Source organism: Stigmatopora argus, chromosome 9 (genome assembly GCF_051989625.1).
Source record: "Stigmatopora argus isolate UIUO_Sarg chromosome 9, RoL_Sarg_1.0, whole genome shotgun sequence".
Classification (NCBI taxonomy): Eukaryota; Metazoa; Chordata; class Actinopteri; order Syngnathiformes; family Syngnathidae; genus Stigmatopora; species Stigmatopora argus.
The window spans coordinates 5,564,412-5,621,068 of record NC_135395.1 but is presented as its reverse complement, the minus strand read 5'-3'; the positions used below and the strand labels follow the sequence as shown (position 1 = coordinate 5,621,068).

The window sequence follows — 56,657 nt, the reverse complement described above, 5'->3', positions numbered from 1 at the left end:
CATTTTTTTAAATAAGTAGTAAGGCTATAAACAGTCATGGGAACATGGACATTTTTCCTCCACATCATTCCATGAAATTATTCCAACACAAGGGTTGTGTAGGGTGCTACTACGGGAACCAGGCGGAGGACACCCTGAATTCGTTGGCCAGACAATCACAGAAGTACCTTATTTTCTCGCTTATTAGCCGCCTCCGCGTATAAGCCGCACCCTTAAAATTGCCCTAAAATCATTGAATTTCACAATTTCTCTCATATAAGCCACCCCCTGATTCACAATTTTCACCTCCATATTCATGGTTTTAATAGGGAGTACAAATGTGTTACTTTGAAGGGAAAATCTTAAGAAAAATCATCGCATGTGGTATTTCTGATATACTGTATGACAAAAGATCGTCCTCGAGAGCCCCTATCCAGTCTGTTTTCCATATCTCACTCCTCTACAACACCTGAATCAAATGATCAAGTCATCAGCGAGCTGTGTAGAAGCTTCATATCGATCCCGATTATTTGAGTCAGGTGTGTTGGTGGAGGGAGACATGGAAAACAGACTGGATAGGGGCTCTCGAGGACCGGACTTGGCCACCCCTGGTCTACTGGATTGCACAATTCTAAAGGGTTTTGCCTGCACATAGACAAATTCAAAAAGGAAGTTACGTGAGGAGTACAACCAGGAAGTGTGTCCGTTGCGCTCTATTTTAATATAAATATTGTTTATAATAACTTTTAATTGTAGTCAATGCACAAGGTTGACTTTGGCAGGTTTTCACTAAATGACGTGGCTGGCCTGGATTGGTCCCCCGGACCACCAGGTAGACACCTCTGCAATAGATGATCCATTTTCAACTAAACAATCATAAACCTGAGGCTTGACTTTTTGGAGCGGCGATGTATTTTTCTGGAACTTTCCGTCCAAGCGTGAAGTTTATGTGTTATCAATGTCTTATCTCAGGTACTCAGAGCACGTGAGGCCTCCACCCAAACTCAGCTGAATTATTAACTTGAAATCTGCTAGAATTCACGTGGTTAAAAAATATACCCCTCTAAATGGATTGGACATCCGCAGATATCAATGGCGGCCAATAATTTATTTGACATTTGACAGAAATATAAAATTCTGAATGTCAGTAACCCGGCCTCAAGGTCATGTTTGCAAAATAATGTTTAACGTGAGGGATGAGGTGCCGCAAATCCCGCCTCCCAACACGTGAGAGCGTTTTAAAAGAAAATTGAGCAAAATCAATGAGCACATGAAAAAATGCCAATTAAGCTGAACAAGAACGAAATAAATAAGAAATTTATATGAACTGTGAATTTTACATGCTCGCCATTCGTAATCAACAATTATATATTTTAATGCAACTGTGTAGGTCACATTTTAGAATAAGAACTGAGCAATAAAAATTAATGATAATAATACGCATGAATTAAATAGTGGAGCGAGTGGTTAGAGCAGGGGTAGGGAACCTATGGCTCGGGAGCCACATGTGGCTCTTTTGATAGCTGCATATGGCTCTCCGCTAAACTGTGAGGTCAAATATGGGAACTGCTGTTGAGGGCTCAGTCCTGAATGCATCAATAGGAGCGTTACATGATCATTGTGGCGCCGACACTACCTCCAGTGCGGCTTTAAAAAAAATCACATTAGATTCTTCTGAATGCATACTCCCATTGATTATCATTTATTAGCAATAGCACGACAATGTTGTCAAAAGATCTCCGAGAACGTTTGTACTTTAAAAGTGGTGACATTGCTACAAATAGCACACATTTTAGTGTGTTTTTACTTTTAAATTTTGAGTGTATCTCTCAAAGAATAATATTTGAAAATATGAATTGTTTATGGCTCTTTCCGTCAAAAAGGTTTCCGACCCCTGGGTTAGAGGTTAGGTTTGCATGTTCTCCCTGCGTGGGTTTCCTCCGGGTACTCCAGTTTCCTCCCACATTCCAAAGACATACATTGTAGGCTGATTGGACACTCTAAATTGCTCCTAGGTTTGGGTGTGAGTGTGGATGGTTGTCCGTCTCCTTGTGCCCTGCCTCTGGCCCAGAGACAGCTGGGATTGGCTCCAGCACCCCCCGTGACCCTAATGAGGATAATGCAGTTCATAAAATGAGATGAGATGAATAAATAGAAGTTTTCCAAAAAGGCTAGCTCAGTCAAAAAGGGAACGTTTTGAAAAATGATGGCTACATTTAAATGATTGGATTGGATTGGATTGGATAACTTTATTCATCCCGTATTCGGGAAATTTTGTTGTCACAGTAGCAAGAGGGTGAGGATGCAGGAATAGGAAAGGCATTTTAGACATAAATAGATAGGTAAAAGTAAGTTAATAAATAAATGATGAAAAAAGAATTACAAAAATAAAGATAAATATAGAAATAAAATATTAATAAATGAATGAATAAAATGAAAGATACATATTAAAAAGAAATGTGGACAGGAAAATGTTGCCGGAGTTCAAATTGTGGATCGGAACTTTGGTCCCATCGTCATATGGTAAAACACAACTTTTTGATTATTGAATATTTTGGCTCATCAATAAACATGTGAGCTGGAAAATATTTGGACTACTTTGGTTAGGACTTATTTATTTCTATTCACTCAAAGAAAAGTTATTTTGTGGTATTCTCTTTGAAAATATTCCATAACAGACAAAACACAAACATGTGGCACAAATTGTCAAACATTTGGTCCCATCGTCATATGGTAAAACAGGACTTTTTGATTATTGAATATTTTGGCTCATCAATAAACATGTGAGCAGGAAAACACTTTGATTACTTTGGTTAGGACTTATTTATTTCTACTCACTCAAAGAAAAGTTATTTTGAAAATATTCCAAAACAGACAAAACACAAACACGTGGCACAAATTGCCAAACATTTGCTTTGTCTTCGACTTTGCCTTGCTTGTGTAATGCTTTTTCTTTTTTTTCAGCGAAAGCATTCAACGAGGTCAGACTGAAAAAAACAAGAGCTAAAAAAGATAGGAAATGATTGACATTTGCTAAAGAAAAATGATGTTGCTTGTTCGTGCAAAGGGTCAAAGGTCATGTCCCTTCAATGTTGTTTTTTTCTTCAACAATGAATAAGACTTTTTTTTCCAAACCTAAAGTAAAATCTGAACTTTATTCAGACTTTTCTCTATATCCTTTTTTCTTTTGGGAGTTTTGGTGGACACTTTGTTCTCATTTTTGGTGGTTTGGAAATGTCTATTGGAAGATTTTATTCTTCCAAACATTTTATTTTTTTCAATTTTATTGTTTATTGTTTCTATTTAAATAGGCTTTCCATTTTTTTCTTTTGGATTGTGTATTGTCTGATTCCTGATTCCTATTTTTCATTTTGAAGGGTCAGAACCAAGAATTGGCTGTTTTTTGTTTATTGCTCTTCGGCAGATTGTGTTTCAGGTCCTCCCATTCATTCATTCATTTTCTGAACCGCTTAATCCTCACTAGGGTTGCGGGGGGTGCTGGAGCCTATCCCAGCTGACTTTGGGCCAGAGGCTGAATCGGTGGCCAGCCGCTTACAAGGCACGAGGAGACGGACAACCATTTACTCTCACAATTTTGAGTGCCCAATCATCCTACCATACATGTTTTTGGAATGTGGGAGGAAACCGGAGTACCCGGAGGAAACCCACGCAGAAAATGCAAACTCCACACAGGTGGACTGACCTGGATTTGAACCCAGAACCCCAGAGCTGTGAGGCCGACGCGCTAACCACTCACCGGGTTTCTCCCATTTTTTTCAAAATCTTATTAAAGTGTGTATTTTTTTATTTCTTAAAAAAAGAACCTGTGGAAACTGCTAACTGACTCTGCGCCAATGAATGTCATAACCATTGTAAATAAATCAATAATTTTGATGCAAAACAAAAAAAGGTAAAACGTGTGCTCAAGTGGACTTTTTGCTTTATTTGTGCTAGTTTGACGTCCTCATGGCTCATTTGCATTTGACGCGTCGATTGGCTGTCTGGCTGGCCAAGCTCGTCCCCGATTGGCTGGAGAAGAGCCTGATCTCGCGCTCTGATTGGCCACCGGTCCTGCCCGGCGTGGCGACGCGCTCCCTAATGAAAACATGAGTTCGGGTCGGTGACAACTCACAACACAAACGCACACGTGAACGCTAACGAAGACGCGCACCTATCTGTGCGGTTGTGGATGGAACAGTAATTTTATTTTATTACTTTTTTTCTTTAAAAAAAAGAAGGTCTAAATGGCTTCCAAAGGCTTCCGGATAGATGACTTCCTCGCCGGATGGGTCGGAGGTCAGTGCAAAAAATTACTTGTGTTCGTGGTTTTGAGCCACGAGACGCAAAAGCTTTGAAATATCAGAAACATTTGACGAAAACTTCTGTTTTAACTCACAGGTCATTGAGGGCGATATACGTTCAATCCAAAGCAGGGCCAATTCTTTCTAGCCTAAATGGATTGGACGTCTATCGCCGTCAATGCCAGTCAATGAGTGTGTGGGTGGCTGGAGGCACCTGTGTGTATTTGTGTAATGTTTGTGTATTCTTTTGCCTGTGCATTCGGGTTGTGTAAAGTGTGTCTTTTTGTGAAATGTTAGTGTTTGTTGCGTCTGTCATTTGTCTTGGTTTTAGTAGTGTGTGATTTTGTATCAATTGGGACATTTGTGAATGTATATTTGTGCTAAAGTTGGTGTGTGTGGCATTTAGGTGTGTGCTTGTGTATATTTGTTTGTTTTCTCTGTGGCATTTTTGTGTCTATTTATGTAAAGTGTGTGCATGTGTGATTTTGTATCAATAGGGCAATGTGTGTGCGTTGTTTGTGTTTATAGTATTCATATTGTTTGTATCAGCCCTGTGTTATTTGTGTGTATAATTTGTAGAATAAGTGTCTGCATGAAAAAAGTACAGTATTTTCACGCATTTAAGTCACCCCCGCGTACAAGCCGCATCCTTAAAATTGCCCTAAAATCATTGAGATTTACAATTTCTCACATATAAGCCGCCCCCTGATTCACAGTTTTCACCTCCATATTCATGGTTTTAATAGGGAGTAGAAATATGTTACTTTGAAGGCAAAATCTTAAGAGATATCATCGCATGTGATATTTCTGAGATACTGTATTTATCAAAAGCACATTAGTATTTCATCCAGTAATGGTTGTTTTCTTACTGCAAAACTGAAAATAACCAATATAGTAAATGTTAATTTGCCGACATCCACTGGTGAAAACGAGTATAGCAACGTCGTAAGTCTTGTGCGCATATAAGCCGTACCCCTGATTCAGTCATCTTTTTTTTACAGATACGGCTTATATTCAAGAAAATACGGTAGAATACAATAGTCTTTGTTGTTATATTGCCATGAAATACAATGGAATTGGAAATACTTGTTTATATTTATATATATATATATATATATATATATATATATATATATATATATATATATATATATATATATATATATATATATATATATATAAAAATCATCAGATTTCTTAGTGGAGCTAGATTGGACGCCTATTGCTGTCAATCTGACGTTGATGTGTTTGGCAGGGGCTTCCAGCGTGGTGGTGGGACATCCTCTGGACACTGTTAAGGTAAAAACCAAATGGCCAAGAAGTGAAAGAATGTTTGTAAATGTTTCTGCCGTATATTGATCGTGCGGTGTTGGATTGGATGCAGACGCGGCTCCAAGCAGGAAATGGCTACCAGAGCACCATGCACTGCATCGTCACTACCTACAGGAAGGAGACGGTACGTATGCCAGAACATCACCACAAATCTGTCAAAATTGTATTTGTTATGAGCCAAATTGTAGATAGGGTGGCACCAAGGAATCATTTGTTGGGTTAAAAATGGTCCAAAGCAGTGGTGTCTACTTTGTAGATCATTTGTACTGTACATACAGAATCAATTGCTTTTATTTTTTCAACACGGGTACTGTAAAACTAGAATTTTGTGAGTTCTGCGAGTTAGCACCTTCACTATTACATTTTGCTCAATTTCTTATCCGCATGCATATTTGTTCTTTCACCGCCCCCTCCAGTCAAAACTGTGCCATTATTGGCAGCCAATGAGTTAAACTTAAAATGCCCAGAAACCAACAGGAAGTAATCTGGAAATGGCCAAAAATCAGCAGAATGTGACCAACACAGAAAGCATCCATGATGAATATATTCCTTGTAGGTCATTTATACCGCCCATTCAGAATTGCAGTGATACCTTGACATACGAGTGTCCCAACATACGAGAAATTTGAGATACGAGTAAAATTCCAAGCAAATATTTGCCTTGAGTTACAAGTAAAATTTGAGATACGAGCATATGAGACAGCCAGGTGGCTGAGACACGAGAGGCTGCTTATGATAACAGCGCACTGTCTTTCTCGCCACATCGCCGTTGTGGAAAGATATCTATGAGCACTGGGCAGTGCGTTGCATTTTTTTTGAGGTTTTTAAAGTTGGTCAGTGCAGAATTAAGGGGAAAACAATGGGTCCAAAGCAAGCAGGTGCATTGAAGGGTAGTACAAAGAAAACACGTACGATGACAATCGATGTTGAGCACGAAATAATCCAAAAACATGAGAGTGGTGTACGCGTGATGGAACTGGCTCGCCAATACAAGAGGAGCGCCCAGACAAGTTGGCAAGTGGTCGTGCGATATCCTATTGTGAGGACATTTGTGTGCGTCATTTTGAAGGGGAGACAAAAGCAAACAACCCTAGATAAGTTCTTAAAAACTCTGGCATAAAGTGAAGGTGGAAGTGAGTCAAAAAGAGCCAAGCCTAAAGAAGAAAAGTAAAAAAAAAAGAATTAAGTTTAGTGTAAGGTAAGGTTGAAACTTATTCTTAAGTGTGTGTATTGGATTGTAGTTCATTTAAGTTAAATTTATGTTACAAGTGCGTTCTCGCTCTTTCGCTCTCTCTCTCTCTCTCTCTCTCTCTCTCTCTCTCTCTCTCTCTCGCTCGCTCTCTTTCTTTTCTCTCTCTCCCCTCCGCACACTCCGCGTTGTACTAAATAATGTCTCATTTTGGTATTAGGCTCATAACCATTAGATAAGTATTTGTTACTCTGTTAGTAGATGGTCACTTAGAACCAATAAAAATGTTTTTTCCATTCTAATATTCTGTTTTTTTTGTGTTTTTTCAGAGGGTGGGATGAATTAATTTGTATTTAATTCATTTATATGGGAAACGTTGTTTTGAGATACGAGTAAATCGACATACGCGCTCGTTCCCAGAATGCATTAAGCTTGTATCTCAAGGTAGTACTTACTGTACATGCTTTTATTTTGACCTTCACGCTATTTCGCAAAGGGATTGAGTCTATCACAGTCAAGATCGCCTTAGAGTGACGAATCCTATGAGAAGGGATGAGCTTACAGGTTTTTGCATTTGGTTTCCTCAGGCAGCGGGCTTCTTCAAAGGCATGTCCTTCCCCGTGGCCACCATCGCGGCATACAACTCTCTGGTCTTCGGCTTCTTCAGTAACGTGCAGCGCTCCATCTGCAAGCGGCGCTACGGCGACGAGCGCCACCCGGCCGGATTGGCCGACGTGGCCGGCGCCAGCATGTTGACGGGCCTGGTGTCGGTGAGCGTGGGTGCCCCCGTCGACCTGGTTAAGATTCGACTGCAGATGCAGACGGCCGGAAGGGCAGGTAAGCACAAAAGCGCCTTTTTACATGCAGAGTAGGATGGTTGAACACTCTAAATTGCCCCTGGGGATTAGTATGAGCGTGAATTGTTGTCCGTCTCCTCGTGCCCTGCGATTGGCTGGCTATTGATTCAGGGTGTCTCGCGCCTGGGGCCTGTACTTGGCTGGGATAGGCTCCAGGACCCCCCTTGTGAGGATAAGCCATTCAAAAAAATAACTGAATGGATCCCAACCCCCAAAATAAAAACCCTTGGCAAATTTTATAAAAATAAAAGGAAATATGTCAAACACAAAAAAAAAAAAAAACATGAATACATTGAAAATTTTCCAACTATCAATTTCCAGTCCATAAAAAATATAACCAATGAACTCAATTATTACTATTTGTCTCTGTGGTAACCAAAGAGTTAAAATGAGTTAAAATATCTTGTCTATTGTTTTCTTCGCGTGGAAAACAATAGAAAGTAATTAGTGAACAAATAATAAAATCTATATTTGCTACAATCTTGTCGAGTTGGCAGTGCGTTCAGAAAGTTGATGCTTTCGGAATGCATGCCGATGCACTGCGGAGGATTAAGTTTTGCAGACGTGGTTCGCTGAGCACTCTCAACGTGACAGACAAGCTCGTCTGTTACGCTATGACAGCAAGATTATCTTTCAATTTCAGAATTACTGGACATGCTGCTAATGAGTCAACATGTTTTAGGGCGGCGGTCGGGTCAAAAGTTCTGGCTTTGTGGAAGTGGGAAAACACTTGTTAGAATGTGTTCATTTTCATCTTTTTATCTGCTTGAGAGTACAGCGGTCTGCCCATAGTTTATTTGCCTGCAGCAAATGATGAAAATATCATTGGTTACGGCCTGTGCAAGAAGCTTAAATTCAGCCTACATTCAGTTGCACTTCACAGTTTTAACACTAGACTTAAACAGTACCTCCTCATTAGCTCTGAATTCAAAACCTGTCATGTTGAAATCAATGTGGGGAAACTGTGCAATTTCAGTACTTTGTTTTAAAATAAATAACATCTAAATTTGATGAACGGAGCTATATTGGCAGGGATTTTTTTTTTCTTTCACTTTTATTTTATCTGTAGCTGGACTGTTCTGACGTTTTTTCAGTCATGTAAATATAATTTTTGGGCAAAATCCTAACTGTTGCTTGTAGCCCTTAACATTAAATCCGCTTCAACGGGGAAGGTTGGCATATAGTGATCATATGTCACTGCCATTGATGTCTATTGCTCTCAATGGCAGTCAATGAGTTAACACTTGTGAATGTAAAATGAGGATTTCAAGGTGGCCCTTGCATCCTTTGAATTTTCTCAGAGAAAAAAGAAAAAGTCTGGACACCCCTGCTTAAAACCTTTTAGTGCTGCGAAGATTATTTGAATAAATTGAGTAATTCGATGAGAAAAAATTCTGATTTAATTTATTTTTTTTCATCTGAGTGATAGTGTTATGGTTTGTTTTGAAAGTGTTGTATTTAGTTGGCAATAGTGAATATTAATAAGCATGCAAAGCAAAACATTGACGCTTTATCTTTTTTTATTTTTTGCGGTGTGCAGAAAGTTTCCAGTTGGCGGGCAGCGTGTCAACTCACGGCGTGACAGCGGCACCGGCGGGCGCACGCTCGCTGCACGTGGCCAACGCCGTCAGAGACCTCAACGTGTACCGTGGCCCCGTCCACTGCATCGGCAGTATCGTACGGCACGAGGGCCTCCAGGGTCTGTACCGAGGGGGCGGGGCCATGCTGCTCCGGGACGTCCCCGGCTACGCCCTCTACTTTGTGCCTTACGTCATCTTCTGCGACCTACTCAAAAGTGATGGTGCCGCCTCACCACACGCCTGCGCCATTTGGTTGGCCGGTGGACTTGCAGGTGAGAAGCGTATTTAAGTGAGTTCTTAAAAACTACAACAAATGAATGTAAAAGAATATTAGACCACATTTTGCATGTAAAATCCTCCTGAAAAGTGATAGAAAACACCTAATAATTCAATTTGAATTTAACTAGTCTTCCTTTCTCCGCTGCCTTGGCCCTGCTCACAAAAAAAAACTCCAAACAAAAGATAATATCACACCCAGTGTGGGCTATAGATTTGTGCTAATCTGCTAGCCATTGGCGCGCTATGGTTGCCGTGTGACTAGGCCAGCCTAGAAAATGACAAATTATATTTAAGTCTGGTTGTGATGTCACACCTAAGTTACTTATGGATCATATGCGTTTATCCTACCTTCAAAATATTCCCAAAATGATGCACACAAATATCCTCACAATAGGATAACGCACGACCACTTACCAACAAGAAGTAGTATATACTCCTCTCATATTAGCGATCGCTCCGCCATTCGCACTGAATAACGGAAAAAAAACACTGAAAAAATGCAACGCTCCGCCCAGTGCTCGTAGAGACATTACACGAGGGAGTTGCGATCAGAACGACAATGCCCATGATGTTCTTATGAGCAGCCTCTCGCGTCCGCTGTATGCTCGTATATCAAAATTTGTCTCGTATCTCAAGATAAATATTTGCCCAAAATTTTACTCGTATCTCAAATTCCTCGTATGTCGGGGCCCTCGTATGTCGAGGTACTACTGTACTATGTGTATATATTAGGTCTGGTAAAAAAAATAGTTTTCCAAAGTTATCCTTACTTTTGACAACCTAACCAAGCGTGCGTTCAGGGTTAAAGTGCCAATGTGTCTGAGAGCAACTGCTGTTGTTACTTTTAGTAGACAAAAGAAAGCCTCAAATGGCCTCTGGTTGCAGGCCAGGCAACGCTCGGAAAAAGACATGTGAGCTGGGAAAACGTGCCGTTGCCGACGGAAAAAAATGTTCAAAAGCAACCAAAGTCAGTCAATGTTCCAATGCGTGCAAAAGTCCAAAATGATTAGACAAGCAAAGTCCAATCATGTGAGCGGTCGCCTCCATAACCACGTGCGCTTCAACAAACGACGATCAAAACAAAAAAAAGGCTACTTGTACAGCAATTTCAACATTGGGGCTTGTTTAAATATACGGATCACTTTTTGTTGATTTTGGGCCATTTCTAGGTTACTTGCTGTCTGGAATAGTTCAAGGATTTTTGGGGGGTCAAAAATAATGAGCACCAACAGACAAACATTGAAATGACATTAAGAAGTAAAAAACATTGTTTTTATTCATGTCGTATTGAACAAGGTATTGAGTATTTCTCTGGAGTATTGATATTCAGTTGCAAGTTTTTTTTTATCTCATGATAAGAATAAGTCTGAAATGGTGAGTGACTGAATTGGTGAGTTACTGAATCTTATTTGTCAGGTTCCATTTCTTGGGTCACGGCCACGCCCGCCGACGTGGTGAAGAGTCGTCTGCAGGCTGATGCCCACTTGCACAAGAAGTACAATGGCATCCTTCACTGCATTCTGCACAGCTACAAGACCGAAGGCATACAGGTGAGGACAGCAGGACGGACGTCCAATCCATTTTGGATTGGGTGGGCAGCCGGTGAATGATGGCTTGTTTAGTAAAAGGTTTTTTTTCTAGGGACAAAAAAAGGCTTTTTTGTTAAATCAAAGGGCGGCCCGGCGGCTGAGTGCTTAGCACGTCAGCCTCACAGTGCGGGCACTGGGTTCAAATCTAGGTCGGTCCACCTGTGTGGAGTTTGCATGTTCTCCCTGGGCCTGCGTGGGTTTTCATCGGGGATTCCGGTTTCCCCCCACAATCCAAAGATATGCATAATAGGCTGATTGGACACTAAATTGCTACATTTGCATAACCAAGCTTCAAAGCAGCGTTAAACAAAATGAAATAAATGATAGATGAATAAATAAACAGGTCTAGGTATATATGTATATGTATGTATATATGTACACTATATTTGCATACATGTGTGTGTGAACCTAATTACACGGCTGTTGCGTATTTGTGGTCATGTTATTGAGGTTTTGGTTCTTTGTGTGTGCACAGGTGTTTTTTCGCGGCGCGACGGTGAACGCCATCCGGGGCTTCCCCATGAGCGCCACCATGTTCTTGGCCTACGAGCTCTCCTTGCAATTCTTCCGGCACTTTTAGCCAACCCTGCGTTACCGTGGCAACGCCTATAATTCAATTTCTAAATGTACAAAGAGTTGCACCTTTTTTTTTATCTACGCTTTTTTTTTTGTCTTGTTACAAACTCCAAGGATGAGTATCATTTGGACTTTTTTGCATTGTTTCTTCAAAACAATGTGGTAAATGTAAATAGTTTGTTTTTCTTATATTAAGGAATGCTTGTATTTATATTCATGTATTGTTACTACTATGTGTACAATTGCGTTCTGCAAGAAATTGTTTTGTCTCCTCACGCTGTGCCATTCCAGTGTATCGTTGTACAGAAATAAAAATTAGTCTTTTACAAAATTGTCTTTTTTTTCAATTTTTATGTGTACATCCGCTATGGTGGATTTTGTTTGAGCTGAAATCAGTTGAGAAAGTTGTACGCTTGTTAACGCTTGTTAATGTGCAATGCACGCTAATGGCCACTAGATAGAGCGATCGAGCAATTTACATAGCCCGCAAAATTTAAAAAAATACCCAATATTTATTGTTGAATTGCAAAATACTACTATAATTAAAAAGGCATCAAGTTTAATGAAAAAAATATATATTCAATAAATTTTATCAAAAGATTTTTGGCAAACAAACAACTGCAATACTAGTATTGATTTTTATAAACTCTTTTTTTAAAATTCTATTTAATAATTTATTTTAAACAAATTGTTTTTATACACTTCTCCTAGCAAATATTGAATATTTGTCAGTTGTTGGACACTTTATGTTTTTCAATCTAAAATCAATCCAGTTTGCTTGTGTTTAATCTGAATTTACAACAATCATGTACACAATATGAACAGTGTTGTCAAATAAAACAAATAAACACTTTTATAATAATGTTTTTTTTGTCTGTATTTCCTTTTTTACTTTGTGTGACGTTCAAAATGAGCAAAAAGACCTCACAATTTCGTTTTCAAAGCAGAGTTTCACTCAGACATGACATGCAAACCATAAATTGGAAATTGTATTTACCGAATACAAACATGAAGATTGAATGCTCATGAATGAATGTTAATTTGGTCCTCCAGGTCAAGACACTTTGGACATCTAACGCTGTCAATTTCACACAGCGAGTTAACAAAATGCCCCAAAATTAGAAATGACTGAAAATCTACAAGAAGTGACCCACGGAAGACTAAAGTATTCTCAATATTTATCCAGAAATTGCATTTTCTAGTTTTACAGTAAATTGATTTAAAACAGTTCAAATTTTGAGTTAATTCACTTTCAAAAGGAATCTTTGGGTAATAACAAGACTTTTTACCCACAAAATTAAATTCAAGTGTCATATAAGTTTATTTTGTACTCTGACCAAGTTCTCAAGTTCCAAATTTACTGTATTTTCCGGACTATAAGCAGCGCCCTTAGTGTTTAGTTTGCCTGGTCTATGATATGATATGATTTATTGCAAATACTCTAATGTCAAACTCGTTTTTTGTCACGGGCCACGTCGTAGCTTCGAGTCTCAGGGCCATTATGTCGGCCAATTAGGCTGCCTAAATTAATTGATTAATGAATTGACAGATTTTTCGATCGTGCTGATCAATAGATCATTTTTGGACATTCTAATTATTACAAATTTTGTGCAATTATTGATTTAAAAGGGTGAAACATATGAATTATTCCCTATACATCTATAATCTTTATTTGAAAACTGAAATTGGGCACTCATCATTAATTTTCTTGGGCCGCACAAAATGAGGTGGCGGGTCAGATTTGGCCCACGGGCTGCCACTTTGACATCTGTGCTCTAATGTACAATGTTATTCTGTAACGTTTTCTTCAGATTGAATTATCTGTTTTTCTTCCTTATTGTACACATTTGGGCTGGTGCTCCTTATAGTCCAAAGAATATGCCACTTTAAAGAAAAAAAAGCAACCTTATTTTGAACCTTATTTTTCAGTGCGCATCGCCGGTCCTTGGAACCGGCTTCCGCAGGGTGTGGTCGAGAAGCCGACGGTCGCCCAGTTCAAGCGGGCTCTGGATGACTTTTTGGCCGTGAACCAGTGACTACACCGCATTTTGTGCACATTTTTTGTATCTTGTTACATGGCCCTTAGCCTGGTGCTTTTTCTTGCCAAATAAATTGAATTTAATTGAATTGAACGTGTTTTATTCATTTGATTTTAAATGTCTGACATGAAGTTAAACGCTGGTACGCTGGAAGCACGGCGGCAGACAAAAAGGCCATGCAGAAAGTGATTAACACTGCCCAGAGGATTGTCGGCTGCTCTCTGCCCTCACTTGAAGACATTGCCAGCCCTCGTTACCTCAGCAGAGCCAAGAACATCATAGGGGACCCTTACCACCCTGGTCACAATCTGTTCCAGCTGCTGCCCTCTGGCAGACGCTATAGGTCCCACAAAGCACGGACAAATAGGCTTAAGGACAGTTTTTTCCCCACATCCATCAGAAATCTAAACTCGCGCTAACATAACACACATTCCCCTCTGCGGTATATGAACAGATGTTTGGTTGGTGATCTGCCTCCTACTAGCTGACTGAGGAAAGGTAAGTGGAAGACAGTGAGAGGTAAGCGAGAGGTAAGCGACCTGTATCCTCAACAGCGGAATGACAAATTACAAGTCCGTAACTTACACTTATTAGGTCTTTTGCCGATTAAACGTAGTTTATGGAGAAGCACCATCAATTTCGTCACACGCAGTTTCTGCGTGTGATGACAAGTAGGCTTTTGTGTTGTGATAATGACGACAGGGCCTATGTCCGATTATTATTATTATTATTATTATTATTATTATTATTATTAAGTTAAGTTAGCAAGCTCATTCCGATTCCGATCGGAACTTGCTCGTATCTTAAATCTTGACTCAACACAAAACAAAATGACAAACCCAACAACGACTCTTGACTGGAAAATCACTCAAGTTGGGGCTCTCGTAGGTTAAATTAGCTGGAATGTTGTTTTCATGTCCTGACGACAGATAATGCGTGACGTGTATCGAAACATCACATGACAATAAACACGAGCTCGGGCTGTCGACTCGGTGTAGAACACCCGACATGTGCGGTCGATTGTTCGCCGGTCTTTTGGTCGCCGTCTTTTGGTCGCCGTCTTTTGGTCGCCGGTCTTTTGGTTGCCCCGACCGCGACAACGGGCGACCAAAAGACCGACGACCAAAAGACCGATGACCAAAAGACCGACGACCAAAAGACCCGCGACCAAAAGACCGACGACCAAAAGCCCAGCGACCAAAAGACCGACGACCAAAAGACCGGCGACCAAAAGACCGACGACCAAAAGACCGGCGACAAAACAAGGTAAAACAACACGGTCTACGCATCAATAAAAGCCAACAATGGCCATGAGCAGTTTCACTGAGCCCACGTGTGAGTGTATAAGAGTTTGTATGTACATGCGTTGTCCCTTTAAGAAGCTACGTCAGTCAGGCAGGGTCTTAACAAGTTCTCCGACAAAAAACAATAAAAGTCCATGAAATTTGGAGCTTTTCTTTAGCCTAATAATTACTAGGGCATTAAGTATGACTAAATAGTAATTCACAGTTTGTATTTAGGGAATTTGAGCAACGATTTAAATGGTAATTATCACTTACCTTCTGGGCAACCAAAAGACCGGCGACGAAAAGACCGGCGACGAAAAGACCGGCGACCAAAAGATCGGCGACCAAAAGACCGGCGACCAATCGACCGTGTACCCTATTACCCGAGTAGCCCTTTAGACAGAAAAGCAAAAACTGCAAGAGTAATAAAAGTGTCGCTTGAGCCTTCAAATGAATTTTTTTCACGCTCACACAGGACGTTTAATGTGAAATAATCATGAAGTACCATATTCTCTCACATATAAGCCGTATTTGTAACTAAAAAACAAAAAAAGATGACTGAATCAAGGCGTACGGCTTATATGCGCACGAAACTTTTCACCAGTAGATCTCGGCAAATTAACAATTATTATTTGTTGGTTATTTTCTGTTTTGCAGTAAGAAAACAACCATGACTGGATGAATTAATTCATTATGATATTGACCCTAATAATGTGCTTTTGATTCATACAGTAGCTCAGAAATATCACGTGTGATATTTTCTTAACATTTTTCCTTCAAAGTAACACATTTAGATGAGATTTTTAGATTTAGATTATAACTTTATTTCATCCCGTATTCCGGAAATTTCCTTGGTTGCAGTAGCAAGACAGACAAGACACACAAGACATTGTAGATCTAGGTAAATATTAAAACTATTAAAAAACTATTAAAACCATGAATATGGAGGTGAAAATTGTGAATAAAGGGGCGGCTTATACGCGAGAAATTGCGAAATTCAACAATTTTAAGGCAATTTTAAGGGTGCGGCTTATGCGCGGGGCGCTTCATATGTGAATAAATACGGTAAATCTCAACTAACAGATGTATTAATTTAAAAAACGTGTTGACGCCTTGAGCTAAAAGATGGAGTGAAATAAGCTACAAGTTAGCTTGTAGCATTAACACCCGTGAATTAATGTTTTAATGACTTGAATACATTGGCAAACATTTATGGTCACTACGAGCTAGGCAACGTATTCCTAGCTGCACCATGACAGTAAATGAAAAACGGAAATTGTTGTCAAAATCACTCTAAACAAATAATTTGGTCTTGATTCGGCATGCGTCAATTGGAGGAATGTGTAAAGTTTTAAGACACATAGACAACAACACACAAACTTTTTTTCCTCCTCCTATAGACACGCAAAACACACCAAACCAAAACATTCAAGAAATTATTGCAAAAATGTAAAAGTCTATGGCTTTGTGGTCTAGTCCAGAATTGTTTTCATCTTCTGTTTAAGTCAACAACTATGTTCTGGTTCGGCCATGTTCAAAACACACGCTTTCTTGCTAACGCTATTAGCTCGGCCAAACGACAGCGCCGTCGCACGACAAAACGCGGCCGCTCGTAACGCAGCATAAGGAACTATAATTTGAAATGGAATTTAACCAATCGTAGCTCCCCGACAAACAATAAAAGCTGGGATAAATGATCATTTAGTCAAGTAAAAAATTAGATTTTAAAAGAGGCAGTCAGAGCAAAGATTCGGCGATAATGCTAGTCGCTAACGTGCACACAATAGCGGTTATGCTAATCCCAAACTAAGTAAGCACCACTAGAAGACAAAATTAAGGACACATTATTGAGTGCTGTTTAATGCAGGGGTGTCAACCTTGCGTCCCGAGGGCCACATCTGGACCCTCATGTTATTTTGTGTGTCCCGCAAAAGTAAGCCATATTAATCAATTTTATGATTTTTACTAAAACAAAATTGATGTTTAATATCCGAGAATGTTAACCATTCTTCCAATGATTTTGTTTTTTTTTAATTTTTAATTTATAATTGAATGAAAGAAAGAATAATTTATCATAATAAATGTCTATTATTAATTCAGGCGGCCCGGCGGCTGAGTGGTTAGTCCGTCGGTCTTACAATCGAGGACCTGGGTTCAAATCAAGGTCGGTTCACCTGTGTGGAGTTTGCATGTTCTGCCTGGGCCTGCGTGGGTTTTCTCCAGGTACTCCGGTTTCCTCCCACATTCCAAAGACATGCATGGTCGGCTGATTGGACACTCTAAATTGCCCCTAGGTATGGGTGTGAGTGTGAATGGTTGTTTGTCTCCTTGTGCCCTGCGATTGGCTGGCCACTGATTCAGGTTTTTGGGATGTGGGAGGTAACCGGAGTACCTGGAGAAAACCCACACAAGCCCGGAGAGAACATGCAAACTCCACACAGTGAGGACGCTGACCATTCATGCATACACTGGACCACCGGGCCGCGAATTCCTATTAACTGTTAAAAATGAAATTCTTCATTTTGACCAATTTTTTTGCTTGTATGAATTTTGAAAAAATAATATTGTTTTCCACAAATAAACATGAGAACAGGAGAAAAAATGTTAAGAGGCTTCGGAAGGGTTTGAAAAAATTGGAGGTCAACTTTGTCTCTCAACAGAGTCTCCTCTCATCTCATCACATTTTATTTTATGAACTGCTTTATCCTCATTAGGGTCGTGGGGGGTGCTGGAACCAATCCCAGCTATCTCCAGGCCAGTGGCGGGGAACACCCTGAATCGGTGGCCAGCCAATCGCAGGCCACAAGGAGATGGACAACCACGCACCCTCACACCCATACCTACGGGCAATTTAGAGTGTCCAATCAGCCTACCATGCTTGTTTTTGGAATGTGGGAGGAAACCCCGGAGTACCCGCAGGAAACCCACGCAGGCCCGGGGAGAACATGCAAACTCCACATGACCTGGATTTGAACCCAGGACCCCAGAGCTGTGAGGCCGACTCACTAACCACTCGCTCCACCGGGCCACCCTCTCAACAGAATATAAATCAAAATAGATAACGATTGATTTGCTAATCTATACATCAATTAAACGGGATAGTTGCCAATAACAGCGTTACATGTCCAATCCATTTTGAACATTTGTTCATTCACACCCTCTCAGTCAAAATGGATTGGTCATCCAATGCCATCAATCAATGGCACTCAAACAAGGGAAATATTTATATGGGTTGTCCAACATAATAGCAGGGGTGTGCAAACTTTTCTCTCCGAGGGCCGCTTTCAGAAAAATCAAAAGAAGCACTAAAGTTAAAAGATTGGCTTTTAAAATGAATTTTAAGTATTATTTCATTGGCTGCCAATGACGTTGATTAACGTCCAATTCAATATGACTGCAGGGGGGCTGGCGGTGACTGAATGATCGCTGTGAGACATGATGACTCAAGACCACCTTTCCACGTTGAAATGGATTTGATGTCTATAACTGTCAATGGAAGTGAATGAGTTAAGGGCTAGAAGCAACAAAATATAATTGTATAAAAGTATAAGGATATTCGGAGAAACCTTGGAGGACATAGAAAATAAAGTCATGTAAAACAATTATAGTGGCCGTAGTTTGGCCACCCCTAATTTAGAAGAAAATCCTTACTACAAGCTGACAAAAATGAGTTTGACACCCCTGATTTAAAGGTTTCTTAGCACGCAAATTCAACTTTTATAGAAATTTGTATTGGCAGTACAACAGTAATTCTCATCTCATCTCCTTTTTTGAGGGTCGTGAAGGGTGCTGGAGCCTATCCCATCTGATTTTCAGGGCCAAAGGCGAGGGACACCCTGAATCGGTGGGCAGCTGATCGCAGGGCACAAGGCGACCAATAACCATTGACGCTCACACTTATACCTAGAGGCATTTTAGAGTGTCCAATCAGCCTACCATGCATGCTTTTGGAATGTGACAGGAAACCAGAGTACCCGGAGGAAACCCACGTAGGCCTGGGGAGAAAATGCAAACTCCACACAGGTGGACGAGACCTGGATTTGAACCCAGGACCCCCAGACAACAGTAATTGACAATATTAATTGATAACAGCTTGAATCTGGGGGTATTGGACGGAGTGTGTAAACATAATCTTTGGTCTCTGTTGTGATGAATTGGACAAATTGTGACGAGTTTAACTTCGACCCCTACACTGGCACCTCGCTAATTTTTCCCAATGTCAAAACTTAGTATTGATTGTCAATTGGGAGTGTTTGCGCTTTGTAAAAAGTCTTTGGGCTTGTAAAACCGTGGCAGTGTCACCGCTTTCTGTGTGTCGGTCGGCCCTTAAGGCGAGTCTAAACATGGGCGCGTGTTTCCCGTTTTCACCCGGAAGGCACGTGTCCGATAAACAAGTCTGCCTAGCGACGTACCGATTGACGGATTAAATGAAATGAAAAAAAAAGGACTGAAGTAGAAAAGGCAGTGTGGAGCCGCCAATTTGGCAAGAACGTCCCTCCCTTTTCTTTCGGTTTCGGTTTTCCCCTGGTGGTGTGTCTACTTCTTGAACATGTCCTGCAGCGGCCCGGGCAGGTACTTGAGGACGGTGTCCAGGATGCTCTCGTCGTCCTCATCCTCGTCGTCCCCACAGCCCCTTGGGATGGCTTTCTTGGGGCGCGTCAGAGAACCCTCGCACGCCTGCTCCATGGCCGCCTTCTCCTCAGCTTCCTTCTCTTCCTTCTTCTTCAAGCCGTACTGCCGTCAAAAACAGTTCCAAAAGAGAAATGTCAAAACAGTGTGTTAGCGCAGTGTTTCTCAACCAATGTGCCGTGAGCGATGCTCAGGTGTGCCGGGGGAAATGACAAGGAGTCATACATCGTAATACAATAATACCTCGACATACGAGTGCCCCGACATACGAGCAATTTGAGATTCGAGTGAATTTCAAGCAAATATTTGTCTTGAGATACAAGACAAATTTTGATATACTAAGAATACGCCAGAGGTTGCTCATAAGAACATCATGGGCACTGTCTTTCTGGTCGCAACTCCCTTGTGCAATGTCTCTACGAGCACTAGGCGGAGCGTTGCATTTTTTTCAGTGTTTTTTTTACCGTTAGTCAGTGCAAATGGCGGAGCTTGTTCGCTAATACGAGGGGAGTACTACTTCCCGGGCAAGTTGGCAAGTGGTCGTGCGTTATCCGATTGTGAGGACATTTGTGTGCATCATTTTGGGAATATTTTGAAGGGAAGACAAAAGCAGTCTATAGGTTGCATCTGAAAGTGAGGGTGGGGGCAGGGTAAATAGAGCCAACCCAGGAGAAGAAAGATATAAAAAGTTAAAACTAAATTAGAATTAAGTTTGGGGTAAGGTTAGATTAAATTTATTTTTGAATGTGTCTGCATCGTAATCCAAGTTCATTTAAATTTGTTTGTCATGTTACGAGCGCGTTGGTGTTTTTTTCAGAGGGTTGGAACGAATTAATTTGTTTTTAGTTCATTTCTATGGGAAATGTTCATTTGAGGTACGAGTAAATCAACATACGAGCTCAGTCTTGGAACGCACTAAACTCGTATCTCAAGGTACCACTGTATTTCAAGAGAGAAATCTCAATATTAAGAGATTAAAATTGAAGTATTACGAGGTTAAAATAGAAATATGAATTCATAGATTGTACTATTACAAGATTCAAATCGTAATATGAGATTAAAGTCATTTTGTTTTTCCGGGCTTTAACTTTTGTCGACGTTAACTCTGTGTGAGCACAAAACGGCTTTTCTCGTAATATTGGGTGGTTGAAGTAATATTGGGAAGAAAAAATGCGTAATATTACGAGATATAAGTCATTTTTCTGTTTTTACGGTACGTGAACCGGAAGTTGTTTGGCTTCAGCGGCATCAACTTTTGCCAACGTAAAGTCTTTGTGAGCACATTACTTTTTGCGTAATATTGGGAGAAAAAGAAAATTAAAATAAGGTAAAAAAAACATTGCATTAATTATTTTAGCATCAGTCGAACTGAAAGCTGTTTGGGGTTGCGGACATCAACTTTGATGACGTGAGATCAGTGTGAAAAAAATAGATTTTGGACTAATTTGGTGGGGATTATTTAATTCCTGTTAATAGAACCACTTTATGATGTTAATATAGGTGGTACCTCGAACATTTTTTTATAAAACGTTTTCTCGTAGTTCCGATTTTTTTACATTGAATTAGCATAATTTGTTCTACCATCTTTAAGACTACCCCTTAATCCAAGGGTGTCTGAATTTTTATTTTGTAATGCCTCTTATAGAAACGGATATCTTTACATTTTTGCAAAGTATATATATGCCAGTCGGCCTTTATTTGAGATTTTTCAGCACAACTATTCTGTTTCTTGGCATATAAAAATAAAAAGGTGCAGGGAACTGTTATCGTAAATTGTAATTATTTCAAATCAACGAATAAGAGGACTTTTTGCCATATCGCACACTAAGGAAGTTATCGACAAGGCGTGCAGGTGAGGGAGGGCGACGTACCTTGTCCCGGATGCCTTGCCGGACCTTCTCCCTTTCGGCTTCCATGCGAGCGTGTTTGGCCTTCCGTTCCTCCTCCTGCTGTTTCAGTGCCTCCTGATGCTCCTCCTCCTTCTTGGCCGCGTCGGGGTCCTTCTCCTCCTCGCCACCCAGCATCTTGCCCATGTCTTTAGTGGCCCCTGAAAACACCGTTTCAATACTAAAATGTTCAACTCGATGTTGATGCTCCAAAAATACACGATCCCATTTTCAATACAGTAATACCTTTGGATTGGATTGGATAACTTTATTCATCCCGTATTCGGGAAATTTCGTTGTCACAGTAGCAAGAGGGTGTGGATGCAGAAATAGGAAAGGCATTTTAGACATAAATAGATAGGTAATAAGTAAGTTAATAAATAAATGAATAAATATATAAATAAATAAGCGTGTTGCTGGAATATGTATATATATATATATATATATATATATATATATATATATATATATATATATATATATATATATATATACACATACATATATAAGCACATATATACATACACATAGATGTACATGCATGCATACGGTAGGTCTTAACACTCACCTATTTGTTTTGTTAAAGAGCCTGACAGCTGATACGGGCTAAATGTGTTCCGGGACCAAGCTTGTATGTCAATTTATTTGTATCTCAAATCAACTTTTCCCATAGAAATTAACTAGTAAATATAAATTAATTCGTTCCCACCTTCTGAAAAAAAACACCAAAAAACAGGATTTTGGAATGGAAAAACACGTTTTATTTGTTCTAATTTGCCATCTACTAACAGAGTAACTAAGAACTATCTAGTGGTTATGATGTTGAATACTAAAAAGAGACATTATTCAGTACAATGCGGAGTGCGGGAGGTACTCCCTGTACACATACGACTGCACCCACCACTCTAACTCCATCATCAAATTTGCCGATGACACCACTGTGGTCGGACTCATCTCAGGGGGAGATGAGTTTGCCTGCAGAGATGAGGTCAACAAACTGTCTTCATGGTGTTTGGTGAACAATCTCACACTAAACACCACGAAAACTCAAGAAATAATGGACTTTTGCAAACGCAACACAGATCTGGCCCCACTCCCCATGCGTAGACAGGGTCCAGTCCTTCAAATTTGTGTGGGTCCACATCACGGACAAGCTCTCCTGGTCTACCAACACCACGGCAGTGGTGAAGAAGGCCCAGAAACGACTCCATTTACGGAGGGTACTCAGGAGGAACAACTTGGACACTAAGCTTCTGGTAACCTTCTATAGAGCAACTGTGGAGAGCATCCTGTCATACTGCATTACAGTGTGGTACGCTGGAAGCATGGCAGCAGACAAAAAGGCCATGCAGAGAGTGATCAACACTGCCCAGAAGATCATCGGCTGCTCTCTTCCCTCACTGATTGACATTGCCAGCCCTCGCTACCTCAGCAGTGGGAACATTGTTAGGGACCCATACCACTCTGGTCACTATCTGTTCCAGCTGCTGCCCTCTGCCAGACGCTACAGGTCTCACAAAACACGAACAAATAGACCTAGGGATGTTTTTTCCCCACAGCCATCAGGGCTCTGAACTTGCATTAACACGACACACAATCCCTTCTGTGCAATAACTTTGGGGTGTGCAATAACAATGCAATATCTTAGATTGTGCAATATTTTAGAATTACCTTGCTCGGACGTGACTTTTTAAATTACTTATTTATGTTTTTACTGGGAAAAAGGCACTTTGGGGAGTAGCACCATCAATTTCGTTATACGCAGCTGTGTATGATGACAATAAAGGCTTTTGATTGATTTGATTGAGAGAGAGAGAGGGAGAGAGCGGGAGAGAGGGGGAGAGAGAGAGAGAGAGAGAGAGAGAGAGAGAGAGAGAGAGAGAGAGAGAGAAAGAGAGAAAGAGAGACCCTGCTGTTGATATGACGATGTAGTAACTAAAACGTCATATCAACAGCAGTAGTTGATTGACACGAACAGGAAATAGGAAGATAGTGGTTACAGCATGCTAAGCTAACATGGCACATCTTTACAGTAATCCCTTGATTATCACGATTAATGTAGACCAGAGATGGCCGCAATAAACGAAAAACCGTGAAATAGGGTCACCCCTTTTATAAAAAAAATACGTATATAAGTATTTTTTTACTTCAGTGCTGTGTCATAGTAGCAAGCGGAGGACAGGGGAGTGGCTTCCGCTTGCGAGTTTCAGCGTGGATTTTCACATTTTTATGAACTTTAAAAAAATATATATATATATTTTACTTCAGTGCTGAGTTCTATTAGCAAGCGGAGGACAGGGGAGTGGCTTCCGCTTCCAAATTTCAGTGTAGAATTTACATTTTTATGAACGTACAAAAAAAATGTAATTAACAAAAAAATTGTCCCCCAGAAAAAAAAGGCAATGTAGTGAAGCCGCGATATTCGAGGGATTGCTGTACTCACCACCCAAAGCTTGTTTCATCACAAAGTCCATCTCGGATTTGGGGATTTGTTCAATTTATTTCTTCTGATATGCAAAACACCAAGTGGCATATAGCCTTCTATCGAGGATTTGCTTTTCTCCGGATGACCCTGCAAAGAAGAAAAAAATCACATTTTCAAATCACAGTAAAACATAGATTGATCTTTATTTGGTTATGAATGGCCCATCTATGCAAATGTGAAATTTTGAACGCACAGGTAAACGCTGAAGCGGCCAGGCCTTCAACGCCTTCATCTCGCCCCCTCTTCTCCTCCTCCCACTTTCTTCTGTTTCTCGTTTTAATTTGATCATCCCGAAGGCCGGAAGCTCGGTGACGCGGAATAATCTCATCAGGCTCTCGTAGCAACTCAATTCTTCCGCAGTATTCTTCCTTCCTTTTCTTTTCTTTCTTCTCGCATGGCCTTTTGTCCTTTCCATTTCATAGAGTATAGCAGCTCACTTAAGCATGATGCAGTGGAAACTTTCATTTGATAACCTCTTAGGACATGGGTATAAAATTAATATTCCTCACAGTCTGCATTGTAGTTATGGTTATGTCGCCTGCAAAGAAATATTTAACTCGTTTGGCTGATTCGCCGTCACTCCCCTACGTGACGCATTATAAAGTCCCTATGTGGCGTTATTAGGGTCTCACGGGGCTCAATATACATGCCAAAAAAGTCAAATGAATGCACTAAAAATGGGTATTCATTCATTTTCCGTACGGCTTCACTGGGGTCGCGGCATGTGCCCCACACCAGCCAACAATGGGCACGACCCTGAATTGGTGGCCAGCCAATCGCAGGGCACGAGGAGATGGACAACCGTTCACTCTCACACTCATACCCAGGGAAAATTTTGAGTGGGAGGAAAACGGAGTACCCAGAGAAAACCCACGCAAGAGAACATGCAAACTCCACACAGGTGGACCAACCTGGATTTGAACCCAGGACACCAGAGGTGTGATGCCAACATATATATCAGTGGTGTGCCGTCAGGGCCTTCAAGGCCTTCTCTGCTGGCCTAAGAAATATCTGAATCACAGACTGATGTTAATTATATTTTGTCCATCAATACTTAAATAATTCCAAATTGTCTGTTAGCTTCCTTTCATTGCTTTTCCCCCTCGTTGCACTGCTTCCAGATGTGTGTTTTCATATTGAAGCATTTAACCAATCACATTTCAGCCATTATTTGTTGCCACGGTCAGAAATCTGCCTCAAGGCAAGGCCTTCACAATCAGTTCTGCAGGCTCTGCTGCATTAAACAAGCGTCAATAAGACTGTTGCTTTAACCAATCAGATTTCGAGTTGGCAACACCACAATGCCTTGTCGCAGGCGTAGGGATACGTCATTGCCTTCTCGCAGGCGTAGGGATACGTCATCGCTTTCACCAAATATGATTGGCTAGTCATAGAGTGGACTATCCAGAGCTAGCAAGCTGTATCTGTAGCGAGCTGCACAAGCAAATATATTGTTGTGTTGATTTAATAGCGGTTTTGTCAACCTGCAATGGCTGAAGGAGAAGAAATGGATTTGTTTGCAGATTTACTGTCAAAGCCATTTTCAAGACGGACTTTTCAAGAAAAAAAAGCTGGACATCATTAAGAAAGGTCGGACAACTCCAAGGCAAGCAAACCTGTCACAACCGGGAACGAACATTTTCAGCACTAAATTGAATAAAAACGTTTGCCAGAAATACGACAAGATAGGCTCGACTTTCAGCATTAGCTTCGATGGCGATAGAAAAGAAGGAGGAAAGAAAGGAGGATGGATATTGTGTAGTTAAAAAGGATTTTTGGTGAGTAAAATATGGCTATATTCCTTAATAATATTTCAATTGTATGAGGTTATTATTGATGTTTTTTATGTATCAGAGCTGTAGTTGCAATAAAGGTTTTATAGCCATAAAATAGTTTTTGAGGGTTGGATTGATTCAGACATAGGTGAAGGTGTCACTAGAAAAGTCACGGACCGCCCCTGGTATATATATATATATATATATATATATATATATATATATATATATATATATATATATATATATATATATATATATATATATATATATATATATAATTGGACAATATTACATTTCTTTTTAATAATAAAATTGCGGGTTTATTCAAATTTGTTGTGTGTTTTTACTCATTGGCCTGGCTTTTGTTTGTATTTGTTGTTTATGAAAGAAAAAGGTAATAATAACATTGTAAAAGGCACTTTTTCCCTGTTTCTTTCTTCACACTATCCACTCTTATCCCCTTTTCTGCTTGTGTTCCTTTGGTCTTTCCTTCAATTCTGCTGATTTTTTTTCCTTTCAAAAGCCACACATCTACTGTCCCGGAGCAACCTCAGATGGACACAAATGAAAAATCAATACTGTGCGGTGGGTGAGCAAGTGGACAGAGACAGATTAGCGGGACAGGAATGACAGCCCATCAATATAGTCTTCCTTATATTAGACGTCCAATCCGTTTGAAGTGGAACATTCATTCAATCAATTCATAGGAGACACTCATTTGGAAATCTATCTTCCAAAATGGCAGTGAAAGAGTAAAGTTTTGGAAAAAGACAATAAGGTCGCTATGGAAACGCCACCCAGCCAACATTGGATTCATAATTCAAAAAGAAAACCAGTTGCAGATGAATTATTGATGAGTTGCTCAAGGCATGGGGTCCAAATCATATATTTTATGTATTATGTACTCTGTGTTTTATTCACGTGACGAATGCTCACCAATGATTGGAGGGAGGCGCTGGAGGGGAGGAGTCAGATTACTAGCGTGCGACTGATTGACATGAAATCCATTTAAACCTGGGGTGCTGGCAGCAATTGCTTGATCTTTTTTTTAACAATTCATTACATTTATTTTCCCATTTTTCTGGTCTTGTTATTGTTGTAAGGACACAACTTTTAGATCAAAGTACTAGAATACGGGCAAAATGCTTGTTCTTTTAGTCTGTGAACTCCTGTGGGTAACTTCCTCTTAATTTTGAAGCATTCCTAGTCATTTCCTGTTCATTTTGAGTGACTTTCTGCTGTTTGTGGGTAAATTCCTCTCAATTTAGGGGCTTTTTTCAGGTCACTATCTGTTTATTTTGGAGCACTTGTTGATTTTGAGGCAATACTGGTCACTTCCTGTTGATTTTGAGGCATTCCTGGTAATTTCTTCATCATTTTATGTCACTTCCTGTTGATTTTGAGGCATTCCTGGTAATTTCTTCATCATTTTATGTCACTTCCTGATAATTTTGGATAACTTCTTAATTTGGGGGCGTGTACGGATCACACTGTTGGTTTTGTTTTTTTGTTTTTTTTAATTCAGACATTCCTGGTTACTTCCTGCATTTTTTGTCATTTGGTACTTATGAGTACAGTCGTACCTCTACTTACGGAATTACTTGATTCCAGAACATTTTTCCTAACTTGAAAATTTCGTAAGTAGAGGTGTACTTTATATGCAAATTCTAAAATTCATTCCACGGTCCTCACACAACTACCAACTAAACCCTTTAAAATTGGTCAAAATGTCCCAATTTTAAAGATGAGAAAATTGTAAGGAAATAATTTAAAAATGTCTTAAAATTAATAAAGCATATGAAAATGCGCCCTATGCCGCTGAAATAGTCCCCTCCGCTGCAGTTATAATGGGAGACATGATAACAATGGGAGATGTGATACCCGAATTTGTCCTCCAGTTGGTAGCAAGAGCCCGTTCTACCGTGGCCGAAAGCCATGCACTTTGTAGTACTACATATTAGACTTTTACATGTGCATTGGATCTTTTTCCTATCTCGAGTCACTCATTTGCATATAAACATTTCATAACCTGAAAATTTCAACCTATATACATTTTGTATGACTGTAACTCCGTCTTAATTTGACAGCATTTACAGGTCACTTCTTGTTGATTTGGGGTCATATCCTCTTAATTTGGGGGCTTTTCACCAGCAGACAGAGTTAAACGCTTTCCACAAAACACATGTGGACTGGTTAGGAGAAATCCCACGGAGCCCCGAGAGCTGTTCTCGAAGAGGCTGATGAGTTTGATCGCCCGCTAATCGGAACAGGCCCTCTAATCGGAACACACCCTCTGGTCCCACCCCAGTCTACCAACCAGAAGCACTTGCGCTTTATGTGTGACTATTTTTTTAGCTAAAAAAGAATTAAGGGGGCACGGCGAATGAGTTGTTAGCGTGTCGGCCTCACATTTATCCTGGGTTCAACCCCAGGTCGGTCCCCCTGTGTCCCTGGGCTTGCGTGGGTTTTCTCTGGGTACTCCGGTTTCCTCCCACATTCCAAAAACATGCATTGTAGGCTTATTGAACACTCAAAATTGCCCCTAGATATGAATGAGCGTGAATGGTTATCCGCCTCTTCATTCCCTGCGATCGGCGATTCATGGTGTCCCGCGCCTCGAGCCTGAAAGTCAACTGGGATATGCTCCAGCACCCCCACGACCAATGTTCCCTTTAATTTTTTGTTTGTCTGGGCAGAAAGACAACCTCCCTGAGCACACTGAGTACCGGTGTGAGCAACATCATCATTGCTTGCTATGGGCACACACCAGTATCACACCTGCCATAAGCAGGTGCATGTCTACTACACATAAATGATTTAGTAATAATAAAATGTAATGATTTATATCTATGAATGGGCGGCCCGGCGGATGAGTGGTTCGCGCGTCGGCCTCACAGCTAAAAAATATATATATTGGCATTTTATTTTGTGCGCTCCATATGATTTGCTGTGCGGAGAGAAGACGAGAGTAGTGCGCAATTGCGTACGCGCACAGCTTAAAGGGAACCATGACACTTGTGAGGATAAAGCGGTTCAATATGAATGAATGAAAATTACTTCATGGAAAAATACATTAAAAGAGCGATTCATCAAATGAATAGTATGATATAGGATGAAGGGGATTTTCATGGAGCTAAAATATACATCAAATTTAAAAAAAGGACGATTAATTGAGAGTAATAACAGAAAAATGCCCCTCTCAGTCGAAACGGATGAACGTCTAGCCTGGTAAATGGCAGAAAATCGGTTTAGATAGTTTAGTTTTGTTTTCACAAGTCACCCTAAGATTGTAAAATCACCTTTTTATAAATACTACATTTTTGGAATTTATTTGAAAGACATTATCAAGCAGCCACTTTTGATTTCTCAAGAAAAGTGAAACTAATGGCTTCTACATGTTTGGAAATGGATGTAAATAAAGATCGAGGGATGCTCAAGTGGAAAAAGGGGGACAAAAAAGTATTCGTAGTAGAAATTCGAAGGAAATAAAACACGAGGGAAAAAAAAGGCTGAGGGGAAATGGTTCTCACACATTGGAAGTGGTCATTTTCCGTCGAGGCGAACTTTGATACCCGGCAACAGATGCCAGATGCCGTTCCCGTGGCAACCGAGCGGTGCCGCCGCCGTGTTTACGCTAAAAGCTGTTAAAGGCTAATCCAATGGACTTTGAAGAACAGTGATGTTTTTGACAGGGAAAATGCATTTTCTCTACAAGTAACTCCAGCTCAATCAAATCAGCTTTTAATCGCCGCGCCAAAATGAATCTTAGATGAATTATTTGTCCAGACCACCACTGCACATGCAAACTCACTTACTTGCCACTGGAGCCTCATCGATAAAAGATGACCGTGTGAATTTTTCATGTGTTTGTGTGGCGGCAGGAAAACGACAACAACAACTCTAAAGCAGTGACGATAATTCAGGTCTCTTCAAACTACGGCCCACGGGCTAAATGCCACCATTTGGATTGGCCCACAGAAAATGATGAATGTATCATTGAATGTACAAGAAACTTGAGTATGACCAACATTGTTTTGCACTTCTTATCTTAATCACTAGATGGAGTTATTCCAGGTGCCTTAGGTCAGGGGTGTCAATCTCTTTTTTTCTGTTGCGGGCCATTCAGTCTGTCAACGAAGATGCCAAAATTAATTGATTAATGAATTGGCAACTTTTCAAATAGTTGACAGATTAATTACAGACTTTAGAAATTGTCCATATCTTCTTTTTGGAACTCTGAATACCAAATATTCAGTTGTATTTTTAATCATTTCATCTCATCTCATTTTCTGAACCGCTTTATCCTCATTAGGGCCACGGGGGGTGCTGGAGTCTATCCCAGCTGACTCGGGGCCAGAGGCGGGGGACACCCTGAATCATTGGCCAGCCAATCGCAGGGCACAAGGAGACGGACAACCATGCACACTCACACCCATACCTAGGGGCTATTTAGAGTCTCCAATCAGCCTACCATGCATGTTTTTGAAATGTGGGAGGAAACCGGAGTACCGGAGGAAACCCACGCAGGCCTGGGCAGAACATGCAACTCCACACAGATGGACATGGTTTGGAACCCAGGACCCTAGAGCTGTGAGGCCGACACGCTAACCACTCGCGCCACTGGGCCACCCAAAATATTATGTTTAATTGATTAATTGATTAGCCACCCGATCGTGCAGTGCTTCTTTTGCCTGACTTATGGGCCGGGAGTTTAGAACCGATTCTCACTCAGAGGCAGTGTGATTGTAAGTGTGAATGGTTTTCTGTCTCTATGTGTTTCCTACGAGTGACTGGCGACCAGTCCCTGGTGGAGTCTACCTTTGCCTGGAGTCAGCTGGGATAGGCGCTAGCTCCCCGCAACCCTGACAAGGACAAGGGTTGTTGAAATTGAATGAATAATCTCATCTCAAATCATCTCATTTTCTGCACCGCTTTATCCTCATAGGGCGGCGGGGGGTGCTGGAGCCAATCTCAGCTATCTCCGAGTCAGAGGTGGTAGCCACCCGATCGCAGGGCACAAGGAGACAGACACATCTATCAACCATGCACGCTCACATCCAATACCTCGGGGCAATTTAGAGTGTCCAATCAGCCTACCATGCATGTTTTTGAAATGTGGGAGGAAACCGGAGTACCCGGAGGAAACCCACGCAGGCCTGGGCAGAACATGCAAACTTCACACAGATGGACATGACCTGGATTTGAACCCAGGACGCCAGAGCTGTGAGGCCAACGCGCTAACCACTTGCGTCACCGGGCGGGGCCGTCTGAATGAACAATTAATTTAGTTTAAAAATCTAAAAGTCAGCAGCCCCGTGGTGTAGGGGTTCACTCGCCTGATTTCGGTGCAGGCAGGCCCAGGCTCAATTCCCGTGGGCAGCGGTATGATTGGGTGAGCGCATGGTCGTTTGTCTCTCTGTGTGCACTATGACTGACTGGCGACCAGTCTAGGGTATAGACTGCCTTTTGCCCAAAGACAGCTGGGTTAGGCTCCAGCAACCCCAGCAACCCTTTCAGGGATGGGCAGTATGGAAGATGAATGAATGAATGAAAGATCTAAAAATCATTTAGATTTTTTTTGGACTAAAATCAAGGGAAAAAATCTAGATATTAAAGTTTTCACCCTAAAAAATGTTGTCTTTCCTTATTTAAAGGGAAATTAAAAATATTGTCTAATCTTCATTTGAATTTCATCAAAAAACAATGAAGTCGGCGCACATGATTTACTTTCACGGGCCGGATCTGGCCCGCACCGTGCCACTTTGACGCCTGTATGCTAAATCAAATTAATTTCAGGGGATGAATAAAAATAAAAAAAAAATCCATAAATGACCCAAACCAAAATATCTGATTTCCAGCATGAGAGCAACAGACTTTTTGGGGGGTTTCTTCATGACAGACACATCTATCAAATTCCATGCTCCCAAGCACTGTTCCCTCTAAGCTGCGCGCGTGCGCAATTGCGCACTACTCTCGTCTCCTCTGCGCAGCAGCAATCCTATGGCGCGCAGTAAAAAAAAAAAAAAACTGATTTTTTTTTTTTTTTTTTTTTTTTTTTTTTTTTTTTTTTTTTTTTTTTTTTTTTTTTTTTTTTTTTTTTTTTTACCCCTTTCTTCATGATGGCGCCGTTTAAGCAGCAGCCAGTGGCAGTAGCTCTGTCCACTTATGTTTTTCGTGTTTTACAGCATGTTTTACATGAAAAATTCGAGGGAACATTGACATGCACCTGCTTGTGGCAGGTGTGATACTGGTGTGCCCATAGCGAGCAATGATGATGTCGTGACCGGATGATTCGCCTAAAGACGTTTTGCCGACGGACGTTTGACAGACGGACAGGTCTCCGAATGAACGTTCGTTCAAACAGCGTTTAATGATTAAATACAAATACTAGTATTTGTATTTAATCATTAAACGCTGTTTTCAGCTGGATTTGACCGAATTTGAGAGCATTTTAAGCCGTTTGGCGAATGGACGTATATGGACATTTTTTTGCCTCCATCGCGACATCATCGCGACATTTTACCGAGGAATTCACTTCCCTGGGCTCGGTTCTAATGTCCAAAGAGCTCCAGTATTTGTATTTAATCATTAAATGCTGTTTTAGGATGGATTTGACCCGATTGCTGTCATTTTACGGCTCGGTTCTGCTACATCTGCCCGCCCAAGAGTGTTTATTCCCGGGCTGCCATTGATGGTAGACTAACATTGATTTTTACTATAATTTGGACAACACCGGCGGCGGGCCGGATTAAAAATCCTAACGGGCCGTATATGGCCCGCGGGCCGAGGTTGAAAAACTTGTACACACACGATCCGGGGGCGGGGCGAGCGCGCGAATCCCGTTTCGGCGAAACCTCCGTTCGGCCGAATGAACGTTCGGCGGAACGTCCATTCGGCGACCTGCCCGTCTGTCAAACGTCCGTCGGCGAAACGTCTTTAGGCGAATCATCCGAGTACCGATGATGTCGCTCACACTGGTACTCAGTGCGCTCAGGGAGGTTGACTTTCTGCTCAGACCAACGAAAAATTAGAGGGAACATTGCTCCCAAGTCAAACCCGCTTTTAAAAAAACAAATCCATAACCGACCCAGACAAAATATCTGATTGGCTGTGCCTCTAAATTCAAGAGACTTTCAAACGAGCTTGAGGGGCTGATCCCCCCCTCCCGCCTCAAAAAAATCTGAGACTTGGACTTCCTGAAAATGGGTATTTGGCAAGGCAAAAAATAAATAAATAAAATAAAAACGCCAGCATGCACATGCCCCCAAGTAAATCCCAGACAATATGGATGCAAATCTGTTGAAAGCCCCCCACATGCATGCAAAGACAATCCTCAAACCCACACACGCCTAATCAAAGCTGCAATCTTCATCAACCCCGCAAATCCTCTTCTTACAGGCACTTGCAAGCATCGGAGGATAACGATGATGAAGAAGACGCCCGAGCCTTCTAAAGCCCCACCCACCCCTCAAATGTTCAATTGTTTCTTTTTTTCTAGGGGGGAAAAAGAGCCGCAATGGAGAAAGGCAAACGCGCGTGCGTTTCTACTAACCTGCCGCGGCTGCTGCAGAAGGATGGATGTGTCCGATGTTCAGGCGAGCCCCCAACCCTCCTATAGACCCTCGCCCACATCCAGCGACACGCCTTTTGTCTCTCAACCCGCCCCCTCCGGACCTTCATTACTTCACAGAAGCAGCGGCATATGGACCCACTCGCTCACTCACTCTTCCTGTGTGCGTGTGGGCGTGAGTGTGCGTGCACGTGTGTGTGTGTGTGTGTGTGTGCATGCGTGCGTGTGTGCGCGTGCACGTGTATGTGTGTGTGTGTGCACATCCACTGGAAAATGCCCTTCTCACAAGACTAAAACGTTTAAATCTTCCACAAAATGCACCAAATCATTCTTGTATTAAATATTCATTCATTCAATCGTTCATTCATTCCATCCTTCCTTCCTCCCTCCATCCCTCTCTCCTTGCCTCACTCCATCCATCCATCCATCCATCCCTCACTCGCTCACCCGCTCACCCGCTCACCCGCTCACCCGTTCCTTCGTTCCTTCGTTCATTCGTTCATTCGTTCATTCGTTCATTCGTTCATCCATTCATTCGTTCATTCATTTATTCATCCATCGCTCCACCCATCCATTCCTCACTTGCTGACTCGCCCACTTGTTCACTCGCTCACTAGTTCACTCGTTCACTCGCTCACTAGTTCACTCGTTCACTCACTCACTAGTTCACTCGTTCACTCGCTCACTCATTCATTTGTTCCCTTGTTCATTTGGTCATTCATTCAATCATTCATTTGTTCATTTGGTCATTCATTCAATCGTTCATTTGTTCATTCGTTCATTTGTTCATTCATTCATTTTCTGAAACGCTTTATCCTCAAAAGGGTAGCGTGGGGTGCTGGGGCTTATCCCAACTGACTTCGGACAAGAGACAGGGAACACCCGGAATCGGTGGCCAGCTCTTTTGATTACATGGGAAAAAAACGTCTAATATATTGGACTTATGCAATATATGCTTTTTCTTTTGACAATAGAAGAAAAAACAGAAAAAGTTACTAATGAATCCTAATCCAACTTTTCTCACTAAATTGTTTTGGGTTGACAGCACATTTAGGGCTAAAATATTGTCCTCAGAAGAAAACAGAAAATAACATGACTAATATGTAGTATATCATTTATTTAGTGGACTAATCCCGAAAATATTAATTGATGAATTAGATATCGAAATAATTCTTGGGTGTGTTTGTACACAAACAAACCACACTAGGCAGCTGCTGTTCCCGCACGTCTGAAAGACACGCCAGCTGAACAAACGGCACTGTTGACACTGTTTGCACCGCACTTTAACAAACACACTCAAATGAAGTTACCGTCAATCGTGCAAAAAATGCAATGATTTGGGGTGTGCCAAACAGGAAAATACATTTTTAGTCATTCATTTTCTGTCCCGCTTATCTTCTCAAGGGTCACAAGGGGTGCTGGAGCCTATCCAAGCCAACAACGGCAGGAGGCAGGGAACACCCTGAATTGTATGTCAACCAATCGCAAGGCTATGGGCAATTTCATATCAGAATATCGATAAGCCACAATATAATACTGTTTTTTTATTTGGTGAAAAATAATAAAGCAATTACAGTGACCCCTTGCATTTACATTGACATTAAAATCTCCCAAAAATAATTTATGTAATGCTGTGGATCAGCACTCTCCAAAAAATGACTCAATGGATAAAGAGCATGTAGTTGAGTACACTCATTGTGTTTCTTATACGACATGGTGGAAAACAAAATTAAAAGTGGGTTAGAGGAGAAAGTAAGTCTCAATTTTATCGTATAAGTTCAAATCGGATACTGAAGCACCATATCATAGCCCTCGTGATTGAGAGAAATTGGCCACATGTCATTTGCAACTTGGTCAAGAGAGTCTTCAGTAAAAGGTTTTCTGATAAAAATTCTCAAGAAACATAAATGCTGGCCACCACAGTAACAAAACTATCCGTAAGGGAGAAAAAAAAAAGCCAACCTTCCATTACATTACTTCTGGTAACGACATTTTGGGTTTATTTTACAAAGAAATGGACTACTTGTCGTGGCTCAGTGAAGTCTAATCTATCAAATTCAACAAGTTAAAGTGCAACTTCAAATTTTTGTAACCTGTGTAACAGAAGCAGCACAATAGCATACATATTTTTGCTCAAATGTACAGATTATCTAATAATAAACTAGTAATACTAGTGACTTCATTATTATTATTATTTTGTACTTTTATTTATTTATTTATTTACATACTGAAGTGAGGAGGAGGATAGAGGCCCTGCCTAACTATTCATAGTGGAAATAGTGACATCTTGAGGACTACTATAAAAATCTGGCGCCATCTGCTGGCCAAAATGTACATCGATAAGAACGATACACGTAAAATATAGACAGAAAGTTTTATTTATATCGTTCTGGCGATATAAATCGTCCTCTACACATACCTGTCAACCTATATGTTTTTCCCCATATTTTATACATTTTTCGGTCATTTCAAATTGTGTGTACACCATACAACAACTTTTGTATGGGATTTTTTGGGGGGGGAAACCGATCTAGTTTTACCCATTTCGGATCTAATCCGGATCGTCTTGGTCACTGGTAACAGACGAAAACGTCATCGTTGACTGCTAATATTGTCATGCTTTAAGCATGATATGCGCACGCGCATTCCCCTTTCACAGGGCCGCCTTTTCACTAAATAAATATAAATTTAAATGAGATTAGATGAGATTAGATTAGAATTTAATTTCATTACCTATTCAGGAAATTTCCTTGGTTGCAGCAGCAAGACAGTTGCAGGCACAGACACAGAAGACATTGTAGACCTAGGTTAAAAAAAACCTGTAGCCACACAGATGAAGTCCACAAGGTGGGGTCCTACTGCAGACTGAGACTAAGGTTAAATATGCAGAATCACTCTTTCAAGATGAGTGTGTCAGCAAGCAATGTACTCAGACAGTCAAACTGTCGGCGTATTACAGCGGCATCTACAGAATTTAAAATTTAGTGCATACAAAAGGCGCACCGATTGATTGGGCACTACGTCCACTTTGGTGAAAATTTTAGACTTTTAAGTGCACCCTATTTGAGTAAATATGTGCCATGTTGCATTTGTATGGTGTATTATCACTTAATAAGGGGAATTCCAATCATTACTAAGGGGAGAAATTGACAGGTATGTCTACACTATAGCAGATATTCAATTTGGTGCGGTTGTCAGCTGAGCCTTTTGCAATGAATATTCATTCACTGCCATTTTTCCCAGTTTAAATGCGTTGGACATATACTAGTAACAAACTCATTTCAATTAAAAGCAGAAGGATGATTGGACGTCTGTAATTGTGGGACACTTATAAAAGGAGGGCGGCCCGGTGATGCAAGTGGTTAGCGCTTCGGACTTACAGTGGGAGACCTGAGTTCAAATCCAGGTCAGTCCACCTGTGTGGAGTTTGCATTGTCTCCCCGGGCCTGTGTGGGTTTTCTCCGGGTACTCCGGTTTCCTCCCACATTCCAAAGACATGCATGGTAGGCTGATTGGACACTCTAAATTGCCCATGGGTATGAGGTGAATGGTTGTTTGTTTCCTTGTGCCCTGCAATTGGCTGGCCACCAATTCAGCTGGGGAGGCTCCAGCACCCTCCACAACCCTAGTGAGGATAAAGCAGTTCAGAAAATGAGATGAGATTAGACTTATAAAAGGAATATGTCCGTGGTCTTAAATAGTTAAGGACTGAGTTGAATGGATTAATACTGAGAATCATTTCCTAAATATTTGAGAAGAGTTCTTAAATTCTTCAATGTGAACATTTTGTAGTTGAAGTTGAACATCGATGTAGTGAATTAAAAGGTTGCTTGACTAGTATATTTCATTCAGGCCATCTTTTGCTTGCCACTAGAGGAGGCACATGAACTACTGATTGTGCCACTTGTGTAACTTAGTATGGAAGAGGGTCGTAGCTGCTGGGGGTGTCGCAACACCTGGGCCTCTCGGTACGAGGTCCAGGCCGACAAGTGGAGGGGCTAAGAATCATGTATAATTGTCAGGTTTGCAGTTAAACATTCAGAAAAAAAACATGCATAAAGAAAGAGGAAAGACACGCTTCTGTATTTTCACTTGTAAGGAGAGTGGACGTTGAGGACCGCTTGTGGCAATTCCCCAACTGCTTTCTGCCCTTTCTTTTCTTTTGCCCATTTTTATTAGATTCAGAGACCCTGATTACAAGGACGTGCAAACTCTAAGGGGAGGGGTGGATTACACAATTAGGACGTCAGTTTTCAAAACACGTTCACAATCTCATCACTATAGTCAAAACAGAAGGCACAAGGACTCCAAGACGCCGCCGATCATTTTGTTTTGAATAACAAAACGTCCTTCATTGGTTGCAACAAATAAAATGATTGCGACTGTGTCTAAAATAAGAATGCGTTTCCAGGCAAAGGGTGTACGATATGTAGCAAATGTGTGATAAATGGTATGTGCATAACTCCTACAATAATGTTGTGCAGGGTTAGGGTCTTGTATATGAATTTTACATAATACAGTGGTATTACTCTACTTAGAAATTCTCCTACATAGAAAATTTTCAGGTTACGAAACCCTTTGGCATGCAAGTTCCATAATACAAAAACAAGATCCAATTGACTAAACCCTACAAACATAAATACATTCCTGTAGCCATTTTAATTTGAAATTGTCGCCGAAGCTTTGAGTCTTGATTGACAATCTTCCTATGCAGTGGTACCTCTACATACGAGCTTAATTCGTTCCGGGACTGAGCTCATATGTCGATCTTCTCGTAACTCGAGCGAACGTTTCCCATTGAAATGAACTAAAAACAAATTAATTCGTTCCAACCCTCTGAAAAAACACCAAAAACAGGATATTGGATTGGAAAAACATTTTTATTTGTTCTAATTCGCCAAAGTAACACATAACGAGTGGTTTAATAGTACTAAAATGTGTTTAATAGAACTTTATCCACGGCAACACACTCATAACCAAACAAACAAATTTAAATTAACTTGTATTAATATATACAGACACTCAAACATATGTTTAATGTAACTTTACACAAAACTGAATTCTAATGTTGTTTTAATTTTTTTTACCTTCATTCTCTGGGTTAGCTGTTTGCCACGCCTCCACCCTCACGTTCACTATCTATGGGCTGTTTGCTGTTGTATTCCCTTCAAAATATTTCAAAAATGATGCACACAAATGTCCTCACAATAGGATAACGCATGACCACTTGCCAACGAGAAGTAGTCTTGAATGAGCGATCGCGGGAGCTAACAGGCTAAGGAAGGAAAAACACTCAAAGAATGCAACAGCTCAGCCTACCCACGTATTGACTGTGGGTAATGAAGTTTTATTCTGAGAAAGGGTGCCATCGGCTATCGGTGTTGTGTGCACGAGTATACTTCATTACCCTGAAAGCACTCTTTTTGCCCGCGTATGCGCGTTGTGCGTTGTGCGTTTACTGGTCCATGTGTAGGAGAAATTCGTGTGAAGAAATCGTTCAGTGCTCGTAGATATCTGTTATACACGAAAGAGATGCGACAAAAAAGACAGTGCGCTACAATGATGAACAGCCTCTCATGTCATGGCCACCTGGTTTTCTCGCATCTTGAAATTTTTCTCGTATCTAGAGCGAATTATTTGCTCGAAATTTTCCTCGTATCTCGAGCATCTCGTAGGTAGAGCTGCTCGTATTTACAGGTACCACTGTACACTCTCCTGGCCTCCCATTGGCTGTCTCCAACGAATTCGACATGTTTGTGTTTTTTATTTGAATTTTTTTTTAGCTTTTCAAGTGGAGCTAAAGAAACTTTGATATTTAAAGTTAGCGGTGCAAATGAAATTAAGAAGCAGGACTTTTTATCCATCCATGACTCATATTGCAAGTTCTATTTTTAATACTAAATTGTTTTGAATTCATAATTTGAAGTTGTTAAAATGTGTTTATGCACATTTGTGTCCCAACATTAGCTTCCTCCTACTTCTATGTTGTAGTTACGATTTCAGAGGGCCATTAGGTCTGCCAAATAGGCTGCCACACTTAATCAATTAATGAATGGACAGCTTTTCTGATAGATGGTTAATAAAATATAGACATAGATTTATAGATTTCGTTTCACCCAGTGTTCACGAGGAGGGACAAATAAACAATGAGAAAATAGCCAAGTATTGTCACTATACAGGCTAATATCATTACTACAACGTCAAATGTTACGCACGCTAGAGGACGACTTTGTTACGAAAGTAACCCGTCAGATGTGTCAATCATGTGACCCAATGTGAACAGGCACAATTCCGATTTGGACAAAAAAGTCTAGACAGCCTGTCTGAAAAATGGGATGACGAAACACATTGTATCAGATGTGAGAATGAAATACATTGGTGTCAGATATGCCTACCGTCTGAACGCAGTCTTAATTTCCCCTATTAGTCGTACAAAGTTATGTAGCATAGCATACACATCACAGCTGACATTTACCGTATTTTCTCGCATATAAGCCATTTTTGTAACGAAAAAAATTGATGACTGATTAAAGAGCACGACTTACATGCGGACAAGACTAACAGCGTTGCTATATTCTTTTTCACCAGTAGATGTCGGCAAATTAACATTTACTATTTGTTGGTTATTTTCTGTTTTGCAGTAAGAAAACAACCATTACTGGATGAATTATTAACTTCCTTATGATATTGACCCTGATAATGTGCTTTTGATTCATACAGTATCACAGGAATACCACATGCAATGATTTTTCTTAAGATTTTTCCTTAAAAGTAACACATTTTGTACTCCCTATTAAAACCATGAATATGGAGGTGAAAATTGTGAACAAGGGGGTGGCTTATATGCGAGCAATTGTAAAACTCAACAATTTTAAGGGTGCGGCATATATGTGGGGGCAGCTTATATGCGAGAAAATATGGTAATTGTCCACAGGGGGTCTGATAATGATCGCTGCCAGCTAGCCCCTCCCTGGTCAATTGGAATGGACTCCTGGCACTCAAGTTATTTTCACTTGACCAGGTTGTTCGATGAATAGGAAAGGTTTAACCATTTCTTGCTCAACTTTCATTACATGGGAGTTTTGCAGTGGCGGTCCGTCCATTTTGGGGTAGCGCCTTCTATTGGAATCAATCCAACCCTCAAAAACTATTTTATGGCTATAAAACCTCTACAGCAGCTACAGCTGTGACACATAAAAAAACATCAATAATAACCTCATACAATTGAAATATTATTTAAGAATATAGCCATATTTTACCCACCAAAAATCCTTTTCAACTGTACACAATATCAATCCTCCTTTCTTTCCTCCTTTTCTATCGCCATCGAAGCTAATGCTGAAAGTACAGCCTGTCCTGTCGTGTTTCTGACATAGTCCGTCTTGAAAATGGCTTTAAATCAACACAACAATATATTTGCTTGTGCAGCTTGCTCCAAATACAGTTTGGTAGCTCTTTGTAGTTAGCGCACTGAAACTGGCACACACCCTTTTCCCGGCTGTAACAGGCTTGCTACCTTCGGAGTTGACCGCCCTTTCTTAATGATGTCCATTTTTTTCTGGAAAAGTCCATCTGGAAAATAGCTTTGTGAGCAAATCTGCAACAAAATCCATTTGTTTTGCTCTGTCGGCCATTGTGGGTGGAGTTTGCGATCTCTGGCTGCCTCACTATGGCTTTGGCCCGCCTACTCTCTATGGCTAGCCAATCATAGTTGATGAAAGCAATGACGTATCCCAGCCAGCAAAATGGCAATGCCTCTGAAAAAGCATTGTGGTGTTGCCAACTCGAAATCTGATTGGTTAAAAGCAACAGTCTTGTTTAATGCAGCAGAGCCCGCAGAACTGATTGTGAAGGGTTTGAGGCAGATATCTGATCCTGGCAACAAATAATGGCTGAAATGTGATTGGTTAAATGCTTCAATATGAAAACACATCTGGAAGCAGTGCAACCAGGGGGAAAAGCAATGAAAGGAAGCTAACAGACCATTTGGAATAATAAGTATTGATGGACAAAATATAAATATATGATTCCGTTATTTCTTGCCCTGACGGCCCGCCACTGGAGTTTTGGAAGAACCCAAAAAAGGTTGCATGTGAGAGAAATTTATTTCAGAGAATTCATTATTATTATTATTCACACTTGTATACAAGATGCCATTAAATCCAGAGGTCATTGCAATACTTAGAACACCAAAAGTCAAACATTTTAAAGACAGCCTATTCAATGTATAAAACAGATGACGTGAGGAGACATTAAGCTTTTCTTTCGAGTAAAAAGTTGGGTAGTTTCAACTCATTTCAAGATTTCTTAACTATACAAGCGCTGACAAAGAACACATCGCATGTTAGTTTTTTTTGTTTTTATACATGATTTTATATTTACTAGAGTTTATAGCAATGTCACAAGACAAAAAAAAATCACAAAGCAAACGAGGATTTTTCACCCACACACGCACACAAATACCTATAAACAGGATTAAAAAGCATTATAATTAAAATTTTAACAAACTCAGACTGCCATTGACAATGACAGACGCCCTTGTGTGGATTGAAAGGAGTTTGTCACTAGTCAACATCCAATGCACATAAAGTGGAAAGCTTGGCAGTGAATGAACATAATACTTAAAAAATGGATTTAAAAATAGTGAAAAATGAGAAAATCCCTGAAAAAAAACTCAAAAAGCCAAAAAAACAACAACAAAAATATAGGGAGGAAAGTGTAATTATTTCCAATTAAAAATGTATACATACATAATGAAATCAGAATTTATTTAAGAACACCTTGCTTTATTTTAGCAACATAATTTAGTTTAATAGATTAAATTTTTAAGTTAGGATTTTGTACATTTGTTATATTTTTTCCATGTAATTTTATTTTCTCATGTATTTATGTAATCCCCCAATGTTCTTTGGATATAAATTTGTTAATTTGAAATTCAGGCATCAGGGGTTTAAATAATGTTAAAGTCTACACACCAAAAAACAAATTCACAGTGTAAATAAAGTGAATTTTATTCATTTTATCATAATGAATTTCATATTATAGGGATGTGAATTTTGTCATTAGAAGTGCACGTTCATTCACTGCCAACCCACACACTTTAAATGGATCGGACGTCCAAAACTGTCAATGGCCGAAGCGTTGATATTTCTAGATTCCACGATAAAAGGCAAACAAATAGACGGCATTCAAATCAACATGATAATTTTTTTAAAATCCCTTTTCCCCCTGTTTTTTCAGCTTTAACTGGACTGGCCACAAAGCCTGTTCCCTTTTTCCCTTCCTTCAAAGTTTCCCGTTGGTCCGAAAAACGAACGGCGTAACGACGACAGCGCCGTCGAGGCAGAAACGTGGGATGCGGAAGATGGCACGAATCGTCGAATAAAATGGAGGAGGAGGCGGCGACGGAGGGTGAACAACTACACGCTTGCCGTTAAACTGGTTAAGTGCACAAAGGGGGTTAACGGCGTCAGGTCGGCATCCGGGCATGTCGGCCATCCAGTTTGGTCGGGGGCAGAAATGATGTTGGCACAAAAAAAGCATCCCAGCAGACTGCCCCCACCCCAAAAACAACTAGATTTCCAGTGATTTTAGTGTGTGTAGCTATAGATATATTTCTATTCATATAAGGGAGGCTTGTTTCCTTACAAGAGGAGACAGCAATTGCTCTCTGTAGTTTTTTCTCTGTTTCTTTGACCTAAAAAGAACATCGAGACAACAGATAAGAGAAAATACTAATATAACATACCACAGGTGTGACCATACTTCTCAACTTGATATTGATACTAAAGAGAGAGGCAAAAAATGATTCTATACAAGTTTTAAAAAATATTGAAAATGAAGTGTGATTTTTTTAAAGATATTTTTTAGAAAACTAAGTGTTTTTCTATCCACATCATAAGTGGACCCCAGGCCCTCGTAGTCCAAAATTTAACATTGTAGTGTTGCGACAACCAAAAATGTGATGTCCACACGTGGACGCCAGGTCCTAGGAGGTTAATATTGTAATGAAGTTAAACTTGAAGCACCATCGTACAACAGAGAAGACATGTGGTGTGTCTTTCTCTATAGAATGCACTTCAAGGAAAATAAACATTTAATTATGAATGCTCCTGATGTATTTGAGGCAAATTTAGTCATTTGGATAATAAGCTATTATAGATACATACAGAACCTGTTGCCTTCAGTATAAGGCTTTTATAAGGCTTTTTTGGGTCCGATATGGATCTTTCAACATTTTGAGTTATGTCTTACGTTATACATCCACTAGATCACGAGTCAAAGTGGCGGCCCGGGGGCCAAATCTGGCCCGCCGCATCATTTTGTGTGGCCCGAAAAAGTAAATCATGAGTGCCGACTTTCTGTTTTAGGATCAGATTAAAATGAAGAGTATTGATGTATAATAAATTTCCCGATTTCCCCCTTTTAAATAAATAATTGTAATTATTTAATCAATTTTTTCTGTGTTTTTAGTTCAAAAATCATTTTGTAAAATCTAAAAATATATTTTAAAAAAGCTAAAATAAACATTGTTTTAGATCTATAAAAAACTGAATATTCAGGGCTTTTTATCCATTTATTAAAAAAATCTAAATATTATATCTAAAATGGTCCGGCCCACATGATATCGAGTTGATGTTAACGCGGCCCGCGAACCAACCAGAGTCTGACACCCCTGCACTAGATGAACGTGTAATAGTAATGATAGTCATAGTGGTAAGGAGCTGTGTTATACATCAACTAGATGGAGCTGTGCTTAAGGGGAATTTCATACAATGATTAACCGATATTGATCGATACACTATAGCGTACATCGCATTATATGCCGCACTATCGGCTTTTCAGGAAATTGACAAAACAAACTTTTTGGAGACATGAACAATGTTTGACCAAATATTAACCTGCCAGTCCATCTTAAATGAATTGCCCTACTGTTTTCCACAGCAGGCAAATGAGTACAACATGAAAATCGAACGGTCAGTGTCAGCCCTCGCAATCAATGGATTGGATATCTCGCGCTGTCAATGGCGGTCAAACCAGTTAAATATATTTTGATAAATTATTCCTCCTTCCAAAAGAAACTATAAGTATCATTTGGCTGGGCGACAAAAGACAAGTTAGACCCTCTTGAAATAGGCGGGTTAGGTTCTCACCATGAGAGTTGGGTTCCGGAAGCGTCTCCCGGGCAACCAGGTGCATGACGGTGGTCCGGCCAGGAGGCAGCTTCAAAGCTGCGAAAAAGACAATTTGAAATCAACACACTAAACAACAACAACGAAAAAGGCCTCAATGTTCTATTTGTTTGCCAAGGCGTCACCTCCGAGTGTGACGTTGCCATGAAGGAAGCGTCCCTGGAAGATGAGGCGCAGAATACCGGGGCTGCTCACTCGCTCCTCTTCCCATCCTGCTTTGCACAGGGAAGACAGTTTCCCAAATTACAGCCCATCCATTCAAGGGGACGATCATTCCCTGATTGTGACGGCCGTTCGGAACGTGACCAATTGCTAGTGCGCACACGCGAACGGATATCGCTTGTTCTCCAGCGATGACGGCTGATATATGTACGTGATGGCTTTAATGTTAGAAATACATTTCTCTAAACCGCTACAGCTTTTGAAGTATATCCCGATCCAAGATGCACATGTTTATATAGAGGAAACAGTAATACTTTATTTAATAACAAAATAAATCTTAGTTTGGCCCCGAATGATTCTGTGCATTGGAGAAATTTGTCATCTCCTCTTGAGCCCCAAGTCCTACATTATATTTAGATATTAATACATTAGTCTTTTAGATTAGATAACTTTATTCATCCCGTATTTGGGAAATTTCACTGTCACAGTAGCAAGAGGGTGAAAATACAGACAAAGGAAAATACATTTTAGGCATACAGTGGGGCAAATAAGTATTTAGTCAACCACCACTTGTGCAAGTTCTCCTACTTGAAAAGATTAGAGAGGCCTGTAACTGTCAACATGGGTAAACCTCAAGCATGAGAGACAGAAAATCACATTGTTTGATTTTTAAAGAATTTATATCCAAATTAGAATGGAAAATAAGTACAGTGGTACCTCGAGATACGAGCTTAATCTGTTCCGGAACTGAGCTCGTATGACGAGATTCTCGTAGCTCGAGCGGACGTTTTCCATTGAAATGAATGGAAAACAAATTAATTCGTTCCAGCCCTCTGAAAAAACACCAAAAACAGGATATTGGATTGGAAAAAAATGTTTTATTTCTTCTAATTCGCCATCTATTAACAAAGTAACACATAACTAGTGGTTTAATAGTAATAAAATGTGTTTAATCTAACTAAAATTGGGCAGATTTCGCCGACGGGAGACAGACAGTTGGGGGCGTTGTTTTTTTTTCCACGACAACGCACTCGTAAACGGAACAAACAAATTTAAATTAACTTGGATTAATATATACAGACACTCAAACATACGTTTAATGTAACTTTACACAAAACTGAATTCTAATTTTGTTGTAATCTTTTGTTACCTTCGTTTTTCGGGTTGGCGGTTTGCCACGCCTCCGCCCTCACGTTCGCTATCGATGGACTGTTTGCTGTTGTATTGCCTTCAAAATATTCCCAAAATGATACACACAAATGTCCTCACAATAGGATAACGCACGACCACTTGCCAACGAGAAATAGTCTTTAAGGAACGATCGCGGGACCTTTCCTAAGAAAGAATAACAGGAAATGACATAGCTGAGCTTCCCACGTAGTGATTGTGGGTAATGAAGTTTTATTCTGAGAAAGGTTGCCATTGCCTATGGGTGTTGTGTGCAGGAGTATACTTCATTACCCAGAAAGCCCTCTTTTTGCATGCGTATGACGAGGTACCACTGTATTTGGTCACCTACAAACAAGCAAGATTTCTGGCTGTCAAAGACGTCTAACTTCTTCTAACGAGGTCTCCACTCGTTACCTGTATTAGTAGCATCTGTTTTAACTCATCGGTGTAAAAGACACCTGACCCAATGTTCCCTCTAAGCTGCGCGCGTGCGCAATTGCGCACTACTCTCGTCTTCTCTGCGCACAGCAAATCATATGGAGCGCACAGAATAAAATCCCATTTATTTATTTATTTTATTTTATTTAGCTGTGAGGCCGACGCGCGAACCACTCATCCGCCGGGCCGCCCATTCATAGATTTTAATCATTACATTTTATTATTACTAAATCATTTGTGTGTAGTAGACATGCACCTGCTAAAGGCAGGTGTGATACTGGTGTGTGCCCATAGCGAGCAATGATGATGTTACTCACACTGGTACTCAGTGTGCTCAGGGAGGTTGTCTTTCTGCCCAGACAAACAACAAATTAGAGGGAACATTGACCTGACCACAACCTTAGTCTCTCACACACCAAACTCCACTATGGCCAAGACCAAAGAGCAATCGAAGGACACCAGAGACAAAATTGTAGACCTGCACCAGGCAGGGAAGACTGAATCTACCATAGGTAAAACGCTTGTTGTAAAGAAATCCACTGTGGGAGCAATTATTAGAACATGGAAGACATACAAGACCACTGATAATCTCCCTCGATCTGGGATTCCATGCAAGAGCTCACCCCGTGGCGTCAAAATGATAAGAACGGTGAGCAAAAATCCCAACCTGACAGCTTTTGACATGCTTATAGCTGTAATATTTAACAAATATACACTTTTTGCTAATTGTACTTGTGAACTTGTATTTCTGTATAGGCGCGAAAACATGTATCGTGGTAGTTAAAATGGGGGTGATCCTACTTTGCGGTTTTTCGTTTATCGCGGCCATGTCTGGTCTACGTTAAGCATGATATTCGAGGAATTACTGTATGTGGTAAATTCAGACGTATAAAAACAACATGCGCAACCATTTGAAGAATTATTTTTTCTGTTCAAATGTCATGTTTAAGCATAAAGCCATCAGAGGAATTGACGTAGCGCTGTCACGCTGAACAGCCGCTCACAATCGGGTAGCCATATTGCACACGTGTTAAATTTGGAATGATACCAACTTCATTTAAACATCACAAACTGCTATTTACATACGTTTCTTAAAGGGTTTACAAAACAAAATCAAAAGCCTTTATTGTCATGATACAACAGCTGGGTATAACGAAATTAGTAGTGCCACTCCACAAAGTGTGTGTTTCCCACAAATATCTATAGATTAACTAGCATTTTTAGTTGGTCTTTGTCAAGGTCTATGTAAGAAATGGTGTTATTGTATCGTGTGTGTGTCTCATCATTTCTATGCCTAATTGATTTTATCTTCAACCTGCGCAAGGGACTAAAGATGGAATTAACCTTTGGCTATAATCTTACATATTTACATATGTTCATTAATATGTACTGTCCCATTATAAATATTTCAAACTCAAACTCTGAGTACTTATCATTAACAATTTAAGAATATAAGAGCAATTTTCTTCATTACATCCTTTGTTGTATGATTTAGGATTTCTGCGAATAAATTGAACTAGGACACTAAAAATGTATTGATGTCTATCACTGTCAATGGCAGGCAATGAGTTGAAGTTGAATTGACACCAAGCAGCAAAGAAGCAATCATATTTTTGCAGAATAAATGCCACCCATAGATGTCAGTGTCACATTTAACTTCTAAGGCCTTTTTTCAACATTTTTTTTAATCTGCTAGAATTTGACAGTTTGACCTCTTAATAATCAATATTAACACATTTTTTCATAGTTGTTGGCACACTAGATAAATAAATAAAATTGAACAATAAAAAATAGAAACAGGTGAGAAACTGTCATTATTTTCTTTCTAAATGTAAAAAAATATTAGGATGCTTTTGATAAAAAAAATGATTGATCAACTGAGGTTTTATGCTTTTAACCATTTCACAAAAAAGAAATTTCAGGAAAAAGAAATTGAGGGAACGCATAAAAACAGAATTTGGATTTTTTTTCTAAAAGAATAATTCAATATCAACAACTTTAACTGAATTACAGTGGTACCTCGTCATACGACCGCTCGTCATACAAAATGCTCGTCTTACGGGGGAAATTTCGATCGAATAATTCGCCCGTGATGCGGTCAAAATTTCGTGATGCGACCAAGCCAGGTGGCCATGGCATTTTTTTGCATATCTTTCGTGTATAACAATATCTACGAGCACGGAACTAATTAATTCAGACGAGTTTCTCATACGACCAAGAAACGCACAACGCGCGGGCAAAAAGAGGGCTTTCTGGGTAATGAAGTATACTCGTGCACACAACACCCATAGGCAATGGCAACCTTTCTCAGAATAAAACTTCATTACCCACAATCAATACGTGGGTAAGATCAACTATTGTATTTCCTGTTATTCTTTCTCAGGAAAGATGCTCCCGCGATCGTTCTTTAAAGACTATTTCTCGTTGGTAAGTGGTCGTGCGTTATCCTATTGTGATGACATTTGTATGCAACATTATCGAAATATTTTGAAGGGTAGACAAAAACAAACAACTCTTGATGCGTTAGTTTTGAAGACTTCTGCGGAACGGCCAGGTGGTGTCAACCCGTAGAACTACGTAAGGTAAAAAAGATTACAACAAATTTAGAATTTAGTTTTGTTTGAAGTTATATTAAACGTTGAGTGTCTGTATATAGTTATCCAAGTTAATTTAAATTTGTTTGTTCGTTTACGAGTGCATTGCTGCCGTGGATAAAGCCCCCCCGCATTATTACTATCAAACCACTCGTTATTTATTACTTTGTCAATATATGGCGAATTATAAGAAATAACATTTTTTTCAATCCAATATCCTGTTTTTGGTGTTTTTTTCAGGGAGTTGGAACGAATTAATTTGTTTCCCATTCATTTCAATGGGAAACTTCCGCTCGAGTTACGAGAATCTTGTCATACGAGCTCAGTCCCGGAACGGATTAAGCTCGTATCTCGAGGTACCACTGTATATTGTTCACAAACAAAATATTTCTCCAGATAAAAAAAGATGATTATTTAAAAAAACTAGTTTATTGGGGTTTCTTTTATTATTGGATTAGATATCTAGCGCTGTCAATGGCAGCCAAATGTAGTTTGATGAACGGAAGGAATCATTTGTCACTCACCCGTGGGCCAGTTTTCAAAGACGTGCTTGGCGATGTCCGTGGCCGAGTCGTTGGGCGAGAAGGTGAAGTCCTGCGTTTTCCCGCTGACCAGAATGAGGCGGAGGTGCACCTGTGGCGGACAAACAAAAACACAGTCGAGTCCGTTCATTACCCGAGGAAGGTCCCGTGTAGCTATGGGGTGTATAAGAAGGGGGCGGGGCCGGAGGTGCCGCCGTCCTCGCGTCCATCCGGCCTGTTAGCTTAATGCGATAACCGCGGGTGTCCCAGACAGCTCCGACCATCTTATTAAACGTGCGTAGCAAAAGAGTTTGGAGGGGAGGGGTCGATTCAACAAAAGAACTGCAAACATAAAGGGAACCAAAATGCAGGAAAACAGACTTCAGGAATTCCAAAACAAGGAAAAGAATGGAGAGACATTTCAGTCTTCCCTCGATTATGGCGAATTCACTTCTTCACAATTTTTTTCTGCTATTAATTATTTTTTAATATATATATATTTTAAAGTTCATAAAAATGTTAAAATCCACGCTGAAACTCGTAAGCGGAAGCCACTCCCCTATCTTCCGCTTGCTACTAGGACTCTGCACTGTCGGGGGAAAAATAGGTAGTTATAATAGGGGTGACTCTACTTTGCGATTTTTCGATTATCACGGCCATGTCTGGTCTACATTAACCGCGATATTTGCGGGATTACTGTACATCATATTAGATCACCTCACGGGGTACCTTCCAGAATTGGATAGATTAGACTTCACTGAGCCACAATCCGTAGTCCTTCCTTTGTAAAACAAACCATAAAAGTGCAAAACAGTTTTAATCCCATTTCGCTATTGGCCAGAATTCCTGATTTGATAACGGGTGACGTCACGGGCGGACGGACAGACGGCCTTTTTGCGCACTGTGTCCCTCTTCCGTTTCATTATTGTGGCGGCCAGGGCTTTATTTTTTTCAAATAAATGAAATCGTTTCATCATAAAATGCTTAACCCAAAACGTTTTATCGGGAAATGCTTAACATATGTTGTATATGAAATTTCTACAACACCAACACTGCCAAAGTATAAATCTAGATTTTTTTCCTGCTCGACCAAGAGGCTGAACATTTGACTGAAGATAGCTTTGACCAATAGACAAATGACATGTGGCCAAGAAATAGGGTTGTTTTATGGGCTAAAACTGCAGTCAAAGCAACCGGTGTTAGATGTTAGCAAGTGGGCCAGATGTCGTACTTAATGTTAAAAATGTCACCCAGATTAAAAGAATTGGATGTCAATCGTAATTCATTTTGGTTCATCTCCATTAATTTTCGGGTACTTACGGGTCAAATTGCTCTTTATTTTGGGTCACATTCAGTACATTTTGGGTCCTTTCAGGTCACTTACTTTACATTTTGGCTCATTTACTGTTGATTTAAGTGCATTCCTGAGTGGCTGGTTAATTTTACATGCTTAGGTCACTTTCACTTGATTTTGGATCAATTTCTGATGCCTCTGGAATATTCCTAGGTCACTTTAAGTGAATTTCAGGTATTTTCTAAAGAACTTTGTCAAAAATTAACAGCAATAAATAAACGTACATAACATAACATTTAATGTAATTTAGATAGCATCAAAATTGTTCGAGCATTTCTTTTTAGAGTCGGGTATTAAGTAAAAAGTTTTAGTATCGTGGAAGCAGTACCAGTGATGTCGTGATTAAATACTCAGTATCGGTACCGGATACAGCTATTTTTGGAGCATCGAATGTGGTCCAAAGATTGGATCTTATCCAATAGTCATGTGTTTTCAGTACCATAGTGCTTTTCGGCTGCTATAAATCAAAGTACGAATCAAACATGTCGCCTGAGTGTGTCTACTTTCTCTTTAGAAACTAAATCATAGAAGCAGAGAATCGTATTATATTTGTAAACAGATCATTTTCTGAGGAGGTACTAGTAGGGATCACTTTAATAATGATTTGAAAGAGTTATGTAAATAGGATTTGGACCTACATGGGATCAACAAAGTAAATCTTGAAAAATTTTGGATCGAAGTGATAAAAATCTGTATCAGGACAGACCTAAACAGTACTGTCATTGGCCTTGAGTCAACGGGGCTTGACAAGTCCTCTGTTTCGACAAGAACCATTCCAGTTCTGACAGATTAGGACGTCAATGGCTTTCAACGGCAGCAATTTATTGAGCCGCATTTCTCCTGGCGCATTTTGTGAAGGACATGAGGTGAGAACAAAGCGACTTAACCAAGTGTGACGCGGGCAGGCAATCCCGCTCTCTGATCTGTTTACAAACACTCTTGGCCAGCCCCCTTTCTGAACCCAGTAACCCCCTAGCGGGGTCGCACCATATTAACGAGCTTCTCCCGCCACCCCTTTCATCCCCCGTCAAATGAAATGCGAGCTCTGATTTGCCCCGTCTCCCTTGGCAACAGAACCAGCGTCCTTAGTCGCTCCAATCCGAAAGCTCGCCGGCGTCAAATCCTTCAAATGACTTTTTGTTGTTTTTATCACGATAATGACGGGCTCTCAAAGGATTAGTCGCTCTAGATAGCCTTACATTTATCCTGGAGTAAAAAAAAAACACCACAAGAGAGCTGAGTAAATTACTCTTGTCATAATACTACATTTTTCAACTAATATTATATTTGCTGCCAATACTATATCCTTTACAATACTACATAAATAAAAAAACCCATATTAAATGCTATTTAGTTAGATTTTGTTTCCTTTTGCGTCAATGGTTGGGGATTGTTTTTATCAAAAATAAAATTGACCTAAAATAGACAGGAAGACACTCAAGAATACCCTAAAATAATCAGAATGTGACCCAGGAAGTGGCTCCGGAAAGGCCACAAAATGTCAACTGTTTCTCAATTTGTCATCTGTTTCTCAATTTGTCATCATTATTTTGACCAAAATAAAATTATAGTTTACTCGAAAACAAATTGCCCCAAAATGTCCCATAAGTGGCCCAACACCAAAAAGCACCAATATCAAGACTCAATGCCATTTTCAAAAATACATAAAAAAAATTATCGTTTTATTTACCGTTTCAATATTTCTCCATTCATTCATTTTCTGATCCATTTTATCCTCATTAGCGTCGCAGGGGGTGCTGGAGCCTATCCCAGCTGACTCCGGGCCAGAGGTGGGGGGCAGCCTGAATCGGTAGCCAGCCAATCGCAGGGCACAAGGAGACAAACAACCATTGAAGCTCACACTCATACCTAGGGGCAATTTAGAGTGTCCAATCAGCCTATCGTGCATGTTTTTGGAATGTGGGAGGAAACCGGAGTACCCAGAGGAAACCCACTCAGGCCCGGGGAGAACATGCAAACTCCACACAGGTGGACCGACCTGGATTCGAACCCAGGACCCAAGAGCTGTGAGGTCGACGCGCAAACCACCCTGGCTGCTATTTTTCCACTGGTGGTCATTAATTTTGACACGAAAACAAAATCTTCAAATTGCCCCAAAACAGAAAGTGACCCAAACTTTACAAAAAATGCTGCAAAGTATTCAGAAAATGATCAAAATCAACCGTTGGGGACAGGTACATGTCCCCAAACCAATGAGAAATGACCTGGAAAGGCCCCAAATCAACAGTAAATAATCCTAAATGCACATGGTGATCCTGGAAAAGTGAACAGTAAGTACCCTACAAAACTAACAAGGGAGTGACCAGGAATTGAATTATTCCATTCAAGTGAGAGCTGATAGACACCCAATTCATTTAAAAGACACCGAATGGCTGTGAATGCTCGTTTTGACTGAGAAAGAGCAGTCAAACCGTTCCTCCCAGTCAAAACGAATTGGACGTCTAGTGTCATCACAGGCCCTTATGGATGATCACTCACTGCTGTTAGAAATAGATAGGATTTAGAAGTGGTCGGGGTACAATCAATGAGCGCCTCAACCTTAAAAAGAAAAGTAGGGCAGCCCAGATTAGACAGATGGCGTTGATGGGAGCAACAGTCAGCATCTCAGCTGAATGATTATGAACATGGGTTAATCGGTTACCCGTTGAAACCGTAACCACCTACCAACACACAGACCGATCACTTTATTGGGTCATCCGCCTCCAAAAGTAATAGTAAGTTGCCACACACGTTGTTGTTGTTCTTATAGACCAAAACTTGAAGCGCTGCTCCATCATTCGTGAACCGATCATCTTGAAACTTGGTAGCAATTGTAGCGTGGGCCAACATCCATCGTTTCTTTGAGCCCCAATTTGGGAATTTTTGGTATCATAGCTGATTAATAAATGCGGATTTAAATTTATGAGTTAGCTAGCAGAGGGCAGCTTTCAGTAGGTTAAGATTTTGCCAGTCAAGTGCAAACTTCAGGCAGTATTGAAACTGATGATTGTCTAGGGGCAAGACCCAGCCCACTGTTTGATTTTGTGAGGTTTGTAAAAGTGGATCACATGAATCTACTAAGCAAACATTTAAAAGAAACCTTAAAAAGAATACACGAAAAAAGCAGGGTGCAATTTTGAGGTCAACAATGTTTCTCAACATTGCGAATACATGAAAAATCATTTGCTAATCGATTGGTCAATTAATCACGGTGGCCCTTGATGACACGTTCATTCATAGCACTCTTATTGATCTCTTACTGTTAACTTCCCACGACAGCTATCAGAACGATTGTCCTCTGACATTGTTTATTTCCTATTTATGATGCTGGGTAGAATATATTTTTTCTAAAAAGCTGGTTTGTTTCTTTTGACAATTTGCCTTTTCCACTACAGTGGTACCTAAACTAAACGACGATGGAGAGACTGTTACACCTTTGGAGTTCTATTCAATGCTTTGTTGTTTTTAATGCATTATTTGAACTTGCGTAGATGTGTGTGGTCACGTGCATGTGTTTCTGTGCTTTGTCTGTTGCCTAACATTAGCTTCCTCCTCATACTTATGCACCAGCACGAATGTTTGTTATTCATTTTAGTACATTAACAAATCATTTTCTCTCAATTTTGTGTTTTTCCACTTCTTTCATACAAAATTGGGACACTGATATTTTTAAAGGGTTTAGTTGGTAGTTTATTTTGGGAGCGTGGAAGAAATGAGATAATTTACATATAAAATACTACTGCTCTAGTTAGGAAAAATCCAAGTTACGAAACAGGCTCTGGGAACCAATTAAGTTCGTAAGTAGAGGTACCACTGCACATATTCTGCAATCCTTCCAAACCCGAAAAGAACCTTGAGAATTCGGTGATGGCCCGATTTCAGATCACGTGCTCGGGTCGGGGACCTCCCTGGACGAAAACTAGGCAGACGAGCTGGATTTTAACTCACCATGTCGAGGTCCCGGTGGCTGCTCATGGCTCAGCAAGAAGTCGAGCGGAGAGGTGCGGCAGGACGGGCGTACTCAATTCAGGCTGCGGCAGACGGGGCCAGAGCCCTGGCGGCCCAGACTACAGGACGACGTGAGCTTTTACAAGCGCCACAGCTGCTCGACATCAATTAAGTGGATGGCACCGACCTATTCCTACAAATGACACCAAAACGTCAGTGTGTTCCCAACACCTCCATTTTAGCAGCAGGCTAATAACATAAGGGAAACCGCGGACGGAATCGATCTGGCGAATCTTACTAATTGACTTAAATAAACGGGGTGACAAGAGAAAAGCTTTATGGCGTTAGAAGCAAAAGGCAAGGCGCCGAAGAGCAGCACTTCCTGACCAAATGGTAAAACAGGGGGAAAGGGGGTGTTCTTGCGCTAGGGGTTAGCATTTAGCTTCCTCCGCTAGCCGACGGGAAAGCTCGAAATGGACGCCGTCCGCGCGATTCATGTCGAGCTCACCTGCATTTGACAACGAAGCTTAAAGTGCGCGTTCAGCAGCGCGCAAGAACTTCGACTGGTGTGTTTTTGGCCAACGCCAATGTCGAAGGCTGGCTACCGCGGAGAAGCTCCGCTAATGGACGGGAAGACGCCGGATGTCAGCTGATTGTAAACACACAAAACAGCCGCGGGGCATGCTGGGAAAGGAAGTTCTAACTCCACGGCTCTTTTTTAAACAACATTCAGGAGGAACGTTTTCATCAACTCTTTATGCACGATAATAAATCATTGGCTGCCATTGAGTCCAATCCATTTTATGGCAGCTAAACCACGATTAGTTCTCTAATGGATTACTAAAACATTATATCATCTATTTTGATAGTCAATAATAATAATAATAATAATCGGACATAGGCCATGTCGTCATTACCACAACACAAAAAGCCTACTTGTCATCACACGCAGAAACTGCGTGTGACGAAATTGATGGTGCTTCTCCATAAGCTACGTTTAATCGGCAAAAGACCTAAATAAGTGTAAGTTACGGACTTGTAATTTGTCATCCCGCTGTTGTGGATACAGGTCGCTTACCTCTCGATTACATACAGGTCGCTTACCTCTCGATTACCGCACACTGTCTGCCACTTACCTTCCTTCAAGTCAGCTAGTAGGAGGCAGATCACCAACCAAACATCTATTCATATGCCGCAGAAGGGAATGTGTGTATGTTAGCGCGAGTTTAGATGTCTGATGGATGTGGGGAAAAAACTGTCCTTAAGCCTATTTGTCCGAGCTTTGTGGGACCTATAGCGTCTGCCAGAGGGCAGCAGCTGGAACAGATTGTGACCAGGGTGGTAAGGGTCCCCTATGATGTTCTTGGCTCTGCTGAGGTAACGCGGGCTGGCAATGTCTTCAAGTGAGGGCAGAGAGCAGCCGACAATCCTCTGGGCAGTGTTAATCACTTTCTGCATGGCCTTTTTGTCTGCCGCCGTGCTTCCAGCGTACCACACTGTGATGCCGTACGCCAGGATGCTCTCTACAGTGGTTCTATAGAAGGTTCTCAGAAGATTGGAGCCCAAGTTGTTCTTCCTAAGTACCCTGAGGAAAAATGGAGTCGTGTCTGAGCCTTCTTCACCACTGCCGTGGTGTTTGTAGACCATGAGAGCTTGTCCGTGACGTGGACCCCCAGGAATTTAAAGGACTGGACCCTGTCTACACATACTCCATTTATGAGGAGTGGGGCCAGATCTGTGCCGTGTTTGCGAAAGTCCAAGATTATTTCTTTAGTTTTCGTGGTGTTCAGTGTGAGATTGTTCACCGAGCACCACGAAGACAAATTGTTGACCTCATCTCTGTAAGCCGACTCATCCCCTCCTGAGATGAGTCCGACCACAGTGGTGTCGTCAGCGAATTTGATGATGGCGTTAGACTGGTGG

At 40.6% G+C, this 56,657-nt stretch overlaps 3 protein-coding genes across 6 annotated transcripts; 1 reads left to right on the top strand and 2 right to left on the bottom strand.

Moving 5' to 3' along the window:
• The first annotated feature begins 4,102 nt into the window (after window positions 1-4,102).
• slc25a48 (solute carrier family 25 member 48) lies at window positions 4,103-12,013 on the top strand. 2 transcript variants are annotated; one of them, XM_077610046.1, is made up of 8 exons: window positions 4,105-4,275; window positions 5,282-5,307; window positions 5,536-5,579; window positions 5,665-5,736; window positions 7,389-7,638; window positions 9,199-9,510; window positions 10,934-11,067; window positions 11,582-12,013. In XM_077610046.1, the coding sequence occupies exons 1-8, from the start codon at window positions 4,265-4,267 to the stop codon at window positions 11,684-11,686; spliced, it is 954 nt and encodes a 317-aa protein (XP_077466172.1). In that variant the 5' UTR covers window positions 4,105-4,264; the 3' UTR covers window positions 11,687-12,013. The 2 variants fall into 2 exon arrangements, with proteins under 2 accessions (XP_077466171.1, XP_077466172.1); XM_077610045.1 differs by lacking the exon at window positions 5,282-5,307 and having other exon boundaries at window positions 4,103-4,275.
• A 5,256-nt stretch (window positions 12,014-17,269) lies between these two features.
• cplx2b (complexin 2b) lies at window positions 17,270-33,486 on the bottom strand. Of its 2 annotated transcripts, XM_077610413.1 has the most exons (4): window positions 33,338-33,486; window positions 23,966-24,094; window positions 21,508-21,683; window positions 17,270-19,741 (listed from the first exon to the last, which is right to left on the bottom strand). In XM_077610413.1, exons 2-4 carry the CDS (start codon window positions 23,994-23,996, stop codon window positions 19,544-19,546), a joined length of 405 nt encoding a protein of 134 aa, XP_077466539.1. In that variant the 5' UTR covers window positions 23,997-24,094; window positions 33,338-33,486; the 3' UTR covers window positions 17,270-19,543. The 2 variants fall into 2 exon arrangements, with proteins under 2 accessions (XP_077466539.1, XP_077466540.1); XM_077610414.1 differs by lacking the exons at window positions 23,966-24,094; window positions 33,338-33,486 and adding an exon at window positions 21,769-21,900.
• Window positions 33,487-41,441: 7,955 nt separating this feature from the next.
• On the bottom strand, window positions 41,442-55,417 carry ubl3b (ubiquitin-like 3b). Of its 2 annotated transcripts, none has more exons than XM_077609561.1 (6): window positions 55,243-55,417; window positions 54,735-54,927; window positions 49,436-49,544; window positions 44,673-44,762; window positions 44,509-44,586; window positions 41,442-43,052 (listed from the first exon to the last, which is right to left on the bottom strand). In XM_077609561.1, the coding sequence occupies exons 2-6, from the start codon at window positions 54,759-54,761 to the stop codon at window positions 43,000-43,002; spliced, it is 357 nt and encodes a 118-aa protein (XP_077465687.1). In that variant the 5' UTR covers window positions 54,762-54,927; window positions 55,243-55,417; the 3' UTR covers window positions 41,442-42,999. The 2 variants fall into 2 exon arrangements, with proteins under 2 accessions (XP_077465687.1, XP_077465688.1); XM_077609562.1 differs by having other exon boundaries at window positions 44,673-44,759; window positions 55,243-55,415.
• Between the last annotated feature and the right edge of the window lie 1,240 nt (window positions 55,418-56,657).

Bases quoted from the DNA above. Each gene is read 5' to 3' on its own strand.
- cplx2b (XM_077610413.1), bottom strand. From the start codon at position 23,996: ATGGACTTTGTGATGAAACAAGCTTTGGGTG. The intron at 21,684-23,965 runs GTGAGTACAGCA...CGGTGTTTTCAG, and splicing joins GATGAAACAAGCTTTGGGTG to GGGCCACTAAAGACATGGGC. The intron at 19,742-21,507 runs GTACGTCGCCCT...TTTTGACGGCAG, and splicing joins GGCAAGGCATCCGGGACAAG to TACGGCTTGAAGAAGAAGGA.
- ubl3b (XM_077609561.1), bottom strand. From the start codon at position 54,761: ATGAGCAGCCACCGGGACCTCGACATG. The intron at 49,545-54,734 runs GTGAGTTAAAAT...TGTCCGCCACAG, and splicing joins GCCACCGGGACCTCGACATG to GTGCACCTCCGCCTCATTCT. The intron at 44,587-44,672 runs GTGACGCCTTGG...TCTTTTTCGCAG, and splicing joins TGGCAACGTCACACTCGGAG to CTTTGAAGCTGCCTCCTGGC.
- slc25a48 (XM_077610045.1), top strand. From the start codon at position 4,224: ATGGCTTCCAAAGGCTTCCGGATAGATGACTTCCTCGCCGGATGGGTC. The intron at 5,580-5,664 runs GTAAAAACCAAA...GATTGGATGCAG, and splicing joins ATCCTCTGGACACTGTTAAG to ACGCGGCTCCAAGCAGGAAA. The intron at 5,737-7,388 runs GTACGTATGCCA...TGGTTTCCTCAG, and splicing joins CTACCTACAGGAAGGAGACG to GCAGCGGGCTTCTTCAAAGG.